This window comes from Lithobates pipiens, unplaced genomic scaffold, assembly GCF_037356315.1.
Source record: "Lithobates pipiens isolate NorthernLeopardFrog02 unplaced genomic scaffold, aLitPip1_a1.2 Scaffold_25, whole genome shotgun sequence".
NCBI lineage: Eukaryota > Metazoa > Chordata > Amphibia > Anura > Ranidae > Lithobates > Lithobates pipiens.
In genome coordinates this window covers 165,901,003-165,973,091 of record NW_027507787.1, presented here as the reverse complement: position 1 = coordinate 165,973,091, position 72,089 = coordinate 165,901,003, and the positions used below count along the sequence as shown (strand labels likewise).

The 72,089-nt window shown below is 44.4% G+C and overlaps 1 protein-coding gene across 2 annotated transcripts; it reads right to left on the bottom strand.

Annotated features, from left to right (window-relative positions):
• Positions 1-14,322: 14,322 nt before the first annotated feature.
• Positions 14,323-59,465, bottom strand: ZYX (zyxin). Of its 2 annotated transcripts, none has more exons than XM_077455105.1 (9): positions 59,320-59,465; positions 44,427-44,690; positions 38,516-38,730; positions 33,107-33,859; positions 32,242-32,359; positions 26,566-26,735; positions 19,139-19,317; positions 18,469-18,589; positions 14,323-15,229 (listed from the first exon to the last, which is right to left on the bottom strand). In XM_077455105.1, exons 2-9 carry the CDS (start codon positions 44,680-44,682, stop codon positions 15,119-15,121), a joined length of 1,923 nt encoding a protein of 640 aa, XP_077311231.1. In that variant the 5' UTR covers positions 44,683-44,690; positions 59,320-59,465; the 3' UTR covers positions 14,323-15,118. The 2 variants fall into 2 exon arrangements, with proteins under 2 accessions (XP_077311231.1, XP_077311229.1); XM_077455103.1 differs by lacking the exon at positions 59,320-59,465 and adding an exon at positions 44,989-45,137.
• Positions 59,466-72,089: the final 12,624 nt, after the last annotated feature.

The window sequence follows — 72,089 nt, the reverse complement described above, 5'->3', positions numbered from 1 at the left end:
TGTACATAGCTGAGCCACCAGGATCATTTAGGAGGCTTCTCAGCCTCCATTACCCAGTCTAGATCCAAGTGGTATTATCTGCTCTGCTATTGGGCGGTTTTCTGCTCTATAAAGCAGACGCTGGACATTTCTCTGCCAAGCATCGGGGGCCAAGGTCTGCTGTGAATTTTACTGTGCTCCCATCCAACTGTCCCCCATGTCCTCAATGCAAAGATGAGGAGAAAAGGGCTATATGATGTTGGACATCCTCTGGGAAGTAAGGTGGATTATTCTCTCTGATTTGCTGCAGCTTCTAATGCACATTATGAGAAGCTCATGAGAAGGCAGTGAAATCAGAGTAAGCTATTTTAGTAAAGGAGAGGAGCCTGTACCACTCTGCAAGACTGAAGGTAAGGCTGGAGTTCCACTTTAACCACTTCAGCTCTGGAAGGTTTTATCCCCTTTCGTTACTGGCCCATTTTTTGCTATGCAGCACTGCACTACTTTAACTGGAGATTGGGAGGTCATGTAACACTTTACCCAAACAAAATTTATATAATTTTTTTCGCACAAATAGAGCTTTCTTTTGGACATATGTGATCACCTTTGAAACCATTCTTTTTACTTTCTGCTATAAACCATATCCTATAAAGAAATTTAAAAAAAAATCTAATTTCTTTATACATTTTGGGGAAAAAAATATTATTTTGTGTTTCTGGGCTGCCAGTGACACATCCCTTTTCCTGTGATCCTAGGCTGTCACTGACATACCCCCTTCCTGTGACCCCAGGCTGTCAGTTTCACACCCCTTCCTGTGATCCCAGGCTGCCAGTGCCACACTCCTCTTCTTGTGATCCCAGGCTGCCAGTGACACACTCCTCTTCTTGTGATCCCAGGCTGCCAGTGACACACTCCTCTTCCTGTGATCCCAGGCTGCCAGTGGCACACCCCTTCCTGTGATCCCAGGCTGTCAGTGACACACTCCTCTTCTTGTGATCCCAGGCTGTCAGTGACACACTCCTCTTCCTGTGATCCCAGGCTGTCAGTGACACACCTCTTCCTGTGATCCCAGGCTGTCAGTGACACGCCCCTCTTCCTGTGATCCCAGGCTGCCAGTGGCACACCCCTTCCTGTGATCCCAGGCTGTCAGTGACACACTCCTCTTCCTGTGATCCCAGGCTGTCAGTGACACACCCCTTCCTGTGATCCCAGGCTGTCAGTGACACACCCCTCTTTCTGAGATCCCAGGCTGCCAGTGACACACCCCTCTTCTAGAGTTGCCACCTCATCCCTTTAAACCTGAACACCTTTGAATTACACAGGTTCTGAGGCAAATTAAATGCATTAGTTAGTCACAGAACCTGTGTAATTAATATGTGTTCGGGTTTAAAGGGATGAGGTGGCAACCATACCCTCTTCCTGTGATCCCAGGCTGCCAGTGACACACTCCTCTTCCTGTGATCCCAGGCTGCCAGTGACACACCCCTTCCTGTGATCCCAGGCTGTCAGTGACACACTCCTCTTCCTGTGATCCCAGGCTGTCAGTGACACACCCCTTCCTGTGATCCCAGGCTGTCAGTGACACACCCCTCTTCCTGTGATCCCAGGCTGCCAGTGACACACCCCTTCCTGTGATCCCGGGCTGCCAGTGACACACCCCTTCCTGTGATCCCAGGTTGCCAGTGACACACTCCTCTTCCTGTGATCCCAGGATGTCTGTGACAAGCCCCTCTTCCTGTGATCTCAGGATGTCAGTAACACACCCCTCTTCCTGCAATCCCAGACTGTCAGTGACACACCCCTTCCTGTGATCCCAGACTGTCTGTGACAAACCCCTCTTCATGTGATCTCAGGATGTCAGTAACACACCCCTCTTCCTGCAATCTCAGGCTGTCAGTGACGCAGTCGCACCCCTTCCTGTGATCCCAGGCTGTCAGTGACACAATCCTCTTCCTGTGATCCCAGGCAGTCAGTGACACACTCCTCTTCCTGTGATCCGAGGCTGTCAGTAACACACCCCTTCCTGTGATCCCAGGCTGTCAGTGACACACTCCTCTTCCTGTGATCCCAGGCAGTCAGTGACACACTCCTCTTCCTGTGATCCGAGGCTGTCAGTAACACACCCCTTCCTGTGATCCCAGGCTGCCAGTGACACACCCCTTCCTGTGATCCCAGGCTGCCAGTGACACACCCCTTCCTGTGATCCCAGGCTGCCAGTGACACACTCCTCTTCCTGTGATCCCAGGCTGTCTGTGACAAACCCCTCTTCCTGCTATCTCAGGATGTCAGTAACACACCCCTCTTCATGTGATCTCAGAATGTCAGTAACACACCCCTCTTCCTGCAATCTCAGGCTGTCAGTGATGCACCCCTCCCTGTAATCCCAGGCTGTCAGTGACACAATCCTCTTCCTGTGATCCCAGGCTGCCAGTGACACACTCCTCTTCCTGTGATCCCAGGCTGTCAGTGACACACTCCTCTTCCTGTGATCCCAGGCTGCCAGTGACACACCCCTTCCTGTGATCCCAGGCTGTCAGTGACACACCCCTTCCTGTGATCCCAGGCTGTCAGTGACACACCCCTTCCTGTGATCCCAGGCTGTCAGTGACACACCCCTCTTCCTGTGATCCCAGGCTGCCAGTGACACACCCCTCTTCTAGAGTTGCCACCTCATCCCTTTAAACCTGAACACCTTTGAATTACACAGGTTCTGAGGCAAATTAAATGCAGATAAGGCTCCAAGTGAGTTTAATTACCACCTTAGTTAGTCACAGAACCTATGTAATTAATATGTGTTCGGGTTTAAAGGGATGAGGTGGCAACCATACCCTCTTCCTGTGATCCCAGGCTGCCAGTGACACACTCCTCTTCCTGTGATCCCAAGCTGCCAGTGGCACACCCCTTCCTGTGATCCCAGGCTGTCAGTGACACACTCCTCTTCCTGTGATCCCAGGCTGTCAGTGACACACCCCTTCCTGTGATCCCAGGCTGTCAGTGACACACCCCTCTTCCTGTGATCCCAGGCTGTCAGTGACACACCCCTCTTCCTGTGATCCCAGACTGCCAGTGACACACCCCTTCCTGTGATCCCGGGCTGCCAGTGACACACCCCTTCCTGTGATCCCAGGTTGCCAGTGACACACTCCTCTTCCTGTGATCCCAGGCTGTCTGTGACAAGCCCCTCTTCCTGTGATCTCAGGATGTCAGTAACACACCCCTCTTCCTGCAAACCCAGGCTGTCAGTGACACACCCCTTCCTGTGATCCCAGACTGTCTGTGACAAACCCCTCTTCATGCGATCTCAGGATGTCAGTAACACACCCCTCTTCCTGTGATCCGAGGCTGTCAGTAACACACCCCTTCCTGTGATCCCAGGCTGCCAGTGACACACCCCTTCCTGTGATCCCAGGCTGCCAGTGACACACCCCTTCCTGTGATCCCAGGCTGCCAGTGACACACTCCTCTTCCTGTGATCCCAGGCTGTCTGTGACAAACCCCTCTTCCTGCTATCTCAGGATGTCAGTAACACACCCCTCTTCATGCGATCTCAGAATGTCAGTAACACACCCCTCTTCCTGCAATCTCAGGCTGTCAGTGATGCACCCCTCCCTGTAATCCCAGGCTGTCAGTGACACAATCCTCTTCCTGTGATCCCAGGCAGTCAGTGACACACTCCTCTTCCTGTGATCCGAGGCTGTCAGTAACACACCCCTTCCTGTGATCCCAGGCTGTCAGTGACACACTCCTCTTCCTGTGATCCCAGGCAGTCAGTGACACACTCCTCTTCCTGTGATCCGAGGCTGTCAGTAACACACCCCTTCCTGTGATCCCAGGCTGCCAGTGACACACCCCTTCCTGTGATCCCAGGCTGCCAGTGACACACCCCTTCCTGTGATACCAGGCTGCCAGGGACACACTCCTCTTCCTGTGATCCCAGGCTGTCTGTGACAAACCCCTCTTCCTGCTATCTCAGGATGTCAGTAACACACCCCTCTTCATGCGATCTCAGAATGTCAGTAACACACCCCTCTTCCTGCAATCTCAGGCTGTCAGTGATGCACCCCTCCCTGTAATCCCAGGCTGTCAGTGACACAATCCTCTTCCTGTGATCCCAGGCTGCCAGTGACACACTCCTCTTCCTGTGATCCCAGGCTGTCAGTGACACACTCCTCTTCCTGTGATCCCAGGCTGTCAGTGACACACTCCTCTTCCTGTGATCCCAGGCTGCCAGTGACACACCCCTTCCTGTGATCCCAGGCTGTCAGTGACACACCCCTTCCTGTGATCCCAGGCTGTCAGTGACACACCCCTTCCTGTGATCCCAGGCTGTCAGTGACACACCCCTCTTCCTGTGATCCCAGGCTGCCAGTGACACACCCCTCTTCTAGAGTTGCCACCTCATCCCTTTAAACCTGAACACCTTTGAATTACACAGGTTCTGAGGCAAATTAAATGCAGATAAGGCTCCAAGTGAGTTTAATTACCACCTTAGTTAGTCACAGAATGTAATTAATATGTGTTCCGGTTTAAAGGCATGAGGTGGCAACCATACCCTCTTCCTGTGATCCCAGGCTGCCAGTGACACACTCCTCTTCCTGTGATCCCAAGCTGCCAGTGGCACACCCCTTCCTGTGATCCCAGGCTGTCAGTGACACACTCCTCTTCCTGTGATCCCAGGCTGTCAGTGACACACCCCTTCCTGTGATCCCAGGCTGTCAGTGACACACCCCTTCCTGTGATCCCAGGCTGTCCGTGACACACCCCTCTTCCTGTGATCCCAGGCTGCCAGTGACACACCCCTTCCTGTGATCCCGGGCTGCCAGTGACACACCCCTTCCTGTGATCCCAGGTTGCCAGTGACACACTCCTCTTCCTGTGATCTCAGGATGTCAGTAACACACCCCTCTTCCTGCAATCCCAGGCTGTCAGTGACACACCCCTTCCTGTGATCCCAGACTGTCTGTGACAAACCCCTCTTCATGCGATCTCAGGATGTCAGTAACACACCCCTCTTCCTGCAATCTCAGGCTGTCAGTGACACACCCCTTCCTGTGATCCCAGGCTGTCAGTGACACACCCCTTCCTGTGATCCCAGGCTGTCAGTGACACACCCCTTCCTGCAATCTCGGGCTGTCAGTGACGCACCCCTTCCTATGATCCCAGGCTGCCAGTGACACACTCCTCTTCCTGTGATCCCAGGCTGCCAGTGACACACCCCTTCCTGTGATCCCAGGCTGTCAGTGACACACTCCTCTTCCTGTGATCCCAGGCTGTCTGTGACAAACCCCTCTTCCTGCGATCTCAGGATGTCAGTAACACACCCCTCTTCCTGTGATCCCAGGCTGCCAGTGACACACCCCTTCCTGTGATCCCAGGCTGCCAGTGACACACTCCTCTTCCTGTGATCCCAGGCTGTCAGTGACACACCCCTTCCTGCAATCTCAGGCTGTCAGTGACGCACCCCTTCCTGTGATCCCAGGCTGCCAGTAACACACTCCTCTTCCTGTGATCTCGGGCTGCCGCCTGCCAGAGACACACCCCTCTTCCTGTGATCCCAGGCTGCCAGTGACACACCCCTTCCTGTGATCCCAGGCTGCCAGTGACACACTCCTCTTCCTGTGATCCCAGGCTGTCAGTGACACACTCCTCCTCCTGTGATCCCAGGCTGTCAGTGACACACCCCTTCCTGTGATCCCAAGCTGTTAGTGACACACCCCTTCCTGTGATCCCAGGCTGTCAGTGACACAACCCTCTTCCTGTGATCCCAGGCTGTCAGAGACACACTCCTCTTCCTGTGATCCCAGGCTGTTAGTGACACACCCCTTCCTGTGATCCCAGGCTGTCAGGGACACACCCCTCTTGGCCCAACATTATCCAAACCCCTCTTCCTTCAATTTCAGGCTGTCAGTAACACACCCCCACAGCTCAACATTATCCAAACCCTTCCTATGATCCCAGGATGTCAGTAACACACCCCTTGTCACTTTGCTCATATCTCACAACCTATGGACATAGACATAAAATGGCTGGACAGACCCAAATAAATTTGAGAAAATCACATTTTATTTTAAGGATGCCAAGGCTTAGCTAGCATCTGATCAGGCACTGGTGTGCACATTCAATTTTCAAACCTCCCTAGCTAGTAATTTCTATGTATATACTGTATGCTATATGTATGCATGTTCATGTAGCTATTGAATGCATAGTACTTTCCGATACATACAGTATGATTTGCTTGTCCGTTCAGGATCTCTGTATAGGAGCACAAGTCCCAATCCTCTCAGAAAAATTGCCACAGTCACCAATGTTCAAGGCTGGGGACAAGCTTTGAGGATTTGTCCCCAGAATCTCCTGTCCCTTAGGAATGTCACTTTGGTTTTAGCGTGAATCTAGAGGAATATCAAATATCTATTTTTCTGCATGTACGGGTTTAGATTTCATAATCATTTAGTGTTCTGAACATTCACATTAAATATTTATTGACATGAATCTGCATTTAATGATAAAAGAGTGTTTATTTTCCATTGTAGTAAAAGATATTTGGCTGTATAGCAGAGGTCTATGAATTTCATTACCATTGTGGGTGATGGAGAATATTCTTTGAATAATGAAAGCCAAGGATCAGTCCACCTAAAATATCTCAGCGTTGGGCACAGGTTCTTCTATCTCTCTCTTCACCTGCTGTGCCTATTATAAGGAGCTTCCACCATCCATGATATATTTTATATTTATTTGTTTAGCACCCTTGTACTGAACAGGGGCTACTGGTAAATTTAGCTGTGCTAGGTGGTAACTAACCTGGCTGATTTATAGTCTTTTTTGACGATTTGTGTTTTCTCCTAAGACTGGTTTAACTGCGGTTCCTTCCTTCAATAGATGGCGCTGTTGCCTTTGACATTTGTATGGTGAAAAGCAGTGAGGCTGAGTTATGAATATGTATATCTCTTTCTGCCAATCTGTAGGAGTCTCAGGCCACTGAGCATACTGGGAGAGAGCATATACTTGGAGGAAGTAAGGTGATCGAGGTCCTTCCACCCAGACCTTGATCTGATGTAGATGTGTGAGGAACAGTTGTGTTGGGTGAGGCCTGGCCATGTGTTCTGGGGCTCTGATAGAGAGACCTTGTTTGCTGCCTGGGGACATGGGAGAGGCTCTGCCAGAGTGAGAGCTTCTTGTTGCCTGGTGGGCATGCAGAGAAAGATGAAATGCTGAGATGAAGTACCAGAGATTACTCTTCATGAGGCAGGGACTGTGGATAAAGTGTCAAGGGAAACTTATCCAAGGAAACCGTGCATGGTGTTGATAGTTTTTGGTTGCTAAAGGAGACAGCTGTGTCTACATAGGTACAAAACATTGGGTGCAGGCCTAATGTCCTTGTTCTGTATTGCTGTCTACCTGGCTGTTTTGTTTACAGAGTCTGCTGATCTGTCTGCGTACTGTCCTAGGGTGTCCTTTGTCCTAACCCTCTTGCCTTTATTTTTTTCCTGTTGTGAGCAATAAACTCACATTATTCATCCTAAAAGTGACTGTCGCCTATCTTTTCTGCAGCCACCATACCTAAGAATCAGCACCCTGAGGTTAAATGTCAGCCCTCCCTGATGCCAGGAGTCAGGGGGCGCTACATGTCATATTATGAAGAATGTAACAGGAGCAGCTGGAAAACCGGTGGGCAGGAACACCCAAATCCTGAACAGATGGATAGGAAGAAAGCAAGCAATGGTGACCCAATCTCTCTGCTGGTGTATCAGAGACATAAAGGAAGCCAGGGGTTGGCAGCCCACTAGACACCTCTTATAACTAAAATACTAATTTTCTATAGACGGGCCCATTGCAAAATTATAATACATCATTATAAAACAACGAGCGAGTTAAAAATAATACATGCTGATTTGTCCAGTCGGGACAGAGTAATATACAATAAAGCGTGCTTAAACATTTATTGAAATTCAGCAGAGCAGGTAATTGGCTACACATTCATCAGGCCAAATATCAAATGTGAACATTATATATAATATCCACACCAGGGACTTGCGTTGCTAGCTGTAGCTTTGAATCCATTTACTGTTCTTCCATTGCTTGACCCATTCCATAGCTATAAATGTCAGTACACCAACAATATTAATTTCTTACTAGTGTAAAAGAAAACTTCGGGAACAAACCAAAATAAGTGCATGATGCAAGAATTATGGAAACACTGGTGACACCATGAAGGCATTATCCTACAGGACAGAGAACCTTCGTCTTTTATTTATAAAGGGGTTTGATGAACTCTGTTTGTGCTTAACCTGGAATCTTATCTTGAGCCTGCTGTCCATCAATGTGGATAAGAGTTGGTGGTGCAAGACTCTTGTACACTCTGTAGTGTACTCCTAAACAGTGTTATCACCTCTGAACTACAGAACAGCTTGCCCCTATCTTAAGGAGCGAGATAGGTGTTCTGTAGTTCTAAAAATACTTCCTGTCCTTGGGTAACAATGCTGTCCCTCCACAAGTACAGCTCAGTAACTCACCCTAGGATAAAAAATTTCTTACTGACAGGATTACCAGGTAAAAATAAAAGAAAAAAAAACTTGAAAAGAAAGAACAAATGCAGCCAACACATCCAAGGACAGGTAAGCTGCAGTCTATTGCCCTGCATATACGGTCAGAAATTCTGACTGAAAAGGTCCGATCGGATTATATTGTTGGAAAATCCGATCATGTATGGGCTCTATCAGACTTTTTCCCATCGGAAATTCTGATGGAAAAAATTTGAGACCAGGATCTAAAATTTTCAGACAAAAAAAATCAGATCTGACTTTTTCCGATCGTTTGCAGAGAATGCCGATCAGACAAAGTGCCACGCATGCTCAGATCAAATTATGAGACCAAAGCTATTGGCTACTAGCCTGAATGTAGTCCTGTTGTTACTAACGAACGTCATCACGTTCCAAACAATCAGATTTTACAACAACTTTGTCCGATCGTGTGTATGCAACACCAGTTTCAGACAAAATCCGTCGGGAAAAATCAGACGGATTTTGTGGTCGGAATGTCCGACCGTGTGTACAAGGCATATTACATTTTTGTTTCTGGGATTAGATACATGCACAATCCAAGTGCAGATCATTTTGCTCTTCAGGTTGAATAAATGACAGAGGAGGTCTTTGCCCATCTCCTTCTGAAAATACTCCCCTCCAACTGATTAGGTTCTGGTGTTTCCAGTGATGAATAGAAAAAAAAACAGGCATTTTCTACAATTGTGCATTTCCAACCTTGTGGTGACAGATTGGTGAAGGTCCTTCTCTGTCCAAGCAGAACTGTGCTCCTGTGTACAAAACCAGCTCTATAGAGATGTGGTTAGATGAGTTTGGTGTTGGGGAACTCAACTATGTTGAACTCTTTGGAGGAAAATTAAAATGTTATGTGTAAGCCAGGTCTTATCAGCAGCTCCACCACAAAAGCTTTTTCACCTTAAGGGATAGAATGCATTAAGGTGAAAAACCTGGAGACTTTACAACTCCTTTAACATTAAAAATAAATATCTAATGCTAGCTCCACTTTCAAGCAGAACTTCGCTCTCTCACTCAACATTGACTATTTTTTAATCCTTATGGTGCTAGCATTAGTAAATAGATAGGAAAGTATGACTTTTGTCAGTATGACTTTAGTGACTAGGTCAGTGATGGCGAACCTTGGCACCCCAGATGTTTTGGAACTACATTTCCCATGATGCTCAACTACACTGCAGAGTGCATGAGCATCATGGGAAATGTAGTTCCAAAACATCTGGAGTGCCAAGGTTCGCCATCACTGGACTAGGTGATAGATGAAGAGCCCACTGCTGCAGGATGTGGCATTGCTCTCTTCAGACTGGATAAAACACAAAAGTGTTTCCTACAGCAAACTATTCATGGGATTAACATGTAGGCTGCCATTGCTGATCTCCTTCTGAAAATATTACACGATATGGCCAAGGGTATTTGGACACCCATCAATGTTATTGGGTGCATAGACCCAGCTCCATAATGACATGGTTTGAGGAGACTGGTGGGGAGGAACTCAGTGGCCTGCACAGAGCTTTAGGCCTCACTGGACGTTATATTAAAGGTTATTAAAATGGCAGTAGCTTTGCAGTGAGTTTTTCAATGTTTTTGCAATATCGTTTTTTAGCATTTTTCAGTGTAAGCATTTTTTTTGGGGGGCCTTAAAAGGCATTAAAAATGTTGGTGAGCCACGTTGTTGAGCATTTATCTGTGTTTTTGGACGTTAGAGCATTTTTACAGGTGAAAAACGTCTCTCAGAACCCACTAATTTTGTTTGTTTTTTTTACAGCCAAAAAAAGTTGATAACATGCATGGACACCTAGTATAACATGTTGGAGAGTTTATTGACTGTAGAAAAAAACATCTGAAGACAAAAACAGCAGGTGTAAAAATGTCCGGTGTCCATGATGAGGCCTTAACCTCAACTCATGCAGAGCCAGGTCTATTTATCCAACATCAGGACTTGACCTCACAAAGCTACTGAAACTGCTGACATGAGCGATACTCCACACTTTCTCTTTTAAAAAGGAATACATATCTTCCCCCGAGGATCTTCTGGTCAGTCCGGTAATGTCAGTAGTTGAATACTGCTTCTGGAGGTGGGTGGTCCTTACTGCAGCACATGTACTGCAAGGGCATGTAAGCAATGTTCTGTGGTGCAGTGCTGTGAGCTTAGGCCAGCATGACACCCACCCCAGGGCTGTGCGATGCTCGTAGGAATTTAATTAAATAACTTTGACCATCATTTAAACCCAGACTACTGGCGACATCCACTGGTGGAGAAGAATTAAAATGGCGGATAGCTTTGGTAGGAAAGTGATGGTTGCACTTATTCTTTGTTGGGGTATGGATTCAGCTTTATTTTTATGCAAATGTATCTGCCAAATACTATTGGAGCTAGACAGCTCTGGGCCCCATAGCAGACATATGGTCTGCAATGGCTGAAATTATGCCATGGGATAGAGGGTGGCTGTAGCAAAAGACATTGTGCTTGCCCACAGCCACCAATAACAACACCTTCTACAGAAAAATATTGGAATACGGCTAGGCCTAGCAGAAAGGGAATTTGACTTAAGGCTTGCTATTTGATATATTATATACACAGGCACATCTGTGTTCTGTGCGAACACGCTCTCAGATTACAGTACATGCTCTTCTGACATCATTCGGGAGGCTTGTAAAGCCAGTATCATGTTGCTGCGGTGTTACAGATTTCCCCCCCCATAAAAAACAGAAATGTCTTCTTGTGTCTGACATCTGCATGTTGTTTTCTGGAATTGCCGCAGCCCAGAGATTTATTGCAATCAATGGTGCAGGCTGCGTTCCCTGCGGACGTGGAGCTTTCCAGAGCTCAAATACAAGCAAAGAGGGGGAGGGAAATGGTGTCATGTTCATAAGAGAGACTTTTCTCAGGTTTTGCAGCAGTCATGGTATTAAAGGGTTTTATTCAGACATATATACAGTGGTGTGAAAAAGTGTTTGCCCCCTTCCTCATTTCCTGTTCCTTTGCATGTTTGTCACACTTAAGTGTTTCGGAACATCAAACCAATTTAAACAATAGTCAAGGACAACACAAGTAAACACAAAATGCAATTTGTAAATGAAGGTGTTTATTATTAAAGGTGAAAAAAAATCCAAACCATCATGGCCCTGTGTGAAAAAGTGATTGCCCCCTAAACCTAATAACTGGTTGGGCCACCCTTAGCAGCAACAACTGCAACCAAGCGTTTGCGATAACGTGCAATGAGGCTTTTACAGCGTCCTGGAGGAATTTTGGCCCACTCATCTTTGCAGAATTGTCCTAATTCAGTTACATTAGAGGGTTTTTGAGCATGAACGGCCTTTTTAAGGTCATACCACAACATCTCAATAGGATTCAGGTCAGGACTTTGGCTAGGCCACTCCAAAGTCTTAATTTTGTTTTTCTTCAGCCATTCGGTGGTGGACTTGCTGGTGTGTTTAGGATCATTGTCCTGCTGCAGAACCCAAGTTCGTTTCAGCTTGAGTACACGAACAGATGGTCGGACATTCTCCTTCAGGATCTCTTGGTAGACAGCAGAATTCATAGTTCCTTTTATCACGGCAAGTCTTCCAGGTCCTGAAGCAGCAAAACAGCCCCAGACCATCACACTACCACCACCATATTTTACTGTTGGTATAATGTTCTTTTTATGAAATGCAGTGTTCCTTCTACGCCATATATACTTGGACACACACCTTCCAAAGAGTTCCACTTTTGTCTCATCGGTCCACAGAATGTTGTCCCAAAAGTCTTGGGGATCATCAAGATGTGTTGTGGAGAAATTGAAACGAGCTTTGATGTTCTTTTTGCTCAGCAGTGGTTTTCTCCTTGGAACTCTGCCATGCAGGCCATTTTTGCCCAGTCTTTTCCTGATGGTGGAGGCATGAACACTGACCTTAACTGAGGCAAGTGAGGCCTGCAGTTCCTTGGACGTTGTTGTGAGGTCTTTTGTGACCTCTTGGATGAGTCGTCGCTGCGCTCTTGGGGTAATTTTGGGCAGCCGGCCACTCCTGGGAAGGTTCACCACTGTTCCATGTCTTCGCCATTTGTGGATAATGGCTCTCACTGTGGTTCGCTGGATTCCCAAAGCTTTGGAAATGGCTTTATAACCCTTTCCAGACTGATAGATCTCAATTACTTTCTTTCTCAATTGTTCCTGAATTTCTTTGGGTCTCGGCATGATGTGTAGCTTTTAAGGATCTTCTGGTGGACCTTACTGTGCCAAGCAGCTCCTATTTAAGTGATGCCTTGATTGTGAACAGGTGTGGCAATAATCAGGCCTGGGTGTGGCTAGAGAAATTGAACTCAGGTGTGGACAACCACAGTTATAGTATGTTTTAACAAGGGGGGCAATCACTTTTTCACACAGGGCCATGATGGTTTGGATTTTTTTTTCACCTTTAATAATAAACACCTTCATTTACAAATTGCATTTTGTGTTTACTTGTGTTGTCCTTGACTATTGTTTAAATTGGTTTGATGTTCCGAAACACTTAAGTGTGACAAACATGCAAAGGAACAGGAAATGAGGAAGGGGGCAAACACTTTTTCACACCACTGTATATAGAGAGAGAGTAGTATAGTTTACTAAAGACCTGTGGAGTTAATTTACTAAAGGGAAATAGACTGTGCACTTTGCAAGGTGTAGTTGCTCCAGAGCTTAGTAAACGTGGAGAAGCTCTGCTGACTTCCATCATCCAATCATGTGCAAACAAAAATGCTGTTTTTTTTTTCTTATTTTCCTTGCATGTGATTGGTTATTGTTTGCAAAGTGATGCCTTACCTCATTTACTAAGCTTTGGAGCAGCTGCACTTGCAGAGTCTATTTGCCTTTAGTAAATCAACTCCATTGCATCAAATAATTGCCCTGTATGTTTCTTTCATCCTCTTATCTCAGTATTCACTTCTAGAATGCACTCGCTCCAGTGTCACCCACGCATTATTGCTGTAGATCGGCTTTCTGATAGTGACATAGTTGGACCATACCTGTGCAATGTGTTGCAGCACAGAAGCTTGGAATCTTTACCAGGGAGGCACAATTGGAAGGTGGTGGTTGCCACATAAGAGAAAGTGCCTGAACAAAGACCTTCATAGGAGGATCAGATATTATTTTAAAGAAAATTGCAGATTAAAAAAATAAAAGAATAGAAAACATTTTTTGAAATGGCTTTACCATATACAGCTTACCCTATATGAAGGTGTTATTGATTAGTTTCAGATCCACTTTAAGATCCTTGTTTTCAAGATAAAGAATAGTATATCATTTTTACTTACATGGCATTATCACCCCTTTCTTATATTTATATCTTGCAATTATCTTGGGTTGGAAATGTGACTTGTTTGCTTATTTGAACTGTTCATTTGTGGTTGGGCACAGCTCTAAATTGAGTTCATCGCCCAGACCCCCGAAGCTTCCAGAGCCCCATCACCCAAAGCTGCAAGAGCCACAGAACCCAGAACCTCATCACCCGGAGATCCCACAACACCAGCACCCAAAAACCTGAAGCTTCTAAAGCTCCATCACCCAGAGATTCCAGAGCCCCATCGCCCAGAGATCGAAGAGCCATATCCCAGAGCCAGATCCCCGAACCCCATTACCCCAGAGCCCCATCATCCTTAACCCCATCAGTGCAGTGTTGAACATCATCATTTTTAAAATGCGCCTACTGGTCTACTTAATGTTCACTTCAAGCACTCATCCATTTTGCTCTTATCAATAAACTGTAATCAAACCCCTACAACAGAGCCTACAAAAGAATACTAAAGAGAAGACTTAAATGAGCAAGCCACAGTTCCTTTTCATGTTTTTTTTCTCCAATTTTTAATATGATAGTTTATCGTAAAAAAGAAAAAAAAAGTCACTATTAAAAAAATATGGTCCTATATACTCCTGAAGTTCTGACACATTTTAAAGTATTTTGGAGGGGGTCTTATTCCATATTACAGGCTCTGTACACTTTCATTGGCTTGGAACCATTAATCATGAGAATCTGTTTTGGCATAACAGATACTTCTTTTTGTCACATTAAACCTAATTTTGGTTATAAAAAATCATGTGCAAATAATCAGTAACACATATGAATGGGTTAGTGAAAAAATAACTTGTGAAAACAAAAAAAGTTTGGAATCTAAAGAATTAAAGGAAGAGCACATGGCAATTCAATGGTCTCAAGAGGCCTTCTAAAAACTTAGGAATAAAATACAAAAACAAAATTAAGATAAACTAAAAGAAATTGCAGGTTAAAACAAAAACCTGTCCATTGATAGTCTCACTCAGATCATGAGATGAAGAAAGTTCAGAAACACAGGAAAAAAATTATATAGAGAATATGTTGGAACTAAGACATAGACAATTTTTTTTTTTTTTCTGGCAGGCTAAAAGCAAAGATTTACTAACTAGTGGTTAGCAGCTAAGTGACGGCTGACCAGCAGTTAACTATCAGTTTCGGCAGAAGCTGTAAACTGGTTAATATCCATAACACTGAACTACAGTAGAAGCAGCAGCATGGACGGGTGTGGCCAGGAAGAAGGTCCAAGAGTCTTTGGTGGACAAGGCTAGTACTTGTAGTAGAAGGTGGCTGGGAGGGTAACATCAGTGAACAGCCCGTGCACGCACTATGTGGCATTTCTTGCACAAAACATGGCCGTCCAATGGGAAACAGCCAGAGTCATCAGCCTCGACAGAGAGAGAGCAACCACATTCCTGGAAGAAAGAAAAGGGGGCAAATTGAGGAAAAACATTTTCACAAGTACCTCGGGCAAGGCACGGTAGGAACATACAGTGTGTATTTGTTTTGTAAATTTTCTTTTTACGATCAGAGCTAAAAGAATAAACTTTTTTTTAATCGAATAAATGAGCCAAAAACATTTGAATTTCCAGCGGAAAGAAGCCAAGATCATATTGTGTATGCATGTTTACTAGGAGATCTATTCTCAACCTTTGCGCAAAGATAAATTTGGCCATGTACTGCAAATTTAGTCTGGTTTGAAATGTTGGAAAATGTGTTCACTTGTGAAAAATGTTCCCATCCTGCTCATCATCATTGTGGCCGAAAACATATGTTGATATGAATCCACTATAAGTTAGGAAATTAAACAAAAGTTATTAAGATAAAAACATTTCAAACAATATTCTTCTAGTGTACTTCCAGCGGGTGAGACCAAACCAATTGTCCAAGGCATTAGAGAGGGCAGGCTGTGGAGGCAGAGCTCATAAAGACTAGATGGCACAACAAGGAAAGGGTCATGGAAATGACCAGCTAGCAACTATAAAAATGTTGGGCATGTAAGCCCTTTATTGGCAAACAAAACAATGGGCGTTTTGAAAACATGTCAGGTCTTTGGTAGTCATCATCTTCTTTTTAAAAAAAAATAAAAAATCTAGCCAAAAAGGTGCTTCATCAAAATTCGAAATGTTCCACTAAAATGGTATAGTGTAGCCTCTTAACCGTTCCAACACAGAGAAACCCTTAAAATAACGTTCCAATCTCGGGGAACCCCTGCATAAAATTACTATGTCTACAACTAATGATACATTAGTGTGATGGTCAGTGGGAAGAATGCTCCTTACAGTTGTGGTCATTGAGAAGAATTACCCCCTTACAGATAGATAGATAAAAAGATTGATGGTGTCAGTGGGAACTTGTCTGAGAAGAAGAAATTGCACAAGGAATCCATAGCAACCCTTATGGCGCGTACACACGATTGGACTTTCCAGCAGACTTGACGGACCAGAATCCATCATGGCGATTCGATCGTGTGTGGGCTCCATCTGATATTTTCTTCCCAAAAGTCCAACGGACCTAGAAATAGAACATGTTTTAAATCTTGGTCCGCCGGACCAAGTTCTCCTATTGGGAAGCCCGTTCGTCTGTATGCTGGTCCGACGGACCAAATACGACGCAAGGGCAACTACAGCACCTGCCCGTGAGAATGGTTCTCGGCTGCAGGATACTGTATATCTCGCGCTCGCTGCAATAGGAAAAACACATTCTCCTATTGCAGCAAGCGCGAGAGGGAATGCCCCTCCAGGGGCATACCAGGCCCTTAGGTCTGGTATGGATTTTAAGGGGAACCCCCTACGCCAAAAAAAAACAAAAAACTGACCCTTATCCGAGCACGCAGCCTGGCCGGTCAGGAAAGGGGGTGGGGATGAGCGAGCCCCCCCCCTGAATCATACCAGGCCGGCCGCATGCCCTCAACATGGGGGGTGGGTGCTTTGGGGAAGGGGGCACCCTGCGTCCCCCCCCCACCCCAAAGCACCTTGTCCCCATGTTGATGAGGACAAGGACCTCTTCCTGACAAGCCTGGCCGTTGGTTGTCAGGGTCTGCGGGCGGGGGGCTTATCGGAATCCGGGAGCCCCCTTTAATAAGGGGGCCCCCAGATCCTGGCCCACCACCCTATGTGAATAAGTATGGGGTACATCATACCCCTACCCATTCACCTAGGGGGAAAAGTGTCAATAAAAAATAAAAACACACTATACAGGTTTTTAAAGTAATTAGACAGCTACGAGGGTCTTCTTCCAACTTCGGGGATTTCTCCGATATCTTCTGCTCTTTTGCCGCTCTTTTGCTAGCGGTGGCCCGGCTTTCCTCATCATCCTTGTCACCAATGCCGTCTTCTTCTTCTTCTTCAGTGCTTCCGATGTCGACACAACGCTCTCTCCCGCTGTAATGCCGTGCACACGGTGCAGGATTACTTACATAGGCATAAGGGGCAGGGTCACTGGGTGAAATCACCCGGTGACCCCGCCCCTTATGCCTATATTAGTCGTCGCACACCGTGTCAATAGCATTACAGCGGGAGAGAGCGTTTTGGCAACATCGGAAGAAAAGAAGAAGGAAGAAGAAGAAGACGGCGACAACGAAGGAGAAAGCCAGGCCACCACTAGCAAAAGAGCAGAAGACAGCGGAGGAGCCCAGAAGAACCAGAAAGCGTGGAGAAGTCGGAAGAAGACCCCCGGAGCTGCCTAATAAACTACTTTAAAAACCTGTATAGTGTGTTTTTTTATTGACACATTTTCCCCCAGCTGAATGGGTAGGGGTATGATGTATCCCATACTTATTCACATAGGGTGGTGGGCCAAGATCTGGGGGCCCCCTTATTAAAAGGGGGCTCCCGGATTTGGATAAGCCCCCCACCCACAGACCCCGACAACCAACGGCCAGGGCGCCCCCCTTCCCCAAAGCACCCACCCCCCCATGTTGAGGGCATGCGGCCTGGTACGGTTAAGGGAGGGCACTCGCTCGTCCCCACCCCCTTTCCTGACCAGCCGGGCTGCATGCTCGAATAAGGGTCTGGTATGGACTTTGGGGGGACCCCACGCCGTTTTTTCGGTGTAGGGGGTTCCCCTTCAAATCCATATCAGGCGACGGGGCTCTCAAGGTGTCAATCTCGCCGATGAAAGCTGCGAGATTTACTTCCCTTTCTAGTCCCGTCATACCTGGAGTCACGTTCAAAATCAAGGAACGGGCAAGTCCGTCAGACCTAGTCTGCCGGAAAGTCCGTTCGTGTGTACGCAAGTCAGCTCATTCAGAAAGTCCATCGCACATCTGCCGAAAGTCCGTCGGGAAGACCGTCAGACCTAGTCTGTTGAAAAGTCTGGTGGTGTGTATGCGGCATTACTCTGAGGAATCCTTGGGTTCCATGGAACCATGGTATAGAAGCCCTGGTATAGTGGTTAACATAGTAGAGCACTCTACTACTTCCAACATCAGAAAACCAATAAATCTGTTAAAGAAATTATAACTTCAAGACAGGGTGAGATAGAAGACATGGGGCATGAAGTATCAATGAATGCAGTAACCAGAGGTTTCAATTATACTTTTGCCCCATGAACAAAGATCATTAAACAGAACATTTAAACATATACTGGGGTAAATATACATCAAAAGTTTGTAGAGTTTGAAAATGGGAATAGAAAAGTTGCACAATCTCACCTCACACTTGTAACACATCATATGGAAGTTCTTCTCCAGAGCCACCACCCGCACAGTCTCATCCCGGCCAGGCTCAGGGGCAATCGGATCCCCACAAACTGAACAGCGAGGAGCATATCGCCTACAAAATAAACACATTGTAAGGATTGTAAATGGAAAAAGCTTTAGAGCAATGGTTGTCAACCATCAGACCGTGGTCTCCAAGAAGATGCAGACTCTTCTCCTGTGCCTCCAGGCAGTTGCATATCCCGTAACCTCCCAGCTCCCATAGTGCCCACAACCTCCCAATGGGGCTCATAGTGCCCCTGGCCTTCTAAGAGGCCTCAACTTCTAGTGCTACACAGCCTCCCACAGTGCCCCCCCCCCCTCACCAGCTTGCAGCCCTCTATCGCACCCCCAGTTTCCTTCAGAAACCTCTTCCCCCACATGGCCACCAAGTCAGCTGCAGAGTTTCCTAATCCACTGCACAACCTCCATCCCTCCAACAGCATTTCAATGTATTTGTATACCCATATTTTTTTGTGTGAGCATCAACTTTATATTTTTCATTGTGGCATGGAAGAATTTACTGGGCCCTGGTATCAAAAAGTTTGAGAACCACTGATCTAGAGGAATCAGGACAAAAAGCAGTTGAGGAAGTCCATGTCTACTATGCAAGAACGAAGCTTACCGGTGGTAGTCTGCGACACAATGTGGCAGGTTGTTCTGGTCCACTATAAAAGGCTCGCCCTGCAGAGGACGGTGGCACACCGCACAGGTGAAGCATTCTGGGTGGTAGGCCTTGCCCATTGCCTTCAGCAAACGTTCAGTAATCCTCTTTTGGCACACTGCACAACATTCCAATGTGTCCTAAAATCATGATCAGCATTATTACAACCTTATGGCAGCTATTTATATTTTATTACATTTTTCTTAAAACAGTGACAACATATCACTACCCACTAACATTCAGCCTATAAAAACTAAAAAAAATAATAATTATATTATATTATATTTAGGACTGTACTGTCTAGCACAGAGATGGCCACTAGATGGAGCTCTTAAAAAAAAAAAAAACACCACTTGGATATATTACAGGGTGCTTGGCATTATTGTATTCAGCCTGAAGCAAAGAGAATTTGATACCTATAAAGTAAGTATGTTATTTTAGAGGATAAAGCGATGGTCACTTTTTTATATTTTTTATTTAATTACAAGATATTCTGAAAAAAAAAAGAAGAAATTTAGACACTTTCCAGCTGCATGTTCCTGGATTCTTCATTCTCTTACAGAACAGAACAGCCAGAAAAATCATAACACCCGACTCATTTCTAGTTATGTCGAATGCCTGAAACCCCAACCCCCCCCCCCTCACCCCATACAGTAGCAATGTGGGGTGTCAGCAGATGAAACCACGGCATGAGGCAGGGGAATAGGCATCCAGAAGTCCCATGAGGCAGAAGATTTTTTCAGCCACCATAGTTCTTGGGAAAGCAGGGATTCCAAAAATAATGAAACAGGCAAGTCTAAAAACTGGAACCAACCCTCTGTATGGCTCTCCAGTAAATATGTCACATTTACCAGCCCCTTCCTTTTCTGAATGAACCAGATGAGTGATCGATATCGATCACTCACTGTGTTCATTCATAACTGAAGCATAGGGGGGGTTGCCCATTGGGGGGGTTGCCTGTCTGGTTGGCTGTATGGGGCCCTGTGGTTTCTAACAGCAGCCCTGGTTGGCATTATATAAACCTCGTATAATAAAATAATAATTATAAAAACACTGCAACGTACAAAAAAAATACTTGCTGATCTTCCAGAAATCCAGTGAGCTCCTAACTGTACGCCTGTAGTATATGGATAACTCTCCCTCTGATATCATTTTGCCCCTGTTTTAGAGATATAATTTTGCCCCTGTTCAAATCATTAGTAAGACCTCATCTGGAAAATGCAGTTCAGTTTTGGGCACCAGTTCTCAAAAAGGATATCGGGGAACTGGAGAAAGTGCAGAGAAGGGCAACCAAACTGATAAGAGGTATGGAGGAACTCAGCTATGAGGAAAGATCAGAGGAACTGAATTTATTCTCCCTTGATAAGAGGAGATTAAGGGGGGATATGATCAACATGTACAAATATATAAGGGGTCCATATAGTGAACTTGGTGTTGAGTTATTCACTTTACAGTCAACAAAGAGGACAAGAGGGCACTCTTTACGTCTAGAGGAAAAGAGATTTCATCTCCAAATACGGAAAGGTTTCTTCAGAGTAAGAAAATGTGGAATAGACTCCCTGCAGAGGTGGTTCTGGCCAACTCAGTAGATCGCTTTAAGAAAGGCCTGGATTATTTCCTAAATGTACAGAATATAACTGGGTACTAACATTTATAGGTAAAGTTGATCCGGGGAAAATCCGATTGCCTCTCGGGGGATCAGGAAGGAATTTTTTCCCCTGCTTTAGCAAATTGGATCATGCTCTGCTGGGGTATTTCGCCTAGATCCACTGTGGGTATAGAATTGGGTATACGGGATTGTATGATATTATTTTATTTTTTGTGTGGTTGAACTGGATGGACTTGTGTCTTTTTTCAACCTGACTAACTATGTACACTGAAATCCCAAGTGGGTTGAAAAAAAAAAAAAATGTAAAAAAATAAAAATAAAAATCTGATTTAAAAATCTGATTTAGAAAACTGAAGACCACAAACACTGGAACAAAGAGGAAGTCGGGCAGAGCACCAGAGCTTTAAGGAGGAACATTATGCCCCCTTAAAGCGGAGGGCCGTTTAAAAAAATAAATAAAAAGTCAGCAGCTGCAAACACTGCAGCTGCTGACTTAATCAGCCCACTTACCTGTCCAGGGCGCCCGCGATGTCGGCCGCCCGAGGCCGACCCGTCCCTCGGCTCTCGGGTCCCGGCGCCGCCATTCCTTGTAAGGGAAACAGGCAGTGGAGCCTTACGGCTTCACTGCCCATTTCCTACTGCGCATGCGCGAGTCACACAGCGCTTTGTGAATGGGACGCGCTGTGTTCTGGAACACACAGTTCCCAGAACACAGCGCGACCCATTACCCAGAAGACGCCGCACGGAGGAGAGAAGAAAGAAGATCTCCGCGGAGGAGGAAGAGGAAGATTAGGATTATGTGCCTAGCAACAGGCACTTCTGGTAAGTAAAAAAAAAATAAAAAATGTTTTCCTTTTTTTTTTTTAGATTTTTTTTGTAATTTTTAATATTTTTTTTTTTTTCAGGGTGGCCCTCCACTTTAAAGAATATGTTAGCCCAACATTTCATATTCCTGATATATGTGTCTGCGCTACCATGTACTTGTATGAGAAAGTATCCTGTTCTTTGTATTGCTTCCTTTATGACCCCTTTCACACTGGGGCGGCGGGTCCATTAGCGATAACCTGTGGCTTAGGAAGCGCTGCCTATTCATTTCAATGGGCTCCGCCCAAAAGATGCTGGTGCAGAACTTTTTTTCCCGTGCCGCATGCGCACCGCCCCAGTGTGAAAGCACTCATGCTTTCACAGTGGGGAGGCATGAGAGGCAGTTTTCAGGCGCTTTACAGGTGCTATTTTTAGTGTTTAAACACCTGAAAACTGTCTCGGTGTGAAAGGGGTCTTCGTGAAATCCCTGATGTTCTTTCAAGAACCTCTGCTTTCCAATAATAATAATAAATGACCACACTAGGCATGACAACACAGCATGGTCAGTTTTCTAGTTTTGCTGGGGACTCAGCCTGCTCTCCTCCAATGATCAGATTTGTGCCGACATCCCTCCTGCACAGACATTAATTGGGAAAACCAGCGTCCTGCTGTTTTTCCTCCTCCAGCTCTCTGAGCTCCTTATGCAGCTGAGAACAAAGGGAATGTGCTGACTTATAAAAAAATGAAAAACATTCATTGATAATGTTTATTGAAGATATATGCACATATTTTGCCTTTCATTTCTATTTTAAGCTGAATGGGTTGTTTTACAAGTTGAAGGGTCACACATACTTTAATGTCCGGCACATGTGCAAATGTGCTGATGGGCTCCGCATTGCCTTCAGGACCTGGTAGAGCCTTGTGGCAAATCTGTGCACATGCCCAGTTTTGCGCACATGCGCAGACAAGACGGAGGTCCTGGGCCTCCGTAAGTGCACCGCCTTTGCAGGTGTCTGCAGGGAAGGCTGAGCATGTGCAGATGTGAGGAAGGTCCCACCAGGGGCTAGACAGAGCTCTTCACCACATCTTCACATGCATGCACAGTGTAATTTCTTGCTTAGGCAAGAAGAAGTGTTGCCCACCACATATAAAAAAATAAAAAATGCAAAAAGGCAGTTAAAAAAATAAAATAAAAATATTATAATATATATATTACACATATACAGTATCTCACAAAAGTGAGTACACCCCTCACATTTTTGTAAATATATTATTTTTCATCTGACAATACTGAAGAAATGACACTTTGCTACAATGTAAAGTAGTGAGTGTACAGCTTGTATAACAGTGTAAATTTGCTGTCCCCTCAAAATAACTCAACACACAACCATTAATGTCTAAACCGCTGGAAACAAAAGTGAGTACACCCCTAAGTGAAAATGTCCAAATTGTCAATATGTTGTGTGGCCACCATTATTTTCCAGCACTGCCTTTACCCTCTTGGGCATGGAGTTCACCAGAGCTTCACAGGTTGCCACTGGAGTCCTCTTCCACTCCTCCATGATGACATCACAGAGCTGGTGGATGTTAGAGACCTTGCGCTCCTCCACCTTCCATTTGAGGATGCCCCACAAATGCTCAATAGGGTTTAGGTCTGGAGACATGCTTGGCCAGTCCATCACCTTTACCTTCAGCTTCTTTAGCAAGGCAGTGGTCGTCTTGGAGGTGTGTTTGGGGTTGTCATGTTGAAATACTGCCCTGCGGCCCAGTCTACGAAGGAAGGGGATCATGCTCTGCTTCAGTAAGTCACAGTACATGTTGGTATTCTTGGTTTCCTCAATGAACTGTAGCTCCCCAGTGCTGGCAGCACTCATGCAGCCCCAGACCATGACACTCCCACCATCATGCTTGACTGTAGGCAAGACACACTTGGCTTTGTACTCCTCACCTGGTTGCCACCACATACGCTTGACACCATCTGAACCAAATAAATTTATCTTGGTCTCATCAGACCACAGGACATGGTTCCAGTAATCCATGCCCTTAGTCTGCTTGTCTTCAGCAAACTGTTTGCAGGCTTTCTTGTGCCTCATCTTTATAAGCCCCTGTACACACGGTCGGAGATTTCGACAACCAAATCCGTCGGATTTTGTCCGTCGGATCTTGTCCAAAACTGTTGCATACACACGGTGGGACAAAGTTGTCGAAAAATCCGATCTTTCAGAACGTGATGATGTAATTTCATTACGATGGGACTACATTCAGGCTAGTAGCCAATAGCTTTGATGTAGGAATTTGATCTGAGCATGCGTGGCACTTGGTCCGATCAAAATTCTCTACACATGATCGGAGTATGTTTGATCGGACCAGTTTGTTATAAAATATTTCCAACAAGTTGGAAAATTGGGTCCGACGGATATTCCGATGGAATCAGTCCGATGCATACCACACACAGTCGGATTATCCGACAACGCGGTCCGATGGGACACATTCCGACGGATTCTCCGACCGTGTGTACAAGGGCTTAGAGGCTTCCTTCTGGGAGGACAGCCATGCAGATCAATTTGATGCAGTGCGTGTGGCGTATGGTCTGAGCATTGATAGGCTGACCCCCACCCCTTCAACCTCTGCAGCAATACTGGCAGCACTCACATGTCTATTTCCCAAAGACAACCTCTGGATATGACGCTGAGCATCTGCATTCAACCTGTTTGGTTGACCATGACGAGGTCTGTTCTGAGCGGAACCTGTCCTGTTAAATCGCTGTATGGTCTTGGCCACCATGCTGCAGCTCAGTTTCAGGGTCTCGTCAATCTTCTTATAGCCTAGGCCATCTTTATGTAGAACAACAATTTTTTTTTTGAGATCCTCAGAGAGTTCATTACCATGAGGTACCATGTTGACCATCCAGTGACTAGTATGAGAGCATGAGAGCGATAACACCAAATTTAACACATCTGTTCCCCATTCACACCTGAGACCTTGTAACACTAATGAGTCACATAACACCGGGGAGGGAAAATGGCTAATTTCCCCCAATTTGGATATTTTCACTTAGGGGTGTACTCACTGTTGTTGCCAGCGGTTTAGACATTAATGGCTGTGTGTTGAGTTATTTTGAGGGGACAGCAAATGTACACTGTTATACAAGCTGTACACTCACTACTTTATATTGTACCAAAGTGTAATTTCTTCAGTGTTGTCACATGAAAAGATAGAATAAAATATTTACAAAAATGTGAGGGGTGTACTCACTTGTGTGATATACTATATACATATGCATACACAGTCGATATATACACTTTTTTAATTGTATGTGTGTGCATATACACACATAAACATACATATACATACATATATATATATATATATATATATATATATATATATATATTTATTATTGTATGTGTGCGTGTGTATATATTTTTATTTTATTTTTCGAATTGGAGGCGGAGGTCCGCTTTAAGAAGGTAAATAACGAGTGGCTCTATCAGCTCAAATAAAGGGATAAAAATAAAATTTTACGCTTTGGGGATGTGAATTTATTGCAGAGATGTACTACCCTGCCCCCCCCCCCCCAAAAAAATTACCTAAAAATAACCCCAAAAGAGAACTCTGCTAACATACGCCTTTGAAATAAATCTTTTCGGCAGGTAAACAACACTCGGCGGGGTGTCCAATCCTCACAATGGCCCAGATCTGAACACCACAACGGTTCACAAAGAGCATCTACACTAACACTTGGAGATGTAATATAATGGCTCCCTGTGATCTCGCCTCGCTAACATTCTCTAATATAATCCACTTAGAGGGGGAGATAAGCGTTTCATCATCACAGTCCAGCTCACAGAGCCGACGATGGAATATTTCTGAAGAGGCAGAGGAACGGAATTTTTTTTTAAAAATAATCTGCTCAGAATCAGGCAATTAGCGAGAGTGAACAGGCTGAACTGGGGCTGAATTACAGAGGAAAATTACTGAAAACTCTCCTCTGCACAGAAGGATGGCTGACTCGCACCTCAGATTCACGGCAAGTCAAGTACAGGATTGCGGCAATTTAAATCACAGATGATATGTGGTCTACTCATTTAATATATTCTTATATAAGCACTACGCTAAGGAACTAAATAAACGCGCTGCTACTTTAAAAAAAATAACAATTGAACAAAAAGGTGAAAACAAATGCATTGTCAATCTACACAATCACAGTAGCGCAATGAACAATAATACTTTATTAAATAGTGACCATAATAACTCTACTGTACAGAGGATTGCAAGCAGCTGATAGCAGGTAATTGAGAGGGAAGGATCAGCCGATCACGTGACCACTGTGGCTGGCTGTCACAGTGGTCACATGATCGGGAGTCGATCCCACTGCCTAATGATCATAAACAGAGACCAAGAGCTGTCTTTGACAGAACAGTCACTGGCACCCATGAACGCATATGTGTGGCATAGGGAGGTTAAATCCCATGCTCTTGGCCACCGCACATATGTTACATGGGCAGTGAGAGGGTCAAGCAATCAGTGAGCTACCAATGCTTTTCAGACAATACAGTTGGGGGTTAAGCATGTATACCCTTTTATAAGGGCTATAGGTGCATAACCCCCAAAATGTGTTGGATGTCACCTCTTGATAGAGTCGTTTATTGGACAAATAAAATTTCATATTTGGACATATAATCACATCTTGACACATGCATTCTTTTACTCCATATATGTGAACTGTTAGGGCTCCATCGGGCAATAAGAAAGTTGTCATAGTATATCAGTCATTATTAGGAAGTTAGAAAACACATCCAGTTAAACAGAATGATCCAGTTACAGTATATTATTTATTGGATAGTGTTAGTAGTTAAATTGCTTTCACTGGCTGCTTTCTGTAAAGCTGTATTTATACTTTGTATTTGTACTTATACTTAGCAAACCCCCTTCTTCTGGCATTCAATATCCAGGTGGCAACTGATGCACTTACCTGGTAGCAGTCCTCACAGAGTGGACGTCCCTTGTTCTCGTAGTACTGCTGACCTTGGAGCTGCTGTTCACACTTAGAACATGTAAAGCAATGTACATGGTATAGGTGTTCCCCTGCTCGCACCACCGTCTCTGTCCGAGAAAGACCCTTACCGCAGAATCCGCAGAGATCTGAGGGGGGGAGGATAACCAACAATTGACAATCAACAACCAGTCCATAAATGGTCCTTCTCAATATCATCCACTATAATCATATAGTACATTCTCATCAAACATCTAGTAGTAATTGGTCACAACATTCAACTGGACTTGTTCTGTAGCCAGTGGCGGCTGAAGTTCAATATAACTAATGCCGATTTCCTCCCGCGTGTGGGAGACAGATGGGAAGGCTGTGATCAGTGGCCTTACTTTAGGAGGCCGATGACAAGGTGGTGCTGGATCCGGGGTAGGGCTCCTGGAGGTTTAGAGAGACTGTCACTGCCCTTCCTCACTCAAGCTTGCTGAGTAATGAGCCAGGGCCATTATTTCAGGAAGTGGGTCTTCAGACGCTTCCTGATTGGCCCGGGAGGAGAAGCAGGAAGACATTAGGGAATATTAATTTGCTAATGTCACACAACTGGGTGGGCTCAGGGTGCAGTGCTCTGCTCCCTGAGCCAACCCTTTTTTTAAGCCAATTAGAGCATCAGGCTCTAATCATCTGCTTAAAAAAAAAAGTTTAAAAACCATTTGTCCAGCAACCTGCATGTAGATTAGGGGTCAGGCGCATGGATTGGGGTTGGCTTGTAGCTTCTCCAAGCCAATTCTTCCGTTCTAGTGAGTCAGGAACATTCCCCATCCTTTATATCCTCACAGGTAGCAAATACATCAATCCAATCACCATGGAAAGGCAGGTGTTATTGTCCAAGAACAGAATGGGAGGTGTGAAAGTTGTGAAACCACCATGTTTTAGTTACATAATTCCATTTTAGGGCAAGGGAGTCTGCATAGGTGTCAATCATTGGATTTACATGGTTGAAGGTGTGAATTGCTGCCAAAGTAGAGATCTTAGAAGAGTAGGTATATGTTGAAGACAGATGGGGTCACAGACCCACATACCTGTTCAGCAATTGTTCCAGACATAGATGGCCTATTTCACACCTCTTTGTGAACTAGTTGTCCCCAATGTCCAAAATGTACAACTTAATGTGCTCAAATTGATATCACTTTTCCATAATCAGTAGGTAGACTGCTAGGACTTGACCTGTAGAATTTGCCCTCCAAGGTTGAGCAATTTGTTTGTTGAGAGGTTGCCAAGTTTATCCAGTGTACCCCAATCTACATGCATTCAATAACTTTTACACCTCCCATCTTGTTCTTGGACAACATCATCTGCCTTTCCATGGTGGTTGGATTAAGGTGTCTGGATATAAATAGATATAAACACTGAGGTATATTTCTGCCAGTCACTAAAAATGAAGAAGTGGTCTGGATAAACCACCCTTTTGAAAAGTTTTTACCCTAGGAGGAACCCCTAAAATAATTTTTAGGCCTTAAGAAGCCCTCACTGCAACCAATTAATTGGGGGTCAATGGGAAAATGCCTCTCACATCGATAGTCAGTAGGAACAATGCAACCCTTAAAGCAGTGGGTAGAAAGCCACCAATGCAGGCAGATTAAAAGATCACTGGTGTCATGCTGCTGGCTTTGCCAAGTGGTGTTGGCCCAGGAACTATGCAGGCATCATCAAATGGGAGCACAATCAACCACCATTTAAGGAACCCCTTGCAACCTCTAGCGAAACCCTGGATGAAAATGGCTGGAATAAGCTATGAAACATCTAAAACACTGCAGAAGTCCAGTTGAATGTGGATAATTCTACTAGATATACATTGACACATATGGTCGAGACTTTACTTTCCTAGTTTTGGCACCAGCAGGAGGTTTTTTTTCCAGAGGTAACGCAGTTCGGGCCCCTCCAGCACTGAATGAATGTAATAGCAATGGGTGCTGGAGGATCTATTGTCACTGGTGGGGGATCTATTTTTGTGTGGGGGGCAATTGTTGCTGGGAGGGATCTACTGTTGCTGGCTCCTGGAGAATCTTGATTCTGGCTGCTGGCAAATCAGTTTTTTCCTGGGGGTCTATTGTATTGTTGCTTGGGATGCACTTTATAAAAGAGGGGGTCCATTGTTGCTGGAGGGGGGGGGGGATAATGTGTGAGGAATCTATTATTGCTAGGGGATCTATTATTGCTTGTGTGAGTTCTATTGTTGCTGGAGGGGTCTATTGTTGCTTGTTTTCAGTAACAAACACTAAACAAATTACTTAGCACCACAAAATGATACTTGGTTCTTTAGTCTCTAAAAGAGGCGGTACTGTGAGGTGGTTAGGAGGTGGAACAAAGGGCTAGTGCTTGGAGATGGGTAGGGGGTGGAGACAAGAGGAAACTCAGAAGGGGGAGTTGATGCACCTATTCTGTGAGGAAAAAAAAAAAAAAAAAAAAACTTGGGCACTACACAGGGTTCCAAATTGCAGAAAACCTCCCTGATCCATCTCTACTTACCAGAACATTTGCATGCATTGAATGCTTTACCTTAGTAGTGGGTTCCTGTCCCTATCCTGCCACTTGCTTCAAGTACACCTGAAGGACATGGGGCATCTCATTTATCAGGTTCCCCATCAAGATGACCACTAAGGTCTTGTGAGATTTCATCATCCAATCAATCAAACAATGTTCTTCCCCAAGAGAGCCAGTGGGGTAAGGGAAGACACTTTCCCACATCGAACCCCACCCCACCTGTAATAGCAGCGTGATGCCACCTACAGGCTGGAAAATAGCCTGCAGCTGGCTACAAGCTGCACAGATTTCTGACAAGCACTAGTGGCAGAAGCCAGTGGATACAGGTGAGGCTTGAGTCCTACTTTAACATGACCAAACGTAATACAATCTGATAGTAGAACAGACAGACCCACACGTATAGCTTATTAGAAATCAAAACAGAAGGTTGTACAACTGTACAATTCTGACATAAATCCTAACACTACCCACTTCTAATGAAAATCAAAATAGGGCTTCTTTCCCATCTGGGCTCATTAATACATGGCAGTTTCAGATTAAAAAGTTTGACAGCAAGTCTACAGTGGCTAATCTGCGTGAGAACCAGTAAACAGATTTCTAGTCTGGAAACAATTAGAAGGAGATTTAATTAAGGACTCCAGATCTAATTCACGTGTCTACAAATAACATTTATACCCTTCAGTATAAAATTAAATTTTGACATACCAACCAAAACCAGCACATAGCACCATGCAAATGACCACCGACAACAATACTGCCATCACTAAATCACCGACTTTTGCAAATAGGACAGTGCTTCCAAAAGGTGACGTCCTTAATGGCCAAATGTATTTTGTCACCCCTCTGAATGCTTATATTCAGGTGTTTCTAGATAAGGGTACTGTTAATGTTGACTCCCAGCCTTCCCTTCAGTCTTGCACAGTTGTACAGGCTCCTCTCGGGTACTGAAATTGCTTACGTGAGTTTCTGAAAATGTGCATAAGAAGCTGTAGTAAGTCCAATAGAGCCCGCCTTCCTAGCTGGAGAATACCTAACCTTTTCCACCCCAGCTTGATTGTTCCTGGCCTGACCCTTTCAATCATTGTACAGTAAAACCTTGGATTGTGAACATAATTAGTTCCGGAAACAGGCTTGTAATCCAAAGCACTCGTATATCAAAGCAAATTTCCCCATAACAAATAATGGAAACTGACGATTCATTCCACAACCATTTATTCATAAGTCCTTCAGTCTATAGTCCATATAAAAAGATTATAGCAATGTGACTTTAAGGCAACTTCAAGGCAACTTCCATTAAAGTCTATGGGCACAAGTCAGATAGAAGTCGCCTGGAAGTAGTACAGGAACCTTTTCTAAAGTTGGAGTGACTTTAGTAGTGCTAATTGAGACAGCTCTCATTGACTAAAAGGGGATTTCACATGTCACGCAACTTGGAGTCTCACAAGTTGGATCCCAAGTCGTGGCAATGTGGACCAAACCTAAAAAGGTTGAACCTTCATTAAATGTAACCATATTGCTACACTTAGAGGCGCCTCTCTTCTCTTTTATACTCAGTTGTTATGTGGCGCTACTCGTATTGGAAGACCTTGCTGGTATATCAAGTTAAAATTTATTTTAAAATGTTGTCTTGTAAAACACTCACAGACCAAGTTACTCGCAGTCCAAGGTTTTACTGTATATCGGTTCTTTTAACTATGGAGCCTCTGCATCACTAGATACATTTTTACCATTTAAATTAACATTAAATTAGAATTCAAATAAAATTAAGTAAAGCAGAATTGAATCCTGGAATTTTATTCTAATGCTTCAAAACTTGTACCCTTACCCAAACGTCAATACTCCCCTTTTGAAGGCACTGAAGCCTTCAATAGGTGCAACATCCATGCTAGCAGACACTGCAACCCACGCTGAAGCTGGTACGTTTTCCTGTATTCATAACAGAATGTGAGCTCAAAAATGGATGAAAATAGTTACCAACATCCAAAAAAAGACCAAAAATATTCAAACTACATAAATTAAGCTGACAGTTGGCCCCGTTTCGCGATTCCGGCAGGGCTCCAGCTTTCACTGGTGACCCTGGCCGGTTAAACACTTATGATTTCCACTTAACTTATGCTCTGAAGCGTTTACATTAGAACAGACAAACCTCACCTAATGACAATCCCTTTAAACACAGCACACAGTATTCAACTAGTCTCCGATACGCAAAAGGGTCACATTTAATTTTGTGCCATGTTGGAGACAGACTGGACTTGCCTTCAAACTACAGAAGAATTAATGGTCACCTTGAGAGCCACTCAAATTGAAATTGTATTTGGAATATGGGCAATAAAACTCTAATCATTTTGGAGACTATCCCCATGATTACTTTGGAACCAGGAACATTGTTGGCAGCATCTAGCAAAGTTTTATTAGTCCAAAATGTCTTTTTCCACCAATAAAGTAGTTAAGATTGACTAAGTGTATGGCCAGCTTTTGACTTTGAACCAAAATAGACAAGCCCAGAATATGGTCTAAAGGCCCTAGTTGCAAGCTTTGCTCCAATGGAGTGATTTAGAATGTTCTGAAGCCTAATGCCGCATACACACGATTGGAATTTTGGTCAGAAAAAGCTATGATGGTTTTTCTGATGGAATTCCGTTCAAGCTTGCATACACATGGTCACACAAAAGTTCTCTGAACTTTCGACCGTCAAGAACGCAGTGATGTATAACACTAAGACGAGCCGAGAAGTTCAGAGCTCCCGAGTTCCAATGCTTCTGAGTATGCGTCGAATTGTTTCCAAGCATGCGTAGGAATTTTGCGTGTGGGAATTTGTACAGACAATTGAAATTTCCGATTTGAACTTTTTCCGACTGAAAAATAGAGAACCTGCTCTCAATCTTTTGCTGGCCAGCAAACGTCCGATGGAGCATACACACAATCGCATTTTCTGACCAAAAGCTCTCATCGGACTTTCCGATCGTGTGTACGGGGCATAAGGGTCACTTCCAACATTTGTCAATAGTGGCCTCCATATTTTTCTTGGGTTAAGTTTCTTTTTAAAGCCTGAGTAATACTGGAAGGCAAGACAATCACACAACATGAAGCTTTAGTGATTAAAAAGAAAATGGTATGTACCCATGACGTGTCCTTCTCCTGTGGGCTGTTTGTCCATCTCCTGCATTAACTGCTGAGTCAGCATTTCCAGCTCTTCCACTTCCTTCATGTTTAGGGTAGTGGAGCCAGCAGTCCGATTCTGCAAGAGAACAACATTACACTGGAAGAATTGCCTACCCACGATAATTCATCTGCCCAATTATATTTCTCATGGCTGACATCAGGGTTGATTTACTAAACCTAGAGATTGCAAAATCTGGTGCAGCTCTACATAGAAACCAATCAGTTTCCAGGTTTTTTGTCAAGCCTTAAATTGAACAAGCTAAAGTTAGAAGCCGATTGGCTACCATACACAGCCACACCAGATTTTGCACTCTCCAGTTTTAGTAAATCAACCCCATCATGTTTACGGCCTTTTTTTCAGATTTTTTTTTGTATCCAATTGGTAAGATTTCTCCACAAAAAGCAGCACGCAAATCTCCCATAGGAGATATCCCCTCAAGACAGTTGTCTCTGAAACAAGTGTTCCATCCATTCATGTCCTAGTAATAAGATAACATTTTGGATTTTCCCTCACTTTCAGTCCTGGGGACAATGGTCAATAGGAGAAACCAGAAGCAGTAAAAACCCAACAAAGCTAACCTTTTTCTACACTACCCAAAATTAGAATTAATAAATTTTTGGTTTAAAAATACTATTTAAACCCAAGAAGTCCAACCAATCCAGACAGTTTTATCCAGATAGAGAGATCTATGGTTGGATCTCCTGGGATGACTGGCCAACTATTGTAGGATAAACATGAGATTGGACAATTTAAATAACTTGTCACAACCACTGTTGCCTCACTTTCACATTCAATTTAAAGCATTATTTTAAAGTTCCTTACTGGCTCAGAAGGTCTTTGCAGGCTTGGCTGAGGTCCTCTGGTCTGCACGCCATCTGACTGCGGCCTTGGCGACTGAAAATATTCCGGTTGTGTTTTAGGGACAGAGGTCCCATTTGCTTTTATCACTCCGCTTTTAACACTCTCTGGTGGCACAAAATTTCTGCTAAACTCCTTCTGCGGGGCTGGAGCCCTGACATTTTCATCCGGTCTGGCTTTTTCAAGCACTTGAGGCTTTTCTCGTTGATGTGCATAGTTGAATCCTGGTGACCGTACAGATGATGGTATGGAGGATGCTGGAGGTTCAGACACCGCAGGCTGCAGTGGTGGAAACTTTTGCTGTGGTGGTCGCGAGGCCTCTGAACTTGGCTCTGCTGGCCGGGGAGAGAAAGTGTGTGGAGCAGAAGGATTCGGAACAAAGGTGTGAGATGGAGTCGGTTTTGGAGAAAATGATGGTGCGCTTGGCTTTGGGGAGAAGGTCTGAGCTGGCGGAGGGTTAGCGGCAGGTGGTGAAGGGGAATATGTGTGAGGAGCTGAGACTTTTGGAACAAATGGAGAAGCAGGCTTTGGAGCAACTGGTGCAGGAGCGGCGGGCTTAGGGCTGAAAGATGACGGGCCAACGGGCTTGGGGGAAAATGTAGGAGGATTTTTTGGAGAAAATGTTGATGGGGGAGTGGGCTTGGAAGGAACTGGTGCAGCAGGTTTCGGTGCAGATACTAGTTGAATAGGTGGAGCTGGAGGAGGTGGTGGTAGAACCTGTGAACCAAGAGTGAAGTACTTTTGTAGATCAAAGTTAGGTTTTAAAGTAAACGATCCAGATTTGCGCCATGCATACAGTATATTTATAATTATACACACATATACATACACACACACAATATATATATATATATATATAATGTTATAAGGCATGCCTATAAAGAAAAATCCTTTAAAAACGAACGTTCCTGCAGGGCTGAAAATTTGAGAAATTGGAGACTAAGGCCGCGTACACACGCGGGGACTGTTCGCTCAACTTTCAGCGGACAGTCTGCTGAACAAAGTTTTTCGAAAATTCCGAAAAACTGTCCGCTGAAACTTTGTTTCAGCGAACAGTCCCCTCATGTGTAGGCTTGTTCGTCAAACTAAGTTCCGCGCATGCTCAGAAAGGATTTACACGCCGAAGTTTGCATTGCAGTGTATAGGACGTCGTTTTCTAGTCCCGTCGTACGTGCCGTTCACGTCATCGCGCACGGTTTCAGCGGACTGTTCGTTCGTCGTGTGTGGGCAAGTCCGTCCATGCTAATTTTGAGCGGACTGTCCGCTGAAACTGTTTGACGGACAAAGTTGAGCGAACAGTCCCCGCGTGTGTACGCGGCCTAAGAGATAACAGCCTTCCTTTGCTGAAACAAAACCCTCCATGGTTGGTGGAGAGATGAAAGGAAGCACAAACAGGACTTCCAACAGGAAGAAATGGGGGGGGGGGGGGGGATGACAAGCTAGTGAAAAAATAATCTTTGTAATCAAACTACCATAACTCAAAAAGGAAACATAACATTATAAGATAATGAGTGTATATAAAACTCAAGAGCAATATCTGTACATTGCATCTTTTCAAGTAATTTACCAAACACAACTTTCCATTATGGTACTTCCAGTAACTGTAAAGACTGACGATAAATTAATTTTTGTTTTTCCATCCTGTAATAGGACTTAATCTTTCTACAGTTCACAGAAGAGCAAAATGGAAAACGAAGTAAAAAAGTGAATGGCAGGCTCGCTCATGAAAAAAAAAGTTAAAGCCAGCAAAGTTAAAGTAGAATTATAGGCAAAACATTTTCTTTTGGAGAGCAAGTGAAGGTTATGACCCCTGTCTGTTTTTTGTTTTTTTTCACCATCTGTGTCCCATTGCAGAGATTTCCCTTCGCATCCTGTCCCATAGCTAAACAGGAAGTGAGAGGAAATCTCTGCAAATTAAAGGAAGTCCTTGGGGACCCCTAGCTCACCAGAACTAGTGTCCACATTGGAAGATTTCCCCTCTATTACTTCTCTAGTGACAACCCAAAATTTTGAGTTTTCCTTTACTTTCCACCTTCAATGATAATGGTAAACAGGACAAATAGGGAAGAGGGTGAATCTTCTTAATGGGGGCACAGACAGCAATAAAAACTGACAGGGGGTTCTAGTCCCTCATCAATCTATCCAAAAAAAAAAACACCTGTATGTATAGCCATTTTTTCATGGAGAAGGGAAGAGTTAAATCGTAACTCTACTTTTATTGAGAAAAAAAACAAACTAACAAACATGGATGATCTGTGTACATTGCAATGATTTTACCAAACTTTGGTAGATTCCTACCTTTTGTTACTCTGAAGAAATCACTTTTCTGTCTCCATGGGGGGGGGGGAGAGTCTAATGACAGTGGTTTCATAATTATGAGTCAGCTGCTGCACCTGCAGGGCACTAATAAGGAAATCTGCTGGGCCTGCATGCCCTTTAGCTGTGATTTCCTATTGAAAGTATCTCACCAAAAATTACATTTTTGTTGCAGGGAATGTCTGAAATCTGACTTGTATCTTAGTGCAGACTTCTGTGAAAATTGGTGAGCCAATCACACAAACAGGAAATTATGTTTCTGGGGACGTTCTGTACACATTATGTGTACAGAACACCTCCAGATTGCCATATTGCATTTTCAGAAAAATTACAGAGCTGCACATAGAAAAGGAAAGGTAATTTTTAAAAAATATTCAACTACAATGTGACTGGTGTTGCAATTGTATATGCTATATTATTTTTTTGTTATTTGTTATTTTTCTCCCCACAAAAATGGAGTTACCCTTTAAAGCCCCTAGCAGGGTATTTTTTGCTTTTTGTGCCCCCGTCGGGGAGATTTTCCTTTTGATACAACAGGAAATGAGAGGAAATTCCCCCAAACTGAGGGGAATTTTTATCTTAGATGTCCCTAGAGAATTTGTCCCCATTGGAAATTTCCTCTTACCCCTTGCTTTGGTATACAATTTTGGATTTTTTTTTGGGGGGGGGGGGGGGGGGAGTTAAACCTTCCATATCCTATCTACAAATGACAACAATATTGTTTTTACATAGGCTTCAAAAATAGAAAAAGGTAAAGACACAATTGCATTTAACAAAATTGATTCAAGTGGGTTATTTTCATCAATAATAAAACAGGTAAAATAATCAATAAATACTTAGGCAGCACCAATCGCAAAACATCAATTTCGTACTTCATAAATAGGATCTTACATTAATAGAAGCAATCCAGGCTGTGTAGATTATAAATACTCTGATCAATGTAGTGTTCCAAATTGAAAGAACAGCAGTAAGTTGGGTAGAATGAAGAAAGCTCCAAATGTATGGTTGACAATCTCGTTTAGTTTTTGTTTTTTTGTTCATCATCAAACAGGGATCCCTAAACTTTTCAAAGGGTCAGTACACCATCCTTCAGACTAGGAGGGGCTAGACTGATCAGTTGGTTTAAAAAATGCCCCAATGTGGGAGTAAACAATACCTTAGGTTTGGTGGAGAGAGGACGCAAAAAAATGCACCAAGGGTTTGGTGGTCAGTGGAAAGAAATGATCTAGCGCCTCTAGTCAGCCGAAGGAGGAATAATGCCCCATGACCAGTGGTGGATTAAACTCTGTGGAGGCCCCTAGGCACTCAAAACCTTGGGCCCCCCCTTGCAGGTTCCGGGAGCTTTCTTGTGTGTGCGCTCTAGTTGGATAACATTGAATTAAGTAGTGTGCAACTGTACATTACATGGACGTAGGTTGCATACAATTCTTTCACAAAACTGACAGCTGAATGAGGATGAGCTCTTAAAGCGGTAGTAAAGTCATTTTTTTTCACTTTGACCTACAGGTAAGCCTATAATAAGGCTTACCTGTAGGTTATAAGAATATCTCCTAAACCTGTACGGTTTAGGAGATATTCCCTTTGGAAGCAGCTGCTGACTTCAGCAGGGCATGCGCTCCGAGTTCCCGGCTGAAGGTTCGGCAGATGCTGCCGGACCTAGCCGGGAAAGAAGTCTCCCGTGAGGGAGTGATGACATCGCAGCAGACCGAGATGACCTGCCGACACCTCGTTCTAAGTTAAGTATATCATAATGAGCTAGTATGCAGTGCATACTAGCTCATTATGCCTTTTGCCTTACAGGTTTAAAAAAACAAAAACAATCTGTGGGTTTACTACCGCTTTAAGAGACAAACTAATATAAATCTGATATCTACAGATTAAGGACTTTAAGTTGTTCTAGGGTACATTACATTAATACAGGATTTTCTCTAGCGTCTTTAATGTAAAGTTTTTTCTTTTGAGTTGATTATATCTTTTGTGAACAATGTAAAAGCTTCATTGCAAAATTTCCATTCATGATCCAATCAATATTTTTGTGATCCATTGTTGTGGGGCCCTGAAACGGCATGGGGCCCATAGGCCAGTGTCTACTCTGCCTAATTGGTAATCCAGCACTGCCTATCACTTGTGTCATTTGAGGCACTAGTACCCCATAATTGGCATCAGTCAGTGGAATAATTCCCCATTGTTGGTGTAGGTTGTTGGTGCATACAGGTGAATGTAGCCCCATCAGTGGAGCCAGTGGAAGGAATTGTGCCCTACCAGGGATGTCAACGGAAGGCATTGTGTGGTGTCAGCAGAAGGTATTGTGCCCCATCGGTGGTGTAGATGGAAGGCATTGTGCCCCATCGGTGGTGTAGAAGGAAGGCATTGTGCCCCATCGGTAGTGTAGAAGGAAGGCATTGTGCCCCATCGGTAGTGTAGAAGGAAGGCATTGTGCCCCATCGGTAGTGTAGAAGGAAGGCATTGTGCCCCATCAATGATGTTAGTGGGAATAATTGTGCCCATCGCTGGATGTCAGTGGGGGAAATTATGCTCTATCATTGATGTCAATGGGAGGAAATCTGTCTCGTTATTGGTGTGAATTGAAAGAATGGCATCCCATCATATTATAAGGAATAGTGCCCCCAAAGGTTATCTGTAGCCCTGATCAAAAAGAATCAATAGAGCCCTCAAAATGCACTGTCTATAGTTTGTACTCCCATGACAAATAAAAATTGAGCTGGACTGTTGGCCATACGTCTACTGTTCCCTTCATTCTACCAAACTTAAATTGTTGTTCTGGGGACCTCCTCTTCTGATCCGTTGGATCTGAGAAAGCAGCCTCCTAACTAAAAGGACAGCATCTAAATATCTACCAAAATCCTGATCCAACTTATCTTCAAATAAAAATAATAGTTTATTGGTCAGTTAACAAAGCATGAACTTTGGTGGCAAGGCAATGCTTTAAAAAAAAAATGGTACTACTTGGCTTCTAGAAACAAAAAAAGGGGTGCAAGAAAATATTCCAAAATAGTGCATAAAAATGTTCAACAAATCCTATTTGTTCTCTCTTACCTGAATATCACTGGCTTCTTCCAGCGGAGGTGGTGATGGGAAGGATTCCTCTGCAGGGGGCGGGAAGGGTTCCGCAAACTCAGGAGGTGGAGGAGGGGGGAAACTAGACGTGGGGGAGCCAAGAACATCGTCACTGAAGGAAGGTGGAGGAGGTGGAAAAGACCCTGGGCTCAAGATGGAGTCATCGTTGGGAGGGGGAGGAGGCAGGACAAATTCTATAGGAAAAAAGAGCAACTAATGAGGCAACAAAAAAAAGCAAAATAAAGGATTTCTATGAGGAATGAAAGTACTCCAACGTGTTCAAATACATTTGTATAAATTAAAGTGACTATTACTTTAATATAAATGCTATACATGCACAACAATAGCAGAATATACTGTATAAGCTTAGCAACTAGGATCAAGTAAGGTAAATGATAATTATCCACTTTAAATATGTCCAGATAATTCAACCACTTTATGCTCACCTAGACACAAGCCATAAGTGCTCCTACCCACCTGGGGCTCTTGACTCAAGACCAGGAGCCAGTGCCCCAGGAGACAGGGTCTAGCAAAACCCCTGAATACAACTTTTGGTTATTCTGAGGTGCAAGTGCACTCGAAATCTGGCCATATACTTGATTCCTTCATCTACGCTAAACAAAATGGATAAAGGGATTTCTATGTTGCTGGTAGGCCCAACCAGGGAACAAACTTTGGCCAAAAGAACAGGAATCTAGTGAAATGCAATCTACATATGGGCAGCTGAAGGAGATCATTTCATTATGTATATTGTTACTTATGTGTAGGCCATCATTTATCTCCATGCCATGGTTTCCATATAATTTGTACTTTATGGTTTCAGGGAATGATGCACTTCTTTTCGTAATGCGACAGCATCCATTGAATCCAGAAGCACACACTTGGCATATCCCCCAATTTCTACAGTGATCATTTTCAAATTTAACATTATTGTATAGAAACTAGAAGAATACTGATCTGCTAATTTCTCAAGATGGCAAATTGCACCTTCACAACACTAGACTAAATTCTGCACGTTATATTTCCTAATGGGACACTTGGGAAAAGAGTAATTGAAAACAAGATTTGAACTCCCAGAGTCTGTAACTGCACAGATAACAGGTTGATTCAGGACCCCCTGTGGCAACCAGTATGGAAGTGCCCTTGACCTACATTGGACAAGATAACATTTTGCATGGTTTCCCCAGCATTTATGTCTGTTGTATTTGGCGGGGGGGGGGGGGGGTTCATTAAGCAATAACGAGATCCGTCAGCAGGTGGTGGTTAGCAAACACATCTTTACCTTTAGGGGCCACACATACAAGGACATCCCAAGAACATTTGGTGTCCTCTCTGTAGGACCCTAATCATGTTGGATGTGAATAATTATTGATCCGACAATGTAGAACACCTAATTAATTCAATAAGCCAGTGCTGCAGATTTTGTCATCAAAAAAATAAATAAATAAAAAAATACATCACACTTTTTGCCACTCCATACCAAATATGAAGGTCTAGCCAACCAATCGCTTCTGGACCAAAAGCCACTGACCACATGTCCAAATATGTTCAGATATCCACTACTAGCTTGGGATTCAGAACTTCACACAACAAGACAAATACAAATACACAAATGATCTACATATATGGGAGCCATTTTATCTGCCAATAGATTTTTATTGTTGTCCATCCAGTTCCGTTATCTGTCAGATAACATTCCTGTCAAGCAGAGGGAGGAGACCTGATGGCCAATTCCTCTTTTCATACCATGTTGCATATTAAATTCATATTTCATTCATATTTAGGGTATAACATGGAACATGATGACATTCTGCAGCCCCCTCCCTCAAACTGGTCACACCCCTCATTCTCTATATTTTCTCCATCTGTGCCATCCATTTACTGGTCCATTCCAGGATCTGTTAATGGAAAAACCACAAGTCACATTTGCCACTGCAGTAGAGGGACTCATAGTTCACAACAGAACACACGTGCGGTAAGGTCACCCTACCCATAGTCCATTGATTACTTCATCCTGCTACATAATCGAAGGTCTGTACCTCTGTATGGACCAAAGGCTTGTGGGAAAATCTGCAGGAGCTCGTGTATTGCCCTGATGGTAGTTGCATTGGTTTCCAGACTCCAAATGAAAAAATAATTTTAAAATGCAATATAGGTGAATTTATTAATGTTTCATTTATCAAAAAGCAGATTATGCCTTTAAGCAATACTAACAGGTCTTCTCCCTACCCCAGTTAGTGATTAGACAGTAAAGGAAAAGCGGTACCACAATGAGTGTATCTCTCCGTCACTCTGCCAGCTCCTTCCACTACAGCACAATTTACTTGAACTGCTTCTCTCCCCCAGTCTAAACTCTGCTGTACAAGGTCTGCAAGAGGCTGATACCAGGTCACATGTAAGTACTTTCACTGCCTGTATTTTAAAATTACTGAATTTAATGCTTTATTTATTAATTTACAGCTACAGTTCAGCTTTAATACTGGAACTTTTGCCACTGCAGTTTGCAAGTCTTTACTGAATTTGTAGAAGGTGTGAGCTGGCATACTTACAGGCAAAACCTGAGTTCCCTCAAACAGCAAAGTTTACAAAAGGTGTAAATAACATGAAAATGTGTCTACAGTTCCCATCATTTGCAAAAGATTTTGAAGCTGCATAGGAACACAACAAAGTTCGCCAATTTTAATAGATCATTATTGTGAACAAAATTTGTCAATGTTTTTAATGGAATGAGGACTATGCCGCTCACCAAACAAAGGCGCACTGAATTTTAGTTGATGTTACCGAAGTACGCAATTTTTAAATGTTCCTGCAGTTACTGGAAGGTCTCTCGATTTGGAGTCACTGGTGTTTCCGGTTTAATGGCCCTTTTAATTTTCTCTTTAGCTTTCTCTGGGAGACAATGAATCTTAATTATCTGGCTGCATGGCTCCCCGATCCCCTGATTACAATATTACCGTCATAATACGGCGAGCGCGGCTGAGCCACAGTTTACATGAACAGCCGGATGTCATGTAAACAAAATAACTTCATTCAGCATGGGGCTGGTTCATGCAAGTAAGTACACGTCTTTTATTAACCTCTTGCTGGCCATGTAACGCATATATGCGTGGCAAAAAGGGTGGGCTTTGATGCCCATGCACCAATGTGCGACCAATATTTCCATGTTAAAAGCATGGTCACTGCGTGCTCCCAGCACAGCGCCCAAGTTTTTGGTCTCTAGTAATGACCGGTAGTTGGCAGGAATGGCTTCTGATCATGTGACCACTGTGCCAGCCATTCACAGTGGTACTGTGATCAGGCAGACCTTCCCAACTTCAAGTGTAACAGCCCAGTTAAAGCTACACCAGGGCTGGACAGGAAGATGTGAAATGAATTCATGTGCATTTTCGGTAAGTGCAAATTATGGAGTAAAGTAATAGTACAGTGGGACAATACAGTGGCTAGATATTCTGCCTTGCGGCAATCAAGTCCTCAGTTCAAATCCTGGCTAGACATGACTTGCATGGCGTTTTCATGTTCTCCCGGTTCTTGCAGGATTTCCTCTGGGTACCCTAGTTTCATTCCCCACCCCAAAGACAAACTGGTAGGTCAAATGGCTCCTGTCTAAATTGGCCACATGTTTACATGAGAGATTGTTCACTGTACAAACTGATCATACAGATTTTCCTTCAATTACATAGTTTGAGTAAATTTGAAGGAGACTGTAAAACCATATTATATTGTGTATGTCCAGTTTTAGATTGTAAGCTCCTTGGAGGTAGGGACTGATGTGTACAATATGTAAAGCACTGTGTCAGTTGTGTACCATTTGAAAGATTTTCTTCACTTCTTGTCCCAGAAACAGGATAACCCAACCCCTGCACCAGCGGAGATAACACAACCCCTGCACCAGCGGAGATAACACAACCCCTGCACCAGCGGAGATAAACACAACCCCTGCACCAGCGGAGATAAACACAACCCCTGCACCAATGGGGTAAGCCAACCCCTGCACCAATGGGGTAAGCCAACCCCTGCACCAATGGGGTAAGCCAACCCCTATACTAAGGGGGTAACCCAACCAATACAGAAGTGGGGTAACCCCATCCATATACCAATGGGGTAACCCGAGGCTTCCAGCACTACACCTCCTGTTTATCCATTGAGCCACGTTTGTTCACTGTGGTCAGACATCGACTGAATGGCCACAAGTGCCCGTCCCCTTACTGCTATGACAAGAATTTCTTCAACAAACTCCAAGACATTCCAGGAAATAGGGCCCCTCCCAAACCAAACAGGTGTCAGGCACAACAAACCGATTTAGAATCAGAGTGTTCACAGCCACAAAGAAAACAGGTGACATTTCAGGGGAGAACACCACCCGTGTCAAAATTCTCAGATGGGAGCTGTTGGCCTGGACAAAGAAATATTCTGGTTGAGGACACCAGAACTACTACGGTGGTCTGAGATTTTCAGCTTTTAACAGGTCTTCTGTTTAAACACATGACCAACCAGCCCTCAGAGATTGGAAATGAAGCCTTTCAGGGAGGCTCTGTCAATTAACATTCTGCAAATGCTAGTTGCCTGGCTGTCATGTTGATTCTCTTGAATGAATCAACTCTTTTGAGTCACTGACTTGGAGCGAGTAAGCAGACAAGTATTGCTGCAAACTTACAAGCTATTGACTCAAACCATGGAAGCCAGCAAGTGGAACTGTCGGGTACTTGTTTACAGTGCCGCACGAAAAAAAAAACTAAGATATACCTGTGCTCAAAACCTAATAGCTTGTGCATACGTATAATTTATCAGATGCTAAAGGGGTGTGACTGCATATTAACACTGGAAAATGACTAACTGAGTTTTCAGGGTTATCCAGGATTTCTAGAGCCACAACAAAAAGTACAGCCTCCCCCACCACAAGAAAATGAAAATGAAAAGGACAGCCTCCCCCGCCACAACAAAAAGGAGGATCAGTGTGTCTGATTCCTTAGTGGCCGTAGCTCATCATGAAAGCACTTGTTTCGAAGTCCCACAGGAGACCCTCCTATACTGATGCTTATAACAAAAAGCGGCAGTTGGCTTGCTTTTTTTTTTTTTTTTTTAATACAAAAAGTGACAGTTTTTTTTTTGAAGTGACAGTTTTTTGTTTTTAAAAAAGTGAGTTTTTGTTTTGTTTTTTGTGACAATTTAAAAAAAAAAAAAATGTGTTTAAAAAAAAAAAAAAGTTTTTTTAAAAAGTCAGTTAAAAAAACTCACTTTAAAAAAAAAAGTGACATAAAAAAAAAAAAAAAAAAGTGAGTAAAAAAAAAAGTGGCAGTTCCTTTGAGAAAAGTTAGTTGCTTTAACTCCTTGTCATACACAGTAAGGCCTCATTCACAGGGATGGCTGGAATAGCATTGCTCTGAAAAGCTTTGCGCTGCGAATTGTTTTTTGGAGCTGGTTGACAGGAGGTTATATGTTGCCTCCTGGACTCCTGTTCTTTAGTGAAATCACGGTGAAAATGCGTTGCATTAAAGGCAGTTACAGCACAGACGCATATACCAGAATAGTGGCACCACCTGACAAAAGAGACATGCTGTATAAAATTTTTGCTGTGCCACAAATCAACCGTGGCACAGATATTTCCACCAGCAATGTTAGGTCACCCGCCTGTTGTTACTGCCCCACCTGCATTAATAAGGTGAGACTTTTGTGAACTTATGCTAAGCAGCCCTGTCTAAGTCGTGCCGCTGACTCCGCCAAGGGTTAATGTAGCCCAACCACAACACGTCATACCCATTCCAGAAAACACGCAATCCGAAATCAGCTTCCTACGCATTCCTCCGGGGAAGAAAAACACGCTCAGTAAACAGATACAAATGTCACAAACAATCTTCTCCCTCGGAACACTACAAACAGATGTTTCCGTTACCTTCCTGCTCTCCGCTAGATGGCACCGCGGGTGGGATCTCTCCAACTTTTCCTAAGAAAGCCTTGACGCCAGGGCCTTCCAGGGACCCCGCCGAGGCGTTCTTGGGCTCTGCTTCTTCCGGGGCCCTGAAGGGGTTCACCTTGGGCTTGGGGGGCACCACGGGGGCGAACTTCTTGGGCTGGTTGTAGAACGAAGGCGTGGAGATGTTGATGGTGAAGGAGGAGGTCATCCGGGTGGCGGGGGCTGCTGGGTCCATTGTGATGTCTATTGTATGAAAAAAAGAAAGGGAAGAGATGTTAAACACAATATTGTAACCAGACTACAGATCGTACAGGAGGGTGTATTAAAAAAAAAAAAGAAAGAAAAAAAAATGGTTAAAAAGCAGCGGCGTTCAGGATCCCGATGAACATTGTTCAGGATGCTGTAACCCCTTGAGTGCCGGAGACAATGTGACACAATGGCCAGCTTGCCATGGCCTCCTCTTTGCAATGTGATCTGGGCACCGCAACGTGCATGGAGTTAAACGCGTATAAAGGGCGGTTAAGTGTAATCGAACTCTCACTGTGATCAAATCCTGCAGAAGAGATCCCTGCTAGCTCAAGGTTGAACGCCTTTCCTCTTCTCATCTCTCTGGCTGCGTCTGTCTCCCTCTGTTTCCATGGCAATATTCCCGGGGGTTCCTGCACAGCTCAGCACTTTATTCCAGGCCCTCTCCTATGGAGGCCGTCCAGAGCGGGGGATTGTGGTCCGGGATCGCAGGCAACTCTAATAGATGCCAATAATGTAGCGTGGCTGCCTACATGTTACACGCTTACACCTTATTTATAAAGACATGGCCCTTCCGATTCTGTCTGCCCCAGCGTTGTAAAGCGCTACGCAAACTGTTGGCGCTATATAAATCCTATATAAGAAGAATAAAGAAACGCAGGCCGTAGGGTCGTACAATACAGTACAGAAGCCCCAAGTGTTTATTATCTATTCCGCCACAGCTGCAGCTCATTAAAATCCCATCATGGAACATTTACTTAATGTATAACCCAACGCAATGACATTCATTTCCTAAACAACTTTGTATCATAAACGATTGCCCTTTTTTTTTAACCACTTCAGCTCCGGAAGATTTACCCCCTTCATAACTATGCCATTTTTTATGATACGTCACTGTAACTGAAAACTGCACGGTTGTGCGATGCTGTATCCAAATAAAAATTATATAGATCTAGATCATTTTAATTTGGGTACAGCATCGCACAATCGATATCTATATTATAAAATATATATATTTTTTTTTTTATATTGTCACTGATTTCCGCAAAGTGTCAGTTAGTGTCCGATCTGTCCGCCGCAGTCCCGGTATAAGCCGCTGATCAAGGCCATGACTAGTAAAAAAACAAAAATCCATAACTATATCCCATAGTTTGTAGACGCCATAGCGTTTGTGCAAACAAATATACGCTTATTTCGATTTTTTTTTTTTTTACCAAAAATATGTAGCAGAATACATATTGGCCTAAAATTATTGTAAATATTACATTTTTTTTATTTTATGTGTTTTTATAGCAAAAAGTGATTATATATATATATATATATATATATATATATATATATATATATATATATATATTTGGGTACAGCATTGCACAATCGATATCTATATTATAAAAAAAAATGTATATATATATATATATATATATATATATATATATATATATATTTTTTTAAATAATATAGATATTGATTGTGCGATGCTGTACCCAAATATATATATATATATATATATATATATATATATATATATATATATATCACTTTCTGCTATAAAAACGCATAAAATAAAAAAAATGTAATGTTTACAATAATTTTAGGCCAATATGTATTCTGCTACATATTTTTAGTAAAAAAAAAAAAAAAAATCGAAAAAAGCGTATATTTGTTTGCACAAACGCTATGGCGTCTACAAACTATGGGATATAGTTATGGATTTTTGCTTTTTTACTAGTCATGGCCTTGATCAGCGGCTTATACCGGGACTGCGGCGGACAGATCGGACACTAACTGACACTTTGCGGAAATCAGTGACACCAATATAGTGATCAGTGCTAAAGATATGCACTGTTACTGTACTAATGACACTGGCTGGGAAGGGGTTAACATCTAGGCTGATCAAAGGGTTAAGTGTGGTTAGCCAATGTTTGTGTGCTGTGGGGGAGGTGCTTGTACTATGAGAAGGCATGGATTAGTGCTTCTGCTTTGCAGGAACACAGGATCAATACCTTCCCTACTGACAGAATGGCGATCTGCCTTGTTTACATAGACAGACTGCTGTGTCCAGAATGATCGGCAGATCCTGCTGATTGTTTCTCGTTATATCCAATCACAGAGGAAACAGGTCACCGGCGGCACTTGTACGTGCACCAGACGTGCTAGAGTACTAGGTACGCGATTGTGCGCAAGGGAGCTGCCTTTGCCAACATATATTTATAATATACGGTCGGCAAGTGGTTAATACAGCTAACCTTTTGTCATTCTATGTTGCATCTCAGTGCTGCTGATCTCCCGCAGCCACTTCATGTCTACATGCAGAGGAGTGAGGGGTGCATGGCATTTAGGGGCAGTGCAGGGACTTTTGTTTACACAGGCGAAGGAGCATTTTGTTGCTGCTGGCGCCGATCCTGATGGCATTTCTCAGGACAGGTTTCTTTTTGGTGAGAACATTAGACCATGTGTGTTAAAACTACTTATAGGCCTCATGCAGACAGGACTTTCTTTTTATTTTTTTATTTTTTTTTATTGCCCATATGCCCCCTGGCAAGAAAAAAAGCAACTTAAAAAAGTGCACTTAAAGCCACGTTTTTGCACACACATTTAGGAGCGTTTGGGCATTCATTGAAGCTATTGGCCAGAACCTTCATTTATTTTGGCCATTGGAATGAACGCGCAGTCACTAAATGTGCCTAGTGTTTAGATGCGTTTAGACATATTTAGGCTAGGTTTACACTGGTGCAATGCAGACATGGCAAGTGATGTGCACAGGAATGCAGTACTATACAGTTTGCATGGATGAAATCACATTCAAATCATTTTTCCCCCCGTACCTGAATCACACTTATGTTCACACCCATGCAATGCGATTCTGGCAATCACACTGCTTTTTGCAGTCTGTTTCGGGGTGTCGTTAAGATAACATTGACACAGATTGCATGGATGCCGAGCGATTGCAATGCGATGCACAGAAACACACAGGATTCGCTGCGTTTCCCGTGCCGCATAAGTGTGAACTTAGGCTAGGTTCAGACTATGGATCACCTATGAATCGCACAGGCATGCACAACGCATTCCTACAGGGCTTAGGTAGGTTCAGTATTTTTTCTGCCCAAAATATCCTGTCCAGAACACGCTGGTGGTGTGTTTTGTTCAGGCTGTAAACATTCCTCTCTTATGTGTGCATGGCCAAAAACAGAGGGGCGCTTATAAGTGAAAAAAAAAAAAAAAAAGCCTGTAAAAGCCGCGTTTTCCCCCCCCCCCCGCCTCTTGTGCATGAGGCCGTAGTCTCCACATGACAGGGTGACCACGCTGAAGGACAATTGCGAGACAGACTGTTGTCGCACCATAAAAGGAAGTGACCAAATGAGTACCTTCATGGCAGGGTCAGCAAGGATTATAGTGATGAAAGCTGCAGATTAACCACTTGCTTGCTGGGCACTTAAACCCCCTTCCTGCCCAGGCCAATTTTCATCGCTGTCACACTTTGAATGATATTTGCACAATCGTGCTACAATTACCCAAAGTAAAAAAAGACAATTTTTTTTTTGGGGGGGGGGGGGGGGGTAATTTTTCTCTTTCATTGATATGCGCTGATGAGGCTGTACTGATAGGTGGCACTGGTGGGCACTGATAGATAGCAGTGCTTAGCAGTACTGATATGCACTGGTAGGTGGCACTGGTAGGCAGTTCCGGGACAAGATCATTCAGTGCCCAGGGCAAAGATGCCAAACTGCGCCCCCTCTTTCCCTTAGAGTTAGGGTCAGGTTGCCCCCTATCCCTGCAATAAACCATTGTGCCAGGGGCAGCCACCCCTCCTGCCCACCCCTTGTCCTGGCCCTGCTGGTGGGCACTTATTAGCAGCATTGGGTGTGCAGTGTGCGGAATCTATCTCCCGTTTACAGAAGGCGGTAAGCTGCTTTTTTTTTCACCTTACGCTGTCAGCCGATTACCTGCTTCTGTTTTCATCACATGATCAGCTGTCATTGGCATACATGGACACCCTTTGGCAATTTAGGCAGCTACAGCGCGGTTGCAAAGAGGTTAAAAATAAAATTTATTAAAAAGACATAAAGGGATTGATTTACTGAAACTGGACCATGCGAAATCTGTTGCAGCTGTGCATGGTAGCCACTAGCCAATTAGCTTTCAGGTTTTTTTTTTTTGTCAAAACATAATTGAACAAGCTGAAGTTAGAAGGGGATTGGCAACCTTAAAGCATGTTTTACCGCACAGGGTTTGTGCCGTGTCATTTGGCCTCCCGTTTCACCTGCAAAACCTGGCTGATCCTGCCTGGCTATACCCTTCCCCACTGTAAACTGACCACGGTTTATCTTGGCTGCTGAGCCCTGACACCGTGGTCAGTTTTACATGCCTCTGTCATCCGCAGCTCTCCTCTGTCCTCTCACCCCTCGCTCCCTTGCTTGTCTGCTCCTGTCAGTGGCTGTCCCCTCCCGTCATACTGCTCTCATATCCAATATAAAATCCTCCCATCTCTGTAACCTAACAATATGTGTCCCTGTGCCTGTGTTATATAAAAAAAAAATACGTTGAACTGTACCTATTTCAGAGCATCTCCCGGCGATCACGTGACTCCTTGGTGCGTTCTCTCTCTCTCTCTCTCTCTCTCTCTCTCTCTCTCTCTCCCCCAGCTATCAGCCGGGCAGAGGAGAGAGCCGAGGAGTCATGTGAGCACTAGGAGACGCTCTGATATAGGTACAGATCAGCATATTTTTATAAAACACAGGGACACATATCATTATGTTACAGAGGGGATGGGAGGTTTCTAAAGTAGTATCTTAACAACCACTTTAATGTTTTTAAAATCTACATGTAAAAATGACATGACAAATCTTATCAGAGTTGTTCCTGTGTAATTGCATAATCAGATTTTGTATGTTAAAACCTTAATGTCCCTTTAAACAATTAGGGCCAAGCTGGCTGATTCGTAGTAAACAAAGCCAGAGCCATCTTAATGAATGGGCATACCAGGGCACCGTCCAGGGGTCCTAGGTGCATGGGAGCCTCGTGATCAGAGGCAGATGCTGTGTTGGGGTGGGGTTGCACTGGCAATTTGGGCGCTCCTGCTGTTCTTCCTTTACAGGAGTAACAGCAATATCACTCCTGTCACAAGGTGCAGCAGCTGGCTTCTGCAGGAGAAAGCTGGAGGTAAGGTAAGGAAGCTGACTTAATTGCAGGGGGTGCACCCCCATCAAATCATTCTTTGCAGATATTGCCTTTTGTACCACCACCCCCTCCTTTTAGAAGCAGGACCCTCCTGTACCTGTAATAACCCTTTAATAAGCAACCGATAATACTAGGAGCACACCCCCTCCAGAGTGCCCCTTAATATGAAACACAGTAGGCAACACTGCACAAATACACTATTTGGCCTAATGTCTGGATTGCTGACCTTCACATGTATATGATCTTGTTGGACATCCTATTCCAAAGCTACGACCATTATTTTGGCGTTTACACTTACACCCCTTCCTCTCCCCTTTCCCACCTTGCTTTGAGGAGCCACCACTCTTCTGGAAAGGTTTTCCACAAGATGTTGATGTGTGTGTGTGGGAATTTGCACCTGTTTAACCAAAAGAACATTTTCAGGACTGATGTTGGATGAGAAGATCTGGCTTACAATCAGCATTCCTATTTATCCCAAAGGTGTTCAGTAGGATTGAGGTCAGGGCTCTGTGAAGGCCATTCAAGTTCCTTCACACCAAACTGGTCAAACAATGTCTTTATAGAGCCGACTTTGTACACAGGGGGCACAGTCATGCTGGAGCAGAAAAGGGCCTTCTACAAACAGTTTTTCACGTGGTTGGAAGAGCACAAATATCCCCACGAAATTGTTTGTGGACACCTGGCTATCGCACCTTATTCAATATCCCATTCCAAAACCATGGGCAATAATAGGAAGTACCTCTGCCTTATCCCTTTCATGGCTATAACAGCCCTCACTCTTTTGGGAAGGCTTTCTACCTCATTTTTGTAATGTCAGGTACTGATGTTGGTTGAGAAGACTTGGACCACAATTGGTGTTCTGGTTCATCCTAAAGGTGTTCAGTGGGGTTGAGGTCAGGGCTCTATGAAGGCCACTCTAGTTCCCCCACATTTTACTGGTCAAACCATGTCTTTATAGAGCTGGCTTTGGGCACAGTCAAGTTGGAAAAGAAAAGGCCCTTCACCAAACTCAAGTGCACAATTGTCTACAACAGGATTTCTCAACCAGTGTTCCATTGAGCTATAAGGTTCCTCCAGAGTTTTCTAGGGGTTCCTTGAGCAATTTCTGCCACTCAGATAAGTTCCCACTGACACTATTTAGCTATCTGTAAAGGGGAGAATTTTTCTCAATGACCACAAGTGTAATGCCGTGTACACGCGGCCGGACTTTGACAGCAAAGGTCCGACGGAATGAATCCGTCTGACAATTCGACCGTGTGGGGGCTTCATCGGACCTTTGCTGTCGAAAAATCAGACGGACTTTAGATCTAGAACATGTTTCAAATCTTTCTGATGGACTTGAGTCCGGTCAAAAAAATCCATTCGTCTGTATTCTAGTCCGACAGACGAAAACCGACACTAGGGCAGCTATTGGCTACTGGCTATGAACTTCCTCATTCTAGTCCGGTCGTACGTCATCACGGTCAAATCTGTCGGACTTTGGTGTGGCCAGGTCCGTTTGTTCGGAAAGTCCTTCGGAATTCCGCCAAAAGTCAGTCGGGAAGACCATCGGACCTAGTTTGTCGAAAAGTCCGGCCGTGTGTACACAGCATAAGGAGCATTCTTCCCACTGACCATCACACTAATGTATCATGAGTTGTAGATATAGTAATCTTTAGCAGGGATTTCTTGAGACTGGAACGTTATATTAAAGGTTCCACTGTGTTGAAAAGGTTGAGAAAGGCTGGTGTAAAATGTCTTCGTATGGTGTAGTAATAACAGCATTCAGTATTAGTTACTAAAAACACCTGAACCCAATCATTGCTGGGCGGTGCTTACCTACTGTTGGCCATATAAAAGGGTGATGATTGGGTGTCCACTTACATTTGACTATATGGTGTCTACAACTACAAGAATGTTGGTTTAATCAAAGCATGTTTGAATAAAATAGTGGTGGCATCTAGAGAACATTCTTCTGTATGTAGAGCACAAGTGAGGAGCTACTGTAGCAATAACCGTACCCGTTACTAGAAACACCGGAACTCAATTATTGGTAGGAGTGTCCACCTACTGTTGGCCATTTAATAAGGGTGACGTTCTGGTGTCCACTTACATTTGACTATATAGTGTCTACAACTATAAGGATGTCCGTTTAATCAATGTATCTATAAGAATGTTTGAATAAGATACTGGTGGCATCTAGAGAACATTCTTCTGTATGTAGAGCACAAGTGAGGAGATACTGGAGTAATAACAGTACCCGTTCGTAGAAACACTGGAACTCAATCATTGGTAGGGGTGTCCCCCTACTGTTGGCCATTTAATATGGGTAATGGTCTGGTGTCCACTTATGTTTGGCCATATAATGTCTACAGATCTACATGGATATCAGTTTAATCTATGTATATATAGGAATGTTTAAATAACATCATGCTGGAATCCAGTAGAACATTCTTTAGTATGTAGAGCACAAGTGTGGGGGTGCTGTAAAATTAAACCGGAGGATGACGCTGCTGAGACAACTGTGTGGGGGGTGATTGCAGGATGAGGGCGACAGCTTAGAGAAAAGACAGATGCAGGAAGGAGATGTGACAGCAGGGAGTGGGTGCAGCATGGTGACTGCGGGGGAGGGGGGCGCTCAGAGAAGGGTGCATTGACAGCAATGAGTAGGAAGAATAGCAAAGTGATGGAGCTGCGACAATGGGGATGTTGAGGTTACCACACAAGATGGGTCATGTGATTACACAATGATGCCATGGCAAGAGGTGGAATTCGAGGACTCCAGTGCTAACCAGGGAGGGTGAAGGAAGGATGAGCTGCGATAGGCAGTGAGTGAGCCAAATATGAACCCAAGATAAGGATGCTGTTGTGACAACTGCAACACCCAGGGCATGTAACATGGCATCCCCAGCATGTATGTTAATCACCGGTGAGACATGCCAGGGCTGCAACATTACTTATTTCAGTAAATCAAATCCTAACCACTGAAATCTCATAAATTTGAATATTTTCCTTTCATCTTGTCATTGTTAATCTTTTAAATCTGCGACTAACGTGTTTCGGTAATTTCAAATCCTTTAAAATTTGCATTTTTTTTATAGATTACCCAGTGATCCTGCCATAAAGGTCCTTGCTCAGGCAGTTCCTATTACAGAGTTACATAATATTACAACACTGCCTCCCCCAATTTGTACTCCTGCATGTCACCCTGTCACATGGGCTTCAGATGGAGACTACAAAGACACACATTACACCAGAACCAGCATGGGCCGCTGTTGTCACCATCAGGAGCGCCTCCCTGAGGAAAGCCATGCAGCCATCGCTGGAGTGCCAGTAGGCAGGAAATGTCTGAAAGAGGCTCAGGAAGATCAGCAGCACAGAGACAGGGAAACATGGTAATAGTAATAAAAACAAAAAAAAATAATAAAAAAAAATAAACACAATGCATCTGCAAAGGAAACATCATTCAGTAAGGGGAACCCACACAGAAGACACGGAGTACCGCTCCAGGCTCCTGCCAGTCCATGTCCGGTGAACATTCATTGAGGAGTGAAGGCTAGGAAATAGCTCGTCTCATCAGCTCAATATGTGCAAACAGGGAAAAGTCATCAATCTAGGTGCCGCACATCCGACGCTAAGAGCAGCCTCAGCCCAGATGCCATCCAGGTGTCCAGCTGACACGTTTCATCTCGTCCACAGGGCTTAGTCATGGAGGTCACCCTCCTTTTGTCAGATGTGTCGCACCTGGAATGATCCCTTTTCCCTATCATCCAGTAAAGTTAAGTTCACATCTACGTTTGTTGGGAATGCCCATAAAAATCACATGCTTTCCTGACATGCACAGAAACGCGTAGCCCTTAAGCAGATGTGCTGCAGTGCCATTAATGGTTAGCGGCACCCCCATGCATCTGAAAATGCTTGCATTTTTTGCACGACCAAACGGTTCAATGCAGTGATTTTTGGAAAATGTTAGGCACTCATTTTCCTCGTTTCTTACGTGTAGGGCACCCATTGAAATGATTAAGCTGCCCTAAGCGCTTGATTGTACCTGTAAGTATTAACCAAGACTTAGGTAAAATGCACACATTCACGCCCCTACAGCTAAAATGCGCTGCCGTTTAACAGACAAGCAGGGGTGCCATTAATTCTTAATGTCACCCCCCCCCCCCCACATCAGAAAACATGGGCATGAAAACGCATGGTGCCAAAGAATAATACATTTTCTGTGTGGCTGAGGTTTTAGAAAGGGGTCGGGGACTTTTACCCAGCATTTCCTGCAGGTACAGCAGCCCAGAATGTACTGCTGTGTTCGCATAAACAAAGCTGCATGGAAAACACATAGACCTCGGTTTAGCCCCCGTGCACACCAGTGCAACTTGTCATGCAATTTGAAAGTTCCAAATCGCATGACAAGCCGCAAATTGCCAGCAATGGAACCGTTCATGTTGTTGCAAAATGTATCCAATGTAAATCACTTTTCAGCAGGGCAGCAGCATAGCCTTTTGAATGAGCCTTTAGCCCTGGTTCACACCAGTGCGGCTCTGAAATTGCGCTACTTCATTGCGATTTCAAAAATCAGTGATTTGTTCCATTTTGATGCACAATTTCATTGTGGCCTGTGACTTCATTTGACAGAAGTCAATGCAAGTAGCAATAGCAGAAAAGTAGTGCAGGAACCTTTTTCTGAGTCGCAATGATTTGAATGGTTCCATTGCTGCAAATGAGGTGCGACTTGTCATGCACTTTTGAACTGATAAATTGCAGTGGTGAGAAGAACCAAAACTTAGGGTTTAGATCTTCTCTAGTCATTGGATGTGAGGATGTGATCAGGGCCACTGATTGGGGGGGGGGGGGGGGGGAACCACTGGTCCTCCTGTAGGGGGCCTGGGCTCACAGGGGGGCCCAAACAACAGGAAGAATCGGTGTGGTCGGGCGGAGGGGCAATTACAGAAAGGTATATAAACAAAGGTACTAATGCGCTCCACCCAACTACTAGCCCTACTAAATATCTAATTACAGAAAGGTGCCCTGTGCGGCTCTCTGCAGCAGCTGATAGCCAGTTTCTATCCCTCCCACTGGCTTTTAGCTGCTGCATGGTGAGACACAGACACAGGGCATCGTTCCTGTAATTGCTTCCCCTGTACCGACCCCCCTCCCTGTTCTGCCATCTTCTGCCCCCCTCTCACTGTGCCATGCCTGGTTGTGATTATGTAATTTCACGAGATGGACCTCCTTGCTTAGCTCTGACAAAGAATTCAGGAAGTGCACTGGAATGGTCTTCTTCAATATCTACAGGACAAAGGCAAGTAAGGACCTGCAATAACATTTGTTACCATCTGCCCGGAGGGGACATTTTTTCTTTTCAATGAACTAAGCAGGAATTCCTGTCAATTCTGGACAGGGAGTGACTGTGCAGGAAGACGGGGCATTAACACAACGATGAGTAAGGAGGTGACGCAACGGTGCGAGACGGCGATGTGTAACGTCACTGCGTGAGATAAGAATTACTGATCGTGACAGGCGCAGCTGCTGAGAAATGAGTGGTTGGGATTGCCTAGCTGTCATAGGGAAATAATTACCTGAAGTAGCACTATAGGCAAAAAAATATATATATATATTTTTTTATTATTCTGGCTAGAGTAAGTGAGGGAGGATTATAACCCCTGTGTCCCATTGGGGAGATTTCCCTTCACTTCCTGTCCCATAGACAAAACAGGAAGTGAGAGGAAATCCCCGCAAATGAAGTGAATCTCTTGGAATTTGGATGGCTTTATTGAATAGTTTAGCTTTGGTAGTTTTGGTAAATCTAAAGCTGACTCTACAAAAATTGTATGGTGACCCTTGGGCTGATCATTTACTAAGCTATCTGATTGTACAATATTCTTTAGATCCACCATCAACTATGTAGTGCCAGGATAAGGTCATCTACAGCCCAGGGCAAATAGCCCAAATCATGTGCCCTCACCTCAAGATGTATGAGCATTATGTGTAAGCAACAATAATATCCCACCCCCCCCCCCACAAAAAAAAAAAAAAATCAAGCACTAGACTAATTAATTTCCCCCTGAGCATAAATTCCCCCTCCTCCCTGTACAAATCTGCCCAATGCCCCATCCCAGCAAAAATCTTTGCCAGCTCTAAATCCTCTCTCTCCCCATATGCCTCCAGCACAAATTCCACACCTAGCACAATTCCTCTACCCCTCAAACTTCCCCTCTGAGCAATCCTCAGGAAGACGCCTGCATTAGATAGTTGATAGTAGAACTGAAGGAGATTGTATAGTGTATGGTCAGCTTCCCTGCATTGATAAGAATATTTAAGACAATCTAAGCCCATTGAGTTCTCCATGGAAGTAGTCCACCCCCCCCCCCCCCCCCCCTTCTTTGTCTGGACAACAATGGGCAGAGGTGAGGCTGCAGAGTGGCAGAAAAGTTGGAGTTTTGCAGGCCAGCAGTAGTCGGAGCCCCTCACGGGTCCCAGCCATGGGGGGGGGGTAAGCAATCACTCAGGCAGCTGATGGGTTAGAGAGTGTACAGCCTGCAGGTCAGGAATGAGGTAAGAGACGAGCTGAGGGCCCCGGGGCCAGAATGAGGTAACTGAGTGAAGGGAGGGAGGAGAAGGAGGAGGAGGAAGAGGTGAGTGAGCAATGTCTCAGGATTGCAGGAGGAGGAGAAGGAGAGGGCGCCCCCCCCCATCCCTTCCCCAGATGGGAGTCATTATCCAGATTTACAGGCTGAGCTGGGGCAACACTCTCTACAGGGGGGAGAGACAGCCCAGGCACGGAGTGCAGGGGGGGAAAGAGACAGCCTAGGTACAGAGTGCAGGGGGGGGGGGGGAGAGAAAGTCCAGGTACAGAGTGCAGGGGGGGGAAGAGAAAGTCCAGGTACAGAGTGCAGGGGGGGGGGGAAGAGAAAGTCCAGGTACAGAGTGCAGGGGGGGGGGAAGAGAAAGTCCAGGTACAGAGTGCAGGGGGGGGGGAAGAGAAAGTCCAGGTACAGAGTGCAGGGGGGGGGAAGAGAAAGTCCAGGTACAGAGTGCAGGGGGGGGGAAAGAGACAGCCCAGGCACAGAGTGCAGGGGGGGGGGGAAGAGACAGCCCAGGCACAGAGTGCAGGGGGGAAGAGAAGAGACAGGCACAGAGTGCAGGGGGGAAGAGAAGAGACAGGCACAGAGTGCAGGGGGGAAGAGAAGAGACAGGCACAGAGTGCAGGGGGGAAGAGAAGAGACAGGCACAGAGTGCAGGGGGGAAGAGAAGAGACAGGCACAGAGTGCAGGGGGGAAGAGAAGAGACAGGCACAGAGTGCAGGGGGGAAGAGAAGAGACAGGCACAGAGTGCAGGGGGGAAGAGAAGAGACAGGCACAGAGTGCAGGGGGGGGAGAGAAGAGACAGCCCAGGCACAGAGTGCAGGAGGGGGAGAGAAGAGACAGCCCAGGCACAGAGTGCAGGGGGGGAAGAAGAGACAGCCCAGGCACAGAGTGCAGGGGGGGGAAGAAGAGACAGCCCAGGCACAGAGTGCAGGGGGGGGGGAAGAAGAGACAGCCCAGGCACAGAGTGCAGGGGGGGAAGAAGAGACAGCCCAGGCACAGAGAGCAGGGGGGGGAAGAAGAGACAGCCCAGGCACAGAGTGCAGGGGGGGAAGAAGAGACAGCCCAGGCACAGAGTGCAGGGGGGAGAAGAAGAGACAGCCCAGGCACAGAGTGCAGGGGGGGGAGAAGAGACAGCCCAGGCACAGAGTGCAGGGGGGGAGAAGAGACAGCCCAGGCACAGAGTGCAGGGGGGGAGAAGAGACAGCCCAGGCACAGAGTGCAGGGGGGAGGAGAGACAGCCCAGGCACAGAGTGCAGGGGGGGAGAAGAGACAGCCCAAGCACAGAGTGCAGGGGGAAAGACAGCCCAGGAATGGAGGGCAGGCCTGGAGAGACATCCCAAGAATGGAGAACAGAAGGAAAAGAGACACCTCTGCATATTTTTTAAGGGGAAGTGACAGCCCAATGCACTGTAACAGCAGAAAATACATTTCTGTACACTATAACAGTGAAGCCAGCATTTTTACCATACAGATGAAAAGAGACAGCACTACATACTGTAGAAGGGAAAAGAGACAGCCCTGCGTACTGTAGAAGGGAAAAGAGACAGCCCTGCGTACTGTACAAGGGAAAAGAGACAGCCCTGCTTACTGTACAAGGGAAAAGAGACAGCCCTGCTTACTGTACAAGGGGGGGGGGGGGGGGGAGGCAGCCCTGCATACTGTACAAGGGGGGGAAAAGGCAGCCCTGCATACTGTACATGAGGAGTGAAACATTGCTCACACAATAAGACTTGGAAAAGACCACTCCATATGCTAGAACCAATAAAGAGACAGCCCAACATATGTTACAAAACAGGAGACAGCATTAATGCTGTAATAGTTATGAAGAAGGAAAGAGACATTCCTGCACAGCTTTGCATACTTCATGCTAGAGTTTAAGAGACAGTCCCAGACAACATTAACAAAAGGAGACATCTGTAGGACAGAGACCATTGATTGGGGAAAGAGACAGCCCACCACAGGGTGTACATTAGGGAAAAATAACTGCTCTGCACTCTCATGTATGAACAGACAGCAATTTTTAAGTAGAAAAGAGACATAATGCCCCCCTTAATTTTATTTTTATTTTACAGCCCGGCTACATTATTAAATGCAAAGCAGAAAAAGACATCCAAACAAAGAAAATAGACAGTTACAATGAGACATCTCTGAACAAGATTATGTCCAAATAAAACAAAATCAGAGGCAATCCAATTGAAGGAGACATCCAGAGGAGGAGGGCATCAAAAGAGACAGCTGGGTATGGAAATGTTCAGCTTGGTGTGCAAGGAAAGGAGGACTTCAGGCTAAGAGACAGTCCATGTACAGGGGAGAGACAGTCCATGTACAGGGGAGAGACAGTCCATGTACAGGGAAATGGAATACAATGTAACATTTATTATATAATTTAAAAGAAAATAAACTACAAAATATACAGTTTTTATTTTATTTTGTATATTTTGGTGAAATGTTACATTGTATTTATAAATATTTGGATTAAATGTTACAATGTATTGTTTTTCTAGTATGTTCCTAGTTCTCCCTCTACATCAGTCCTACACAGTAAGTTTTCTCCATGTTAGTCAATGAGACCCCCTGAATTCCCTGGGATCACAAAAGGGGCAACCATGCAAAAGAGACATCCCCAGATGAGACAGCACTCTACAATGAGATTGTTTTCCACAAAGAGACATTAATAATATAGAGGATCGGGACCCAATGGGGTAACAGAAAAATACAAAAGAGCCAGCTGTAAAGAGAAGATTTCTAGCATTGTGCAGAAATTAAAGAGACATCAGAGTATTTAGATCCACATGAGAGGCAGCCAGGGATGAGACAGCACCCAGCCTGGAGACCCCCCACCCCCAGCACAGCACACAGACACACACAATGCCTCTTACCTCTGAAGAGCAGAGACTGACTGCACCCTGAGAGCCAGAGACTGCCAGAGAGTGCCTGAGACTGCCCAGGGGGTGTAGAGGGGGCGGAGCCACACCATGACTGCTGGCTGTGTCACACTATTGGCATGCACTGTGCTCACATGCTAGGTGTGCAGGGAGGTCTCTGACTCTACATGTCTCTTCCTGTATGACTGCTAATAGGCTTTGACTCTGCATGATTGTGTACGTGTGTCTTTCTGCATGACTGTCTCTGACTGTCTAACTGTGCATGTCTTTCTGTATGATTGTCTTTGTATGGCTGTCCCTCTGCATGTGGCTTTCTGCATGACTCTCTTTATATATATATATATATATATATATATAGATAGATAGATAGATATATCTGTATGTCTCTTTTTATATGACTGTCTCTGTACATGTCTCTGTATGGTAGTATCTGTGCATGTCTCTTTCTGTATGATTTTCTCTGTGTGGCAGTCTATGTTCATGTCTTTTTCTGTATTATTGTCTCTGAATGGCTGTCTGTGCATGTCTCTTTCTATATGACTGTCTCAGTCTGGGCATGTCTCTAGATGGCTGTCTCTGTGCATGCATCTTCTGTAGGACTGTCTCTGCACATGTCTCTGGATGATTGTGCTATCTCTTTCTGTATAACTATCAGCTGGTCCCTTTCTTCTCTGTACATGTCTCTTTCTGTAAGATTGTCTCCAGATACTGTCTCTGTGCATGTCTCTTTCTGTATGACTGTCTCTGTATATGTCTCTTTTCATATGACTGTCTCTGTATATGTCTCTTTTTATATGACTGTTTCTGTATATGTCTCTTTCTGTATGACTGTCTGTGTATATGTCTCTTTCTGTGTGACTGTCTCTGTATATGTCTCTTTTTATATGATTGTGTCTGTATATGTCTTCTTTTTTTATATGACTGTCTCTGTATATGTCTCTTTCTATATGACTGTCTCTGTACATGTCTCTTTCTGTATGATTGTCTCTGAATGGCTGTCTGTGCATGACTCTCTTTGTATATGTCTCTTACTGTAGGACTGTCTCCATCCATGTCTTTTGTCTGTGCATGTCTCTTTCTGTATGGCTCTCATGGTATATGTCTCTTTTTTAGGACTTTTTTTAGGACTGTCTCTGTGCATGTCTTTCTCTGTATGACTATCTCTGTGTATGAATGTCTCTGCACATGTCTCTAACTGTCTCCTGGTCCTCTCCTTCTCTGAGTGACTGTCTCTGTAGATGTCTCTTTTTTTTGTATGGCTGTCTCTTTCTGTAGGACTGTCTCTGTATATGTATCTATTTCTATGACCGTGTCTATGCATGTCTCTTTCTGTATGATTGTCTCTTTGTGAATTACTTTTTTTATGACTGTCTCTCTATGATTGTCTCTGCATCTTTTTCTCTGTGTGACTGTCTCTGATTGGGAAATGTAGTCTCTGCTCAGCTATTGATCACTTGGTAGTAGTGTGGTATTAACCCCTTATGAAAGAAAATCTTCATTTGGAACACGCTGATTTCACTCTCGCCTAGGCCGGGCGCAGACCTTTGCGATTTCTGTGTTGGGATAAGGCAGCCCATTGATTTTCTTTCATTGGATCAGCAACACACCTTTCTTGTTGGGGTGTGCATGGGGGGCGGGGGACATTTAAATTGAATAGCGCTACAGTTTCTGTGTTATCTTGCGCTGCAGTAAAGCACGTTACTGCAAGACAAAGGTGTATAACAGCCCTTCAATCTCTCCAAGGGAGCGGAGTGGTCTCTATGCTCTAGTCACCTCTCTATCTATATTAGGTAGCAGTCTCTGGAAGGAGAAATGTTTGGGACCTTCATTTCTATATGTCTCTGCGGCCTCATTCACACTTATGCAGGTGCATTTTGCGTTTTTCAATACATGTTTTTCATCCATTGAAAAAAAAAAAAAAAACTGAAAAAAGTCCTTGACCCTTTCCATAAAATGCACAGATGTGAACTACATCCATAGGAAACCTTGTTAAATGGACTGCAGTGTGCACTAAAAAATGCATAGGTGTGAACCAGGCCATCACGTCCACATGATCCTGTCTCTTCCCAAAGCACAGTACTGTGCAAAAGTTTTAGGCAGGTGTGAGCAACGTAAATAAAGAATGCTTTCAGAAATAGAAGTGTTAATAGTTTATTTTTATCAACAAAATGGAAAGAAAATTAACAGAAGAGAAATCCAAAATGATATTTGGTGTGACCACCCTTTGCCTTCAAACATCGTCAATTCTTCTGGGTACACTTGCACACAGTTTTTGAAGGAACTCGGCTGGTAGGTTGTTCTAAACATCTTGGAGAACTAAGCACAGATCTTCTGTGGATGTTGGCTGCCTCAAATCCCTCTCTCTCTCTTCATGTAATCCCAAACAGACCCTATGATGGTGAGATCGGGGCTCTGTGGGGGCCAAACCACCACTTCCAGGACTCCTTGTTCTTTACACTGAAGATAGTTCTTAATGACATTGGCTGTATGTTTGGGGCCGTTGTCCTGCTGCAAAATAGATTTGGGGCAATCACACACCTCCCTGATGGTATGGCATAATGAATAAGTATCTGCCTGTATTTCTCAGCATTGAGGACATCACTATGGAGTGACACTCGTGTGTCTTAAAAAAATGAAATATTATGATTTTAAACAATACAATTTTTACTGACAGTCTACTGACTGGAATGGTACCAGCGGATTGGAAAAAAGCCAATGTAGCACCAAAATACATTCCTGGGAATTACAGACCAGTTAGCCTAACATCAATAGTATGCAAGCTCTTGGAGGGGATGATAAGAGACTATATACAAGATTTTAGTAATGGGAACAGTATCATTAGCAGTAATCAGCATGGATTCATGAAGAATCGTTCTTGCCAAACCAATCTTTTAACCTTCTATGAGGAGGCGAGTTGCCATCTAGATAAAGGAAGGCCCGTAGATGTGGTTTATCTGGATTTTGCAAAAGCATTCGACACAGTTCCCCATTAACGTTTACTGTACAAAATAAGGACCGTTGGCATGGACCATAGGGTGAGTACATGGATTGAAAACTTGCTACAAGGGAGAGTTCAGAGGGTCGTGATAAATGGGGGGGTACTTAGAATGGTCAGGGGGGGTTCTGTACTGGGACCAATCCTATTTAACCCTTTCAGATCCACGCTATAACCAAATGACGGACACAGCGCAGACCAACTTTGCCAGGAGGTTGTCAATAGATGTCCTCCCCTTTGCACGCTCCCTGCACATGCGCTGTGATCACTGTGATCCTGGCCCCTTACCACATGATCAGCTGTCAGCCAATGACAGCTGATTACATGATGTAAACAGAAGATTGGTAATCTCTTTTTCTCTCCTCACGCTAACAGCGTGAGGAGAAAAAAAAGCAGATCGCCAGCTTCTGTGCAAGGGACATCGGTCCCGAAGAGGAAGATGCACAGCCATCTCATCTGTGCCCACCAGTGCCGCCTGACAATGTCACCTGCCAGTGCCCACAGTGTCACGAATCAGTGTCCACCAGTGCATAACAGTGCCAGCAATCAGTGCCGCTAATCAATGCCCATGAGTGCCACCTATCAATGTCCACCAGTGCTGCCAATCAGTGTCACCTACCAGTCCTGATCAGTGCCCATCACTACCATCCATCAGTGCCCATCCCTGCCATCCATCAGTGCCCTTAACTGCCACCTATCAGTGCCATCTATCATTGCCACCTATTAGTGCCCTTCAGTGCCACCTATCAATGCCATTTAGTGCCACCTCATCAGTGCCGCCTTATCAGTGCCCATCAATGCAGCCTATCGATGCCCATCAGTGCCCACCAGTGCCGCCTTATCAGTACTCATCAATGCAGCCTATTGGTGCCTATCAGTGCCCACCAGTACCACCTCATCAGTGCCGCCTTATTAGTGCCCATCAGTGCAGCCTTATCAGCGTACATCAATGAAGGAGAATAACTACTTGCTTGCAAAATTTTATAACAAAATATAAAACAGTTTTGTATTTTTTTTTTTAAATCTGTCTTTTTTCATTTTTTTACCAAAAACATAAACCCAGAGGTGATCAAATACCACCAAAAGAAAGCTCTATTTGTGGGGAAAAAAAATCAGTTGGGTACAGTGTTATATGACCACGCAATTGTCGTTCAAAGGAGTGACAGTGCTAAAAGCTAAAAATTGGTCTGGGCAGGACGGGGGTTTAAGTGCCCACTAAGTAAGTGGTTAGTTTTTTCATAAATGACCTGGAGGATGGGGTAAACAGTTCAATCTCTGTATTTGCGGACGATACTAAGCTAAGCAAGGCAATAACTTCCCTGCAGGATGTGGAAACCTTACAAGAAGATCTGAACAAATTAATGGGGTGGGCAACTATATGGCAAATAAGGTCTAATGTAGAAAAATGGAAAATAATGCATTTGGGTGGCAAAAACCTGAATGCAATCTATACACTGGGGGGAGAACCTCTGAGGGAATCTAGGATGGAAAAGGACCTGGGGGTCTCAGTAGATGGCACGCAATGCCAAGCTGCTGCAAACAAAGCAAACAGAATATTGGCATACATTAAAAAGGGGATCAATTCCAGAGATAAAATGATAATTCTCCCGCTCTACAAGACTCTGGTCCGGCCTCACCTGGAGTATGCTGTCCAGTTCTGGGCACCAATCCTCAGGAAGGATGTATTGGAAAAGGTGCGAGTACAAAGAAGGGCAACAAAGCTAATAAAGGGTCTGTAGGATATTAGTTATGAAGAAAGTTTGCGAGCACTGAACTTATTCTCTCTGGAGAAGAGATGCTTGAGAGGGGATATGATTTCTATATACAAATACCATACTGGTGACCCCACAAGAGGGATACAACTTTTTAATGGAAGGGAGTGTAAAAGACACATGGCCACTTATTAAAATTAGAAGAAAAGAGGTTTAACCTTAAACTACTTAGAGGGTTCTTTACTGTAAGAGCAGGAAGGATGTGGAATTCCCTTCCACAGGCAGTGGTCTCAGCGAGGGGCATTGATAGTTTCAAGAAACTATTAGATAAGCACTTGAATGCCCGCAACATACAGGCATATAGAATGTAATACTGACATATAATCACACACATAGGTTGGACTTGATGGCCATGTGTCTTTTTTCAACCTCACCAACTATGTAACTATGTACTTATGTACAGAGCTCTTTTCACTGACAGGGGATCTTGCTATTTTTTTCCCTGCTAAGCAGGGGGAAAAAAAAACAACATCCTTAGTAAAAGCAACTCATAACACACACGGTCCAATGCCACCCCCACGGGAGACTGATGGGAAGGTGACGATCACCCCCCCCTGCTGGAGATGGACGGGAAGACGGCGATCGGGGGCCTCCTTACCTTAGAAGGCAGATGATAGGGCTGCTGCTCCTCACTCCAGGCCCATTGCTTTTCCTTCCAGCGGAACAGGAAGTGAGTCATGAGACCCGATTGGTCGGGAGTCCTAAGACTCCCTGGCCAATCAGGTCTCAGGACTTGCTTCCTGATTGGCGAGGGAGGAGTATCAGGAAGACAATAGCAAAGATAATAAATTCACTATTGTCACGTAAGTGGGCAGGCTTGGGGGCACAGTGTTCTGCACCCCAAGCCCACCCTTTTTTTTAAGCCAATTAGGGGCTTAAAAAATCATGTGCTTAAAAACAAAACAAAAAAAAACACTGAAATCCATGCGCCCGGCTCACTAAATGTAGATTAGGGGCCAGGCACATGGATTAGGGGGTGGCGCCCCTGTGCCCTGTATGGACAGGCTGCCACTGCATTTAAACCTTTGATCACCCTAGATTTTAACCCTTTCCTACCCAGTGTCGTTAGTACAGTGACAGTGAATATTATTATCAACAATCAGTGTATCAGTGTGACTGGTGATATCAGTGGCAGTTAGTTCCCCTGCAGTGTCTGTTATCGTTAGGCGCCCGTCTCACTATCGCGGTCCCATTACTAGTCACTGATCATTAGTAGTATAAGAAATAAATAAATAGAAGTTCCAGTATATATACTAATATGCGGTAGTTTGTATATGCTTTAACTGTCAGGCAAACCAATTAACATACATTTATTAAGATTTTTAGCCTATTTACCAAAATATGTAGCAGAATACATTTTGGCCAAAATTTAAAAAGAAACTAGATTTTTTTATTTTTTGTTAATTGGATATGTTTTATAGCAGAAAGTAAAAAAAAAGTATATTGGTTTTTTTTTTCATTTTTTTTTTTCAAAAATGTTTGGTCTTTTTTCATTTTTTACATCGCAAAAAAATTAAAAACCCAGTAGTGATCAAATATCACCAAAAGAAAGCTCTATTTGTGTGAAAAAAAAATTATATCAATACTGTTTTATGACCGCGCAATTACCAGTTAAAGTAGTGCAGTGCTGAATAGCAAAAAATGGCCTGGTCACGAAGGGGGTAAAATCTTTACCAGAGCTGAAGTGGTTAATTTATCAACATTTCGATGAGATGCAGCTCATCAAAAACATCAGTACATTAAAGTTTATGATTATGCTCTTCATTTTAAGGCTTATGACTGCCTCTCCCTTTTGGCCATATATACAGTATATATATATAAAAACTATTATTGCAATTCAAGGGAGTCACATTACCATATATTTTGCCTTGTGTGTGTATGGGGGTATGTTGATGATAAGTGTGGTATATATTGAATGGGGTTTACGTATAATGTTGTAAATGAACTAGTATGTATTATGGTTGATTTTTTTTAAAATAATAATAAAAAGAAGATTTGAAACATTACCATATTTGAAATTATACAATCTACAAGCAGTGGTGGAGGGTGAGGTCTGAACTCCTGAAGCATGTTGGCTTTCGTTCTGCTGATTATCTAATAAAATTTATTTTTGAACTCTGGGATTGATTTACTAAAACTGGAGAGTGCAAAATCTGATGCAGCTCTGCATAGAAACCAATCAGCTTCCAGGATTTTTGTCAAACTTGATTGAACAAGCTGAAGCTAGAAGCTGATTGGCTACCATGCAGAGCTGCACCTGATTTTGCACTTTCCAGTTTTAGTAAATCAACCCCTTTGCGGGGCTCTGGATTAACCACTTTCAGACCGGACCATTTTGCTGGTAAATGACCAGAGGTCTTTTTACACTTTGGCACTGCGCTGCTTTAACTGGTAATTGCGCGGTCATGCAATGTTGTACCCAAACAAAATTTGCGTCCTTTTCTTCCCACAAATAGAGCTTTCTTTTGATGGTATTTGATTGCCTCTGCGATTTTTATTTTTTGCGATATAAACGTAAAAAGACCGCAAATTTTGAAAAAAAATGATATTTTCTACTTTTTGTTATTAGAAAAATCCAATAAACTCAATTTTAGTCATACATTTAGGCCAAAATGTATTCAGCCACATGTCTTTGGTAAAAAAAAAGTCAATAATTGTATATTTATTGGTTTGCGCAAAAGTTGTCACATCTACAAACTAAGGTACGTTTTCTGGAATTTACGCAGCTTTTAGTTTACGACTGCCTATCTCATTTCTTGAGGTGCTAAAATGGCAGGGCAGTACAAAACCCCCCCAAATGACCCCATTTTGGAAAGTAGACCCCCTAAGGAAATTGATAAGAGGCATGTTGAGCCCATTGAATATTTTATTTTTTTGCCTCAAGCGATTGAATAATGACAAAAAAAAAATTTTTTTTTTTTTTTTACACAAAGTTGTCACTAAATGATATATTGCTCACACATGCTATGGGCGTATGTGAAGTGACACCCCAAAATAAATTCTGCTGCTTCTCCTGAGTACGGGGATACCACATATGTGGGACTTTTTGGGAGCCTAGCCGTGTACGGGGCCCCGAAAACCAAGCACCGCCTTCAGGCTTTCTAAGGGCGTAAATTTTTGAGTTCACTTCTCACTACCTATTACAGTTTTGAAGGCCATAAAATGCCAAGATGGCACAAAACCCCCACAAATGACCCCATTTTAGAAAGTAGACACCCCAAGCTATTTGCTGAGAGGCATGTTGAGTTCATGGAATATTTTATATTTTGCCACAAGTTGCGGGAAAATTACAAACTTTTTTTTTTTTTTTTCACAAAGTTGTCACTAAATGATATATTGCTCACACATGCCATGGGCATATGTGAAATGACACCCCAAAATAAATTCTGCTGCTTCTCCTGAGTACGGGGATACCACATATGTGGGACTTTTTGGGAGCCTAGCCGCGTACGGGGCCCCGAAAACCAAGCACCGCCTTCAGGCTTTCTAAGGGCGTAAATTTTTGAGTTCACTTCTCACTACCTATTACAGTTTTGAAGGCCATAAAATGCCAAGATGGCACAAAACCCCCACAAATGACCCCATTTTAGAAAGTAGACACCCCAAGCTATTTGCTGAGAGGCATGTTGAGTCCATGGAATATTTTATATTTTGCCACAAGTTGCGGGAAAATTACAAACCTTTTTTTTTTTTTTTTTTTTTTTTCACAAAGTTGTCACTAAATGATATATTGCTCACACATGCTATGGGCATATGTGAAATGACACCCCAAAATAAATTCTGCTGCTTCTCCTGAGTACGGGGATACCACATATGTGGGACTTTTTGGGAGCCTAGCCGCGTACGGGGCCCCGAAAACCAAGCACCGCCTTCAGGCTTTCTAAGGGCGTTACAGTTTTGAAGGCCATAAAATGCCAAGATGGCACAAACCCCCCCCAAATGACCCCATTTTGGAAAGTAGACACCCCTAAATTTAGGGGTACACTAGTGAGACTAGGTAATAAATGGCGGGTGCCCTGAAACTATAAAAAAATAACTAACCAACCAGCGTCACCTGTAACAGTTATATGGTGATCACTGGTGAAAGGGTTAACTAGGGGGCAATCAGGGGGCTTTATGCGGTAGTATATGGGGGTCCCTGGCGCTATAAAAAGCTGCGGCGAACCTAAATACCTACCTGCCTAACTAGCGTCACCTGTGACACTAATACAGCGATCAGAAAAACGATCGCTTATTAGGCTGGGTTCACACTGGAGCGATGCGGGAACGCCACGAATGCGCGGCGGGTTCCCGCATCGCATGCCTCCCGGCGGCAGTTCACACTGCCCTATGCGAACTGCTGGGAGTGTCAGTGAAATGTTACTGACACCCCCAGATCAGTTCGCATATCGCAGTGCGATCTGCAAACTCGGATCGCATGGTGTGAACACCCATGCGATCCGATTCTGCTGCGGGCCAAAAAAAGGGTCCCGTGCGAATTTGCGGCGGGTGCGGCGGGTGCGGCGAATGGCTGAACTCGAATCGCACAGAGATCGGATGTGATTTGCACTGCAGTGCGGTGCGAATCACATCCGTTCTCAAACCGCTGCAATGTGAACCCAGCCTTAGTGACACTGGCGACGGGGGGTGATCACGGGGTTAAACCTTTATTGGGGGGGTTAGGGGGGTACCTTAGAACTAAAGGGGGCTAACCCTAACTGCCCTAACAGTTATTAGTCACAAATGACACCCGCCGGGTGATCAGGGGGTTAAACCTTTATTAGGTAATAAATGGCGGGTGCCCTGAAACTATAAAAAAATAACTAACCAACCAGCGTCACCTGTAACAGTTATATGGTGATCACAGGTGAAAGGGTTAACTAGGGGGCAATCAGGGGGCTTTATGCGGTAGTATATGGGGGTCCCTGGCGCTATAAAAAGCTGCGGCGAACCTAAATACCTACCTGCCTAACTAGCGTCACCTGTGACACTAATACGGCGATCAGAAAAATGATCGCTTATTAGGCTGGGTTCACACTGGAGCGATGCGGAAACGCCGCGAATCCGCGGCGGGTTCCCGCATCGCATGCCTCCCGGCGGCAGTTCACACTGCCCTATGCGAACTGCTGGGAGTGTCAGTGAAATGTTACTGACACCCCCAGATCAGTTCGCATATCGCAGTGCGATCTGCAAACTCGGATCGCATGGTGTGAACACCCATGCGATCCGATTCTGCTGCGGACCAAAAAAAGGGTCCCGTGCGAATTTGCGGCGGGTGCGGCGGGTGCGGCGAATGGCTGAACTCGAATCGCACAGAGATCGGATGTGATTTGCACTGCAGTGCGGTGCGAATCACATTCGTTCTCATAAACCGCTGCAATGTGAACCCAGCCTTAGTGACACTGGCGACGGGGGGTGATCACGGGGTTAAACCTTTATTGGGGGGGTTAGGGGGGCACATTAGAACTAAAGGGGGCTAACTCTAACTGCCCTAACAGTTATTACAGTCACAAATGACACCAATGCAAAAAAAAAAAAAAAAATGACATTGGTGTCACTGTGACTAGGGGGCAGGGGTAATTGGGGGGGTGATCGGGGGGTAAAGGGGGGGTGTGAGTGTGCCTGGCATGTTCTACTGTGTGTGTAGAGTGTTGGTGCAACTCACCGATCCGCTCTCCTCCGTGTCGGAACGAAAAATACCGACACGGAGGAGAGAATACATCACTTCCTCTCCTGTGTTTACATTACAGGAGAGGAAGTGATGTCACCGGGGATTTCCATTCGTCGAGAGCGATCGCGAGGGGGTGGCCATGAATGAATGGCCGCCCCCTCATCCCGGATCGCTCTCGAAGGAATGCCGACCGCCGCAGGCACCGGGGGGGGGCCCGATCGGGCCCCCCACCCGCGGGCAGGCAGGGACTTATATATACGCCCATATGCCTGCCCGTGCCATTCTGCCGACGTATATCGTCGTGCGGCGGTCGGCAAGTGGTTAAGGTGCATCTAAGGCTGCGTACACACGGGCAGACTGTATGGCCTACTTAGTCCGTCGAAACACATTTCAGCGGACAGTCCGCTCGTGTGTGGGCTTCAGCGGACTTTTTCAGCGTGCAGTCTGGCGTACTAAGTATTTCGGAATTTCCGTAATTCTGTCCGTCATACTTTGGTTTCAGCGGACAATCCGCTCGTGAGTAGGCTAGTTCGATGGACTAAGAATGGCGTATGCTCAGAAAGGATTTACACGGCGGAAGGTTGCATTGCTGTGTATTGGACTTCCTATTTCTAGTCCTATCGTACGTGCTGTACACGTCATCGCGCAAGCTTTCGACGGACTGTTTGTGCATCCGTGTGTGGTCAAGTCCGTTCATTCGAAAGTATGACGGACTGTCCGTCGGATTGTATGACGGACTAAGTAGGCCATACAATCCGCCCGTGTGTACGCGGCCTAAATCTACCTGTCCTCTGAAACCCAACCTGTGTTCAGATCGAGCTTCAGAGGCGAATGACAAGCAGTGATGAAGCAATGTGATGGCATAGCAGCTACTGGCAGGCGTTCAGGAGGTGCAACTGCTGCCTCCTAAAGACCATTTTTGGTGGGGGGGGGGGGGGGGGGGGTTGTATACATTTTTATTTTTTTGTTAGAATTGCCAAACAGCAAGTTTTGGCTGCATTCACATCTGAGCATTTTGAGAACCGCGTGGGAAATGCATGTCACACTTGTGGTGCTCTTCGTTGTTAACGGCACCCCAAACGCAGCCACCAGTCATGCATTTTTGCACACGTCCAATCACTTGACAAACATATAAAAATGCACAAAAAAGTACACGTGCTACTTTGTGCATTTGTCACTCACAGGGCAGCCCATTGACCTGAATGGGCTATCCGATGCATGTAGCACAAAAACGCATGAAAAATGTGCAAAAAAGGTGTGATTCAAGTCTTACATTGCACTACCAACCCGCAACTAGAGTTGGTCCAAACATCCTCCTCCCCCGGTTCGGTTTGCACCAGAACTCTCGAACATCGCAAAAGTTCGGACCCGAACTTCTAACCCTATTAAAGTCTATGGGACCCAAACTTGAAAAATCTCATTTTGATTTTGCCCATTTTGAAGGCTTGTTTGCAAGTTATTGCCCATAAAAAGGTTATAGGGGCCCGGGTACTGACCGCGTTGATGGGGACAAGGGCCTCTTTCCATGAACTCTGGGCTGTGGTTGTGGGGCTCTGCTCGTAGGGGGCTTATGAGAATCTTGAAGCCATCTTTAATAAGGAGGCCCCCTGGTCCCGCCCCCCTCCCCCCCATGTGAATGAGTATGGAGTACATAGTATCCCTACCCTTTCACCAAAAAATGTCAAAAAGAAATAAAAACACACACAGTTTTTGACAATTCCTTTATTAAAAATAAAAAAACAAATGTCCCCCGATGTCCATTGATGTCCATCATCAATCGCAAAGCCTGCCGCCACGGACGGACACGGAAAAAGAAAAAGAGCTCCGCCTGCGGTGAAGGCTAACCGCCGACTGTAGGCGCCGCCATTTGAGTTCTTATATAGGTAAGGGGCAATGCTACCAGGTGAGGTCGTCAGGCGGCCCCGTCCCTTATCTATATAAGGACTGTCAAACGGCAGAGCTTGCAGTCGGTGGTTAGCCTTTGTCCTCCAATGTACATGGATTTACATTGGTGGACATTGTTTTTTTTTTTTTTTTAAATAAAGGAATTGTCATAAACTGTGTTTGTGTTTATGTTTCTTTTTAACACTTTTTTTTGTGAATGGGTAGTGGTACAATTTACCCCATACTCAATTCACATGTGGGGGGGGGGTTGGGGCCCCCTTATTAAAGGAGGCTTCCAGATTCCAATAAGCCCCCTGCTTGCAGACGCCCACAGCCCAGGGATGTGGGGAAGAGACCCCCCGGCCCCAAAGCACCCCCCCATGTTGAAGACGTGTGGTCTGGTATGGTTTAGGAGGGGGGGTTCACACTTGTTCCGCCCCCCTCCCCCCCCCTTTTCCTGGAT

Excerpts from the sequence above, each read along its gene's own strand:
- ZYX (XM_077455103.1), bottom strand. The coding sequence starts at position 45,052 with ATGAGAAGAGGAAAGGCGTTCAACCTTGAGCTAGCAGGGATCTCTTCT. Across the intron at positions 32,360-33,106 it reads TGCAAAGACCTTCTGAGCCA|AATCGGACTGCTGGCTCCAC; the intron begins GTAAGGAACTTT and ends GTTCTCTTGCAG. Across the intron at positions 26,736-32,241 it reads AGGAGAAGGACACGTCATGG|ATCTCTGCGGATTCTGCGGT; the intron begins GTACATACCATT and ends TCCCCCCCTCAG.